Consider the following 72089-nt stretch of genomic DNA (forward strand, 5'->3'; position numbering starts at 1 on the left):
GGTTCCCAAACCTCAATTCTGGTCTTCTGCATATCTGCAGGTCCAACATCATGTGGAAGCTGACAAGGCTTAGGACTTGTACCCCCTGAAGCAATGGCCTGAGCTGTGTCTGGGCCCCTTTTAGCCATGGCTTGAGCTGGAGCAACTGGGACACAGGCCACACAGAGCAGTGGGGCCCTGGACCCAGCCCAGGAAACCATTTTTCCCTCCTTGGCCTCCAGGCCTGTGATGGGAGGGGCTGCTTTGAAGTTCTCTGACATGCCCTGGAGACATTTTCCCCAATATCTTGGTGATTAACATTTGACTCCTTATTATTTATGCAAATTTCTGCAACAGACTTGAATTTCTCCCCAGAAAATGGGTTTTTCTTTTCTATTGCATTGTCAGGCTGCAAATTTTCCAAACTTTTATGCTCTGCTTCCTTTTGAATGCTTTACCACTTAGAAATTCCTTCCACCAGATACCCTAAATCATCTCTCTCAAGTTCAAAGTTCCACGGTTCTCTAGGGCAAGGGCAAAATGCCAACAGTCTCTTTGCTAAAGCATAACAAGAGTCACCTTTGTTCCAGGTCCCAACAAATTCCTCATCTCCAGTCTGAGACCACCCCAACCTGGACTTTATTCTCTATATCACTATCAGCATTTTGGTCAAAGCCCTTTAACAAGTCTCTAGGAAGTTCCAAAGTTTCCCACATCTTCCCTGTCTTCCGAGCCCTCCAAATCTCTAGGAAGTTCCAAACTTTCCCACATTTTCCTGGCTTCTCCTGAGCCCTCTAAACTGTTCCAACCTCTGCCTGTTACCACATTTTTGGGAACCTTTACAAAAGTCGCTTCCACATTTTTGGGTACCTTTACAGCAGCACCCCATTCCTGGTACAAATTTACTATATTAGTCCATTCTCACACTGCTAATAAAGACATACTTGAGACTGGGTAATTTATAAAGGAAAGAGGTTTAATTGACTCACTGTTCACCATAGCTGTGGCAGTCTCAGGAAACTTACAGTCATGGTAGAAAGAGAAGCAAACACGTCTTTCTTCACATGGCAGCAGCAGAGAGAAGTGCCAAGCAAAAGTGGGGAAAGCCCCTTATAAAACCATCAGATCTCACGAGAACTCACTCACTAGCATGAGAACAGCAACACAGGGGTAACTACCCCCATGATTCAATGACCTCCCACCGGGTCCCTCCCATGACGTGGGAATTATGAGAGCTACAATTCAAGATGAGATTTGGGTGGGGACACAGCCAAACCATATCAGTGATAGGCACAGGAGGGTTTATTATAGTATTCTGTCTACTTTTTTATATGTTTGAAATGGAGTAACTAGTTTTTTTTTTTGTTTGTTTTTTTTTTAAGTATACAGATTTTAAAGTTTTGGTACATCTTCCCAAACTGTTCTCTAGAAAATTTATCCCAAGTTTTACCATATGGACAGTGTAAATCAACAATCATACACAACCAGTATTAATGCAATTTTATGGAAACATAATTTGAGATAATGCCATCTCCAAGAATCTTAATTTAAAAACCAATTAGTTTGAGCTTTTGCATAGTACAATATTGTAAAGTAAAATGTAAAGATTAAAAATTATCATATGATTATTTCATTAAAGAATACTGAGTGAGGCTGGGCACAGTAGCACACGCCTGTAATCCCAGCACTTTGGAAGGTTGAGGCAGGCAGATCACAAGGTCAAGAGATCGAGACCATCCTGGCCAACATGGTGAAACCCCGCCTCTACTAAAAATACAAAAATTAGTTGGGTGTGGTGGTGCACACCTGTAATCCCAGCTACTCGGGAGGCTGAGGCAGGAGGATTGCTTGAACCTGGGTGGCGGAGGTTGTGGTGAGCTGAAATCTCACTACTGCACTCCAGCCTGGTGACAGGGCAAAACTCCATCTCAAAAAAAAAAAAAAAAAAAAAAAAAAAAGAGCATGCTCAGTGAAATAAATCTAACGTCTAGGGACAACCAGAAATAAATTAGAAAGAAGTATAATTGGCCGGGCGTGGTGGCTCAAGCCTGTAATCCCAGCACTTTGGGAGGCCGAGACGGGCGGATCACGAGGTCAGGAGATCGAGACCATCCTGGCTAACACGGTGAAACCCCGTCTCTACTAAAAAATACAAAAAACTAGCCGGGCGAGGTGGCAGGCGCCTGTAGTCCCAGCTACTCGGGAGGCTGAGGCAGGAGAATGGCGTAAACCCGGGAGGCGGAGCTTGCAGTGAGCTGAGATCCGGCAACTGCAATCCAGCCTGGGCGACAGAGCGAGACTCCGTCTCAAAAAAAAAAAAAAAAAAAAAAAAAAAAAAAAAAAAAAAAAAAAGTATAATTACAATTATGAGTCAGCACCTCAAAGTGAGCAGACCTACCTAACATATGAAACATATGAGAACACAAACAGCACATCTACACACAAAAAAGACATTGTAGGGTTGTGTAAAGAGAGTGGATTTTGATATAATATGAATTTACTGCAAATGCTACACTATGGAACTTTCAATTACTCAGTTTAATCATCTGTAAAATCTAAATGATAATATTAACCACTTTTCAAAGATGTTGTGATAATTGATATATGTAAAGTTCCACGTACAATTCTTGACACATTATAGTCACTTAATAAATGGAAATTTATGTTAAGTTTTATGAGTGAGTAATTTTATCTTCTATAAGAAACCTCTTAAAAATAAATCCAGGGCCAGACACAGTGGCTCATACCTGTAATCTCAGCACTTTGGGAGGCTGAGGCAGGAGGATCTCTTAAGGTCAGGAGTTCAGAACCAGTCTGTGTATTATAGCAAGACCCTGTCTCTACGAAAATATTTTTTGATTAGTCAGACATGGTGGCATGCACCTGTAGTCTCAGCTACTTGGGAGGCAGAGGCAGGAGGATCCCTTGAGCCCAGGAGTTTCAGGCTGCAGTGAATTATGATTGCAAGACTCTGTCTCTAAGGAAAATAAAAATAACAATAAACTAAGACTGGCCAGGTGTGGTGGCTCATGCCTGTACTCCCAGGACTTTGGGAGGCCAAGGTGGAAGCATCACTTGAGTTCAGGAGTTCAAGACCAGCCTGGGAAACATAGTGAGACCCCCCCATCTCATTAAAAATAAATAAATAAATAAACAAACAAATAAGATTGGCACATCCTTATTATGTACCTATTTTATGAACATGGTAAAAAAACAGAAGTTAGTAATCTTTCAAAGATGGTGTGGCAAATCCTCTTTCATTCAGAGAAGTTGCGGTTTTTTTTATGACATGGGAGTAGCACCTCTTGTCATACATCAAGGCTGCTGAAGGCATAGCTAGCATTTCCAAGGCATTCCCTTTGAAAATGCAAAGCTTGCAGTAGAGAGACTACTGGGGATGGGGAGACTATGTTTAAGTCAGCAAACAGGTTAATTAGCTGCTGGGAAAAAAAGAAGGATGAATTGACTTCCAGTAGGAAGGAGGCAAGAGTGAGGCTGGGTACCAGGAGGGGACTCAAATGCCCAACCGACTTTACCCAAGATAACCACCCATTTCCAAGGCTTTATCTCATAACCTCATCAATGCAATAGCCTCCTCTTTCCAGCCCCATACCCTTTCTAACCATACCCTCACAAGGGTCTACAGAGCAATTCTAATCTTAACGTTTCCCTGCTTCCCTTCCTTTCAGGTCAAAGCCCAAAGTCCACTATGTTTTGTAGAGTTCTTTATGACCCTCACCCCCCATTTATCTTCCTAGTACAATAGGCAGCCTATGCTCTGTCCTTATAGAATCATATGCAAGTTTCTCTCTCTTGCCTCCTTGACTTTGAATGTTTTGTGCCTTTCTTCTCCAGAAAAACTTCTAAATATCCTTCAAGACATAACTCAATTGTTTCCATCTCTGAGAAGCTCCTCATAATGCCCAGGCAGAGTTAGGCAGTCCTTTGACCATGCCCTCCCCAATCACTGCTCAGCACAACTTTACTCGCACACTAATTACACTGTATTTCTATTATTTGTTAATTGTTGGTTTAAATGTCTATATTCCCTACTGGCCCATGGCCTCCTTGAAAATAACTATAATTTATTTATGTTTATATTCCCAACTGTTAGCCCAAGGAGGACTGCACAAATATTGCAGGAATGAATGAACATGAATGACTGTGGCATATTAAGGACAACTGTGATGGCATTTGTGTACTAGAAGATGATAGGAAGAACAACCATAGGCTGGACAAGGCTGGGTTAGAAATAGGACTCCAGACTTAGTAAGGATATAATCTTAGGAGATTTACTTAACCCTTTTAACCTCACATTCCTCATTTATAAAATATTTTTAACATTCTGCTACAGAACTCTCTCATTTCTCTACATTGAGTAAATTCCTAAATGAAAACCTGACCAAGTGATTTCCTGGCTTTAATGATATCCAACTGCCCTGGGGATAAAGTAGTCTCACTTAGAAACATTACAAGACTTGCTAATGATCAGGTCCTTGCTAACTAGCAGAGCCTCAAATTTAATTTTCCTTCTTTTCACATGACTTTCTTTCCCCCAATCCCTAATGTGGCTTCAAGTCCTTTCAAAGACCAGAGCACTAGACAGCCACTACCGAGTAATTCCAGTGGTATGTGAGATGAAATCTACTCGTGAACATGGTTTGAGGTGTTGCTTTCTCTGACCCCACAAGTCTGGGTTAGGTGTCATTGGTACATACTCTGATGACACCCTATACTTCCTCCATCATAGGGCATTTGTATTAGTCAGGTTTTTCTAGAGAGACAGAATCAATAGGATGTATATACAGTCGCCCTTCCATCAACTGCATATCAAAACTATTTGGAAAAAGAAAAAAATACAATAACAATAATACCAATTTTTTAAAATACAGTAGAACTATTTACACAACACTTACATTGTATTAGGTATTATAAGTTATCTAGATATGATTTAAAGTATATGAATTATGTGGGTAGGTTATATGCAAATACCATATGATTTTATATAAGTGACAGAGCACCCTTGGATTTTGATATCTGCAGGAGTCCTGAAACCAATTCCCCATGGACATCAAGCGATGAAAGAAATTTATTTTAAGGAATTGGCTTACCTAATAATAAAGGAGGGCAAGTCCAAAATCTGCAGAGTAGGTGAACAGGAGGGACATCCAGGGAAGGGCTTGTGCTGTTGCAGCCCTTTGGAGGCCACCCACTGGCCAAATTTTTCTTGCTGGGAGTGAGAGGTGGGATTTGGGAGTGGTCTATCTTTTGTTCTATTCAGGTCTCGATTTCATGAGGCTCACTTACATTATGTAGGGCAATCTGCTTTACTCAAAATCCACAGATTTGAAAGTTAATCTCATCCAAAAACACTCTCATAGAAACATCCAGAATAATGTTTGACCAAATATCTGGGTACTGTGGTACATTTATAGTCAGATTTTAAGAAAATAACTTAAGTCACCTTGTGGAGAATGGGCTACAAAATAAAAGAATGGCAGCAGATCATCAATTTAGAAAGCTATTCTAATAATCCAGCACAGAAATGATGAGGGCCTGTGTCCATGTTTCATCCTGGCTGAACACATAGCCAGAGTCACCCCAAAAACCACAGCAGGGCAGTACCCGTAGGTGAGCACCCAAAACCATCCTGAGATGGGTCTGGTTGGAATTCTAAAGCAAGAAGCAGCTGGGCACAGTGGCTTACGCCTGTAATCCCAACAGTTTGGGAGGCCAAGACAGGTGAATCACATGAAGTCAGGAGTTCGAGACCAGCCTGACCAACATGGATAAACCCCCGTCTCTACTAAAATTACAAAATTAGCCAGGTGTGGTGGGGTATGCCTGTAATCCCAGCTACTCAGGAGGCTGAGGCAGGAGAATCTCTTGAACTCAGGAGGTGGAGGTTGCAGTGAGCCAAGATCGCGCCATTGCACTCCAGCCTGGGCAACAAGAGCGAAACTTCATCTCAAACAAAAAAGCAAGAAGCACTAGATGCCAAGGTGATCGGTCCAAATAATTTATTAGGGGAACTTAGAAACAGAAGGGGTTGCAAGCTGTCCTCGTTGGGACAGGGAGATAAGGGATGTTCTCCTGAGATATGTCTGCAACTAGGGCGTTGGGCTATGGAGTTGATGTGAGAGTTTAAGGAATGTGGCTCAGGGCTAGAGCTAGTTTCTTTCAGTGTTTTGGGCAAGAACTTAGACACCTTTCTCAGTGCCTGCAAATGTTCAAGGCCCCAGCTTGGGTTCAAGCCTACAGGGGAAAACATGCAGCTGTCCAGGTCACTTTGTGTTTCTCAGTCAGGACAGAAAAAGAAGTGAGGAAAACTGGGGGACCATGCACCGTAATAGCAGAGAAGAAAGAACAGAATTAGAAAGAGACAAATGTGATGTAAGAAGTGAGCAAAAGTCTAGATGTTAAGTTTGGGGGTTGGGGAATTAGATAGATGGTGATTGCTATGGTTTGAATATGGTTTGTTTTTCCCCCACCAAATCTCGTGTTGAAATTTGATTCCCAGTGTGACAGAGACAGGCGATGAGGCCTAGTGGGAGGTATTTGGATTATGGAGTGGATCCTTTATTAATTGCTTGGTGCCATTCTAGTGGTAGTGAGTGAGTTCTAGCTCTCACAAGACTAGATTGGTTCTCTGGGGAATGGATTAGTTCCCAGAAAGCAGGTTATTATAAAGCCAAGACGGGCCGGGCACGGTGTTTCATGTCTATAATGCCAACATGTTGGAAGGCCAAAGCAGGAGAATCTCTTGAACCTGGGAGGTGGAGGTTGCAGTGAGCCGAGGTCACACCATTATACTCTAGCCGGAGCAACAAGAGTGAAACTGTCTCAGAAAAAAAAAACAAAAGTTAGCAACACGCCTCTGGTAGAGCCTACAGAACCACGAGCCAAAATAAACATATTTTCTTTATAAATTGCCCAGCCTCAGGTATTTCTTTATAACAACACAAGAACGGGCTAACACAAAATTGGTCTGTGCAATTATTTTCTTGGAAATGACTCCAAAACACAGACAACAAAAGCAAAAATAGACAAATGAGATTACATCAAACTAAAAAGCTTTTGCACATAAATGGAAATAAGTGGGTGAAGAAACAGCCTACAGAATGAGAGAAAATATTTGCAAACCATATATCTGATAAGGGCTTATTTCTGAAATATATAAAGAACTCAAACAACACCATTGTAAGAAAATCTAACTAAAAAATGGGCAAAGATATTTCATATAAATAGACTTTCTTAGAAGATGACATGCAAATGGCCAACAGGTATAGGAAACAATGCTCAACATCACTAATGATCAGGAAAATGGAAATCAAAACAGCAATGAGATATCACCTAACACTTGTTGTAATGACTATCATCAAAAAGATAAAAGATACAAGTGGCAAGGATGTGGAGAAAACAAAACCCTTGTATGCTGTTGGTAGGAATATAAATTAGTACAGCCATTACGGAAAACAGTACAGAGTTTTCTCAGAAAGTTAAAAATAAAGCTACCATATAATCCAGCAATTCCACTTCTGAGTATATACCCGAAGGATGTGAAATCAGTATGTCAAAGAGGTATCTGCACTCTCATGTTCATTGCAGCATCATTCACAATAGCCCAGGAATGATGCCAACTTAAGTGTCCATCAGCAGATGAATGACTAAAGAAAACATGGTATAGGTACACAGTGTAATAGTATTCAGCCTTTCCAAAGAAGGAAATCCAGGCTGGGCACAGTGGCTCATGCCTGTAATCCCAGAACTTTGGGAGGCTGAGGCAGGTGGATCACCTGAGGTCAAGAGTTTGAGAGCAGCCTGACCAACAGGGTGAAACCCCGTCTCTAATAACAATACGAAAATTAGCCTATAGAAAATGATCCTATCAATTTCGAGTGTGTAACCACTAGTGATAGAATGGCTAAAGATAAGAACTGTATACATGATATAAAGGAAAGATGGCTTCAAAGTACTGGTAAACTTTAAAAAGTAATTTTAATTTTGCAAACACGAATCATTCCAAAGAAGGAAGAAAGCAGGAGGTCCCTAAAGAAACCATATGTAGGCCAGGCACAATGGCGTATGCCTGTGATCCCAGCACTTTGGGAGGCAAAGGCGAACGGATCACAAGGTCAAGAGATCAAGACCATCCTGGCCAACGTGGTGAAACCCTGTCTCTAATAAAAATAAAAAAATTAGGCCGGGCGCGGTGGCTCAAGCCTGTAATCCCAGCACTTTGGGAGGCTGAGACGGGCGGATCACGAGGTCAGGAGATCGAGACCATCCTGGCTAACACGGTGAAACCCCGTCTCTACAAAAAAAATACAAAAAACTAGCTGGGCGAGGTGGCGGGCGTCTGTAGTCCCAGCTACTCAGGAGGCTGAGGCAGGAGAATGGCATAAACCCGGGAGGCGGAGCTTGCAGTGAGCTGAGATCCGGCCACTGCACTCCAGCCCGGGCGACAGAGCGAGACTCCGTCTCAAATAAATAAATAAATAAATAAATAAATAAATAAATAAATAAGCTGGCAGTGGTGGTGAGCCCCTGTAATCCCAACTACTTGGGAGACTGAGGCAGGAGAATTGCTTGAACCCAGGAGGTGGAGGTTGCAGTGAGCCGAGATCACACCGTCGCACTCCAGCTCTGGGTGACAAAGCAAGACTCTGTCTTGGGGGGAAAAAAAAAAGACAAGGTCTTGCTCCATCACCCATGCTAGAGTGCAGCAGTGGAATCATAGCTCACTACAGTCTCTACCCCCTGGGCTCAAGCTATTCTCTTGCCTCAGCCTCCTAAGTAGCTGGGTCTACAGGTGCACACCACCATGCTTGGCTAAGTTTTGTAAATTTTTTTAGAGGTGGGGTTTCACCACGTTGCACAGGCTGGTCTTGAACTCCTGGGCCCAAGTAATTCTCCCATTTGGCCTCCCAAAGTGCTGAGATTACAGGCGTGAGCCACCGTGCCTGGCCCACATAGATTCTTTAAAAAAAACATACATTTGGTCTCTAAAAAAAATACATATGGTTTCTTTTTTTCTTCTTCTTTTTTTTTTTTAAATGGAGTCTCACTCTGTCAACAGGTTGGAGCGCAGTGGCACAATCCTGGCTCACTGCAACCTCCACCTCCCGGGTTCAAGCGATTCTCCTGCCTCAGCCTCCCAAGTAGCTGGGATTACGGCGCATGCCACTACACCCAGCTAATTTTCGTATTTTTAGTAGAGACTGGGTTTCACCATGTTGGCCAGGATGTTCTCGATCTCTTGACCTTGTGATCCGCCCACCTCGGTCTCCCAAAGTGCTGGGATTACAGGTGTGAGCCACTGCACCCGACCTACATATAGCTTCTTTAGGGACCTCCTGCTTTCTTCCTCCTTGGAATGATTCATGTTTGCAAAATTAAAATTACACTTTTTAAAGTTTACCAATACTGGGCCAGGCGCTGTGGCTCACTTCTGTAATCCCAGCACTTTGGGAGGCCGAGACAGATGGATCACCTGAGGTCGGGAGTTTGAGACCAGCTAGACCAAAATGGAAAAATCCCATCTCTACTAAACACACAAAGTTAGCCAGGCGTGGTGGCACATGCCTGTAGTGCCAGCTACACAGGAGGCGGAGGCAAGGGAATCACTTGAACATGAGAGGTGGAGGTTGCAGTGAGATGAGATCGAGCCATTGCACTCCACCCTGGTGAACAAGAGAGAAACTCCATCTCAAAATAAACAAATAAATAAAAGTTTACCAATGCTTTGAAACCATCTTTTCTTTATATCATATATGTAGTTCTTATCTTTAGCCATTCTACCCCTAGTGGTTACACACTCAAAATTGATAAGATCATTTTCTCCTGGGTTGTCATCACTTTCTGGTAATCATTTCCTCTTATTGATGACTTGGTTGTACCTTTGAAGCAAGGCCCATGGTTAAAGTTCATGTCGTTTCTTCTAGCCCCTGTTCCATTCTGATAGACAGGTATTAAGAATGGACCCAAGCAAGGCCGAGTGTGGTGGCTCACGCCTGTAATCCCAGCACTTTCAGAGGCCGAGACAGGCGGATCACAAGGTCAGGAGTTCAAGACCAGCCTGACCAACATGGTGAAACCCCGTCTCTACTAGCATTTGGGTGAAACCCCAAATACTAATTACAAAACTCTCATATTGATCAGAGCTAAAGTGGATGTTGTAGTCACCTTTGGAATGTGGCCTTTTTTTTTTTTTTTTTCTGAGACAGGAAAGTGGCCTTTCATTGAATGTTAGCTAACAATTGCTGAAACACGTATTCCTAATTAGGGCACAAACCGGTCTTAGGGTGTAGATTTAAACAAACACACACACTGATATCACATTGCTTATGCTAGAAACTAGCATTTAGAGAAAACAAAAAACTGCATTCAACTTAGAATGGGTCACAAGCAAAGCCCCAGTTCATGTGTCGGCCTGCATGACCCAAGATGACACCAGGAGGCATTTTGTAAATAATAAAATGATACTTTTATATCCTTATTGTGCTTAGTGTATTTGTTTCTGAAAGTGACACTGTGAGAAAATCCTAAGCAGAGAAGTAAGAGAGAAATGGAGGGGAATCCTAACCAGTGGTGACAGCAAAAAAGTGATAATATCAGAGATGGATTGCAGCCCCCAAGGCAGAAGTCAGTTTCTCAACTTGGTCCAGGCATTGGTCAGTCCAGGATTAGATGTCCTCAGAAGTACACTTTCTGGTAATAGGCATCATTTCCCCCACTCATCTTTCAGTCCTTCTTCACAGGAAAATCAAGACTTCACAATGGACATGGAGTACCATAGTTCACACAAATAAACCTATGCTAAAAATATATGGAAGAAGACGGCCGGGCGCAGTGACTCATGCCTGTAATCTTAGCACTTTTGGAGGTCAAGGTGGGGAGATCACCTGAGGTCAGGAGTTTGAGACTAGCCTGGCCAAACCCCATCTCTACTAAAAATACAAAAATTAGCTGAGTGGGGTAGTGAGTGCCTGTCATCCCAGCTACTCGGGAGGCTGAGGCAAGAGAATCGCTTGAACCCAGGAGACAGAGGTCACAGTGAGCCAAGATCACACCACTGCACTCCAGCCTGGGCAACAGAGTGAGACTTTATCTCAAAAAAATAAATATATATATACACACACACACACACACACACACGCAATTATTTTCAGTGAAACCTAAGGGAGCTCTTTTTAAAACAAAACTGTCTTGATAACAAAGCCACACAAATTTTATCTTATTAATAAAGAAAGTCTGCTTCTGGTAACTTCTGTACCTTGAACTTTCCGGTGGGGGGGTTAGAAAATTAGCTTACACCATAAAACACTTTATAATTTTATTTCTTGGAATGGAATTAACTCCCACAAATTTTTTTTGATTCTGTGCATAAAACCGTTTATACTTCTAATCAGAAATTGGAGAAATAGCATATTTTTTGGCTGTTTAGTGTCAAGGTCATTCGAAATTATATTTTGCAAGCAATTTTTCAGAAGAACTAGTCAACATATTTGCTTTGAAAATATATGTGTATGGCTTTAATAAAAACTCATGTGACTTTAATGGTTTCATTAATTTTCCATCAGTGATGTGATCTATTGATTTTTCCATTATAAATATTTGTGCTTACCATGCTCTAAAATTTATTTTTAAAAATAATGTTTCATTACATAAAGATGACATTTATTTTTTACAGCCTAGAAATGCGAAGCTGATTTTATTTTTTAACTAAATCACTATCTAAAACAGCTGAGCAAAAAGTGATTTGGGGATGGTTTAGCAGTGTTTTTCCTGTTTAAAAACTTCCATTTGGCCGAGCACGGCAGCTCACGCCTGTAATCCCAACACTTTGGGAGGCCAAGGTGGATGAATCACTTGAGGTCAGGAGTTTGAGACTAGCCTGGCCATCATGGTGAAACCCCATCTCCACTAAAAATACAAAAATTAGCCGGCGTGGTGGCGGGCACCTGTAATCCCAGCTACCCGGGAGACTGAGGCAGGAGAATCGCTTGAACCTGGGAGGTGGAGGTTGCATTGAGCAGAGATGGTGCCACTGCACTCCAGCCTGGGCAACAGAGTGAAACTCAGTCTCAAAAAACAAAACAAAACAAAACAAAACAAAAGTATATTTCGTCAAAGTGACATGCTTTTATCAGAGAAAATGTGGAAATACAGAGAAAATAACTAAGTTATACTACTTGGAGTTAGCAATGAACAGCAAATCTGAGTAGATTAAGCAGAAGGGAGCTTACGGGAAGGATATTAGAGGACACAGAACCCAGGATCTACTGGGGACCCAGGGTGAGAGGGAACTGATGCCAGTGTTGTACGGGAATGGCTGGCTACAAGAACCATAGCAACAGAAACTACATAATCAGAAAAACCCATTAGCAGTGCAATGAAGATTGCATGCAGTAAATATCTTTGACCAGACTCATAGCCTTGGGATGTTAGATCAAGATGCAAAATACTAGGAAAATACTTCATTATCCAAATCATGGGTCATGTGCTCATACACTGGCTGTACCAGAGAGAGGAAATGGTGAATCTGGCCCCTTCAGCTTTTGTTGTGGCACTGTTCCCACCAAGACTACCTACAATGGGTATTCTCCACCAGGAAGATGGGTATACTGACAAGAAATCTGGCATTGAATTGGATACTAGAAAATATCCAATTCCCACTCAAAAAAGACAAAATCCTCTAGAGAGACGTTAGAAAGTGTCATACCTAAGCTTACCACTCAAAGAAAACTTAATATTTTGGTATCTTTCCTCTTAAGACTTTTCTATAATTTTTCTTCTATGGACATAGCTTAGATCATGGAATCCAAAAACAATTTTTAAAAATCCTACTTCCTTCAAACACCAATGTAGCATAAGCATTTATTTTTCATGGGATTAAAATCTCGATAGTCATTGCTAATGGTCAAATAATTATCCGTAACACGTGTAATAGTGAACTTAAAGCATTTACCTACTGTTGGAAATTTAGATTGTTTCTTTTTTTCTTTTTTTTTTTTTTTGTTTGTTAAGACAGAGTCTCACTCTGTCACCCAGGCTAGCATGCAGTGGCGCGATCTTGGCTCACTGAAATCTCTGCCTCCCAGGTTCAAGCAATTCTTCTGCCTCTGCCTCCTGAGTAGCTGAGATTACAGGCACCTGCCACCATACCCGGCTGATTTTTGTGTTTTTAGTAGAGATGGGGTTTCACCGTGTTGGCCAGGCTGGTCTTGAACCCCTAACTTCAAATGATTTGCCCACCTTGGCCTCCCAAAGTGCTGAGATAACAGGCATGAGACACTGAGCCCAGCTGGGAATTTAGATTGTTTCTAAGGAAAAATACCTCTGTAATAATTGGTACAGGAGTTGCAGATCAATTTTTTCAATTGACTATTCATTGTCTAGCGAATCAGATTCAGGTTGTATGTCTCAGTTCGGGCTGCCATGACAAACATACCATAGACTTGATGGGCTAAACAGCAAACATTTCTCACAGTGCTGCAAGCTGGAAATCCAAGATCAGGGTGCCTGCAGACCTTCGTCTGGTGAGGACCCACTTCCTGGTTGGCAGATGGTGGTCTTCTCGCTGTGTCCTCACAGGGTGGAGACAGAAATCACCTCTCTCATGTTTCTTCTTATAAGGGCACTAATTCCATTCATAAGGGCTCCACCCTCAAGACCTAATTACCTCCCAAAGGCCCCACCTCTTAATACCATCACCTCAAGGATTAGGATTTCAACATATTAATTTGGGGGGAACAAAAACATTCTGCTCATAACAGCATGCAACCAAAGCGCTTGCACAGGGCCTTGGATCAGTTAAATTGGGGCTTGTTAAATTAAATTTAGCCTAAAGCTGCCTCTTTACATATTTGAAAGATTTCTCCCTACATAGCAGACTGTAACCTAACTGAATGTATAAACAGATTGTAACATATTCTTCTTCCAACTACTGAGTTTTGGCCAATCGAAGGTGGCCAACTGTTCAAACTGGGTTCACATAAGGCAAATGCCAAGCTGTAACCAGTCTGGCTATTTCTGTACCTCTCTTCCATTATCTGTGTATCACTTCTTTTTCTGTCCACAAGTTTTCTTTGACTATGCAGGAGCACTGGAGTCTCTTTAAATCTGCTGTGATTCTGGAGGCTGCCTGATTAATGAATCAATCTTTGCTCAATTAAACTTTGACAAATTAAATTTGCCTAAGGTTTTTCTTTTAACAGTTGGTGTCAGAAGTGAGATTCAAAGTAGGGCTTCTATCAACACCCAGGAGCACTGAGTGACCAAACAAGGTACCTGCTAGACTCATTTTGTCCTCCCTCTAGAAACACCTGGGTAAGTTCTCGGATTCTGAAGCTCCATGGATTTGTGTTTTGAGCTATCCAAGTTTGAGCACAATTTTTTTTTTTTATCTGAACCGGGTTCAGACGTCACAACAAAAACTGGGCCATGTCCAGGTGTTACCAGAAAGGGGTCCTCATCCAGAACCCGAGAGAGGGTTCTTGGATCTCACACAAGAAAGAATCCGGGGTGAGTCTATAGAGTAAAGTGAAAGCAAGTTTATTAGGAAAGTAAAGGAATAAAGAACGGCTACTCCACAGACAGAGCAGCGGCATGGGCTGCTTGACTGAGGATACTTATAGTTATTTCTTGACTATATGCTAAACAAGGGGTGGATTATTCATGAGTTTTCTAGGAAAGAGGTAGGCAATCCCAGGAACTGAGGGTTCCTCCCCTTTTAGACCATATAGGGTAACTTCCAGACGTTGCCATGGCATTTGTAAACTGTCATGGTGCTGGTGGGTGTGTCTTTTAGCATGCTAATGTATTATAATTAGCATATAATGAGCAGTGAGGATGACCAGAAGTCACTTTCATCACCATCTTGATTTTGCTGGGTTTTGGCCAGCTTCTTTACCACAATGTGCTTTATCAGCAATACGTTTTGCACCTAGGACAGTATGTACAAAGGCCCCAGGGCGACAGAAGTGAGGCCAATTCCATTAAATGAAGAAAGGTGAGTGTGAAGTTGAAGCACCAGGGTGGGAAGAGAGGCAGGAATGGAGCATGGAGAGGTTATGCTATGTAAACAATTTGTTTTAGGATTTGGCAGTGCGGCAGGAGTTGGGCATGGAGAGGTTATACTATGTAAACAATTTTTTTTTAGGATTTGGCAGTGCATCTTTTAAGCATTACATCTGTGAACATGTTTCCTGGAAAAAAAAAAAAAAAGAAAAGAAAAGAAAAGAATAGAAAAGAAACAAAGTCTCGAATCAATGACCCCAGCCTCCAACTCACAAAAACTAGAAAAAAAGAGGGCAAATAAAACTTATACAGAAGAATGGAAATAATAAAGATCAGAGTGAATATTAATGAAAACAAAACAGAAGAAAATTAAAAATCAATGTAATAATAGCTAGTTCAGTAAAAAGAGTTCAATGCAATTGATAAAACTCTAGCAAGAGGTCCATTAGAGGTTCTGGTTAGTGCAATAAAGCAAGAGAAAGAAATTAAAAAGTCTCTAGCTGTAAAGAAAAAATCAAGACTATCTTTACTCACAGAGAACATGATTATCTATATGCAAAATCCTATGGAATTTACAAAAAGGAGCTACTAGCACTAATAAGTAAGCTTAGCAGGGTTGCAAGATAAAATAGAAATATAGAAAAACGCTGTGTAGCCCAGGCTGGAGTGCAGTGGTACGATCTCAGCTCACTGCAAGCTCCATTTCCTGAGTTCAAGCAATTCTCCTGCCTCAGCCTCCCGAATAGCTGTGATTACAGGTGCATCCCACCACGCTGAGCTAATTTTTTTGTATTTTTAGTAGAGACAAAGTTTCACAATGTTGGCCAGGCTGGTCTTGAACTCCTGACCTCAAATGATCTTACCACCTCAGCCTCCCAAAGGGCTGGGATTACAGGGGTGAGCCACTGTGCCCAACCTCAAGTGTGTTTCTTTATAGTAGCAACATTCAATTAGAAATTGAAATTTAGGCCAGGTGCAGTGGCTCATGCCGGTAATCCCAGCACTTTGGGAGGCCGAGGTGGGCGGATCACAAGGTCAGGAGATTAAGACCATCTTGGCCAATATGGTGAAACCCTGTCCCTACTAAAATACAAAAAATTAGCCAGGTGTGGTGGTGCATGCTTGTAATCCCAGCTACTTGGGAGGCTGAGGCAGGGGAATTGCTTGAACCCGGGAGGTGGAGGTTGCAGTGAGCTGAGATCACGCCACTGTACTCCAGCCTGGCGACAGAGCAAGATTCCATCTCAAAAAATAAGAAAAAAAGAATTGAAATTTAAAAACCAAACCATTTAAAATTACATGAAAATATAAAATAATTAGGAATAAATTGGACAAACAATATGTAAACTCTGAGTGACTGAAGACTATAGAACATTCTTAAGAGAGATTTAAAAGGCCTTAGAACTCGAATATATATACCATGTTAATAGATGAAAAGACTTGATATTTTTAAGATGTTACTTCTCCCTAAATTGATTTACAGATTTAATGCAGTCTGAACCCAAATCCCAGTGGATCTTTTTATAGAAATTGACAAATCGATTTTAAAATTCATATGAAAATGCAAAGGACCTAGAATAGCCTAAATGATGTGGAAAAGAATGATATAAAAGGATTCATATTACTTGACTTCCAGAGTTTATTATAAAGCTACAGTAGTCAAGAAAATGAGAAATTGCATATGATGGATAAATCAGTAAAACAGATAGAGATTCCATAAAAAGGCCCATGCATATATGGTCAATTGGTTTTGATGGTTTCAAGGGCAATTTAATGGAAAATAAATAATCTTTTCAACAAGTGGTACTGAAACAGTTGGATATCCATATGCAAAAAAAGTAAAATCCATAATTTGCAACATATACCAAAAAAGCTCAAAATAGATTACAGACAAAAATATAAGCCCTCCAAATACAAAACTTCTGAAAGAAAATATAGGAGAAAATTTTATTTTATTTTGGTATAGGCAAAACTTTTATAGATTCAACAGCAAAAGCATGATTCTAAAAGAAAACAATTGATAAATTAGATTTAATAAAAATTAAGAAATTGGTGTTTTAGGCTGGGCACAGTGGCTCTCGCCTGTAATCCCAGCACTTTGGGAGGCCAAGGCAGGTGGATCACGAGGTCAGGAGATCTAGACCATCCTGGCTAACATGGTGAAATCCCGTCTCTACCAAAAATACAAAAAAATTAGCCGGGTGTGGTGGCAGGCGCCTGTAGTCCCAGCTACTTGGGAGGCTGAGGCAGGAGAATGGCGTGAACCTTGCAGTGACCGAGATCGCGTCACTGCACTCCAGCCTGGGAGACAGAGCAAGACTCTGTCTCAAAAAAAAAAAAAAGAAGAAGAAGAAGAAGAAGAGGGGAGCATCAGGGAGAGGGGGCAGTGGTGGTTGACCCTGTTGTTTGGAGTGATAAATGTTGTAGAAAGATCAAGCATGGAGATTGTGAAGGAAAGGTCATGGTGAAGAGGTGAGGGTGAAGAAGAGAAAAGTGGCTGGGCACAGTGGCTCACATCTGTAATCCCAGCACTTTGGGAGGCAGAGGTGGGTGGATCACTTGAGGTCAGGAGGTCGAGACCCGCCTGTTCAACATGGTGAAACCCCATCTCTACTTAAAAAAAAAAAAAAAAATTAGCCAGACATGGTGGCGGGCACCTGTAGTCTCAGCTACTCAGGAGGCTGAGACAGGAGAATCACATAAACCCAGGAGCTGCAGGTTTCTGTGAGCCAAGATTGTGCCACTGCACTCCAGCCTGAGCAACAGAGCAAGATTCTGTCTCAAAAAAGAAGAAGAAAAAGAGAGAGAGAGAGAGAGAGAGAGAGAGAAGCCATGTTCCTAAGGACATTATCTAAAAGAGAAAGAACAACCAACAACAAAAAAATAAATAATTAATTGAAAATTTAAAAAAACAAAAAACACACAAAAATTGGGAAAAAAGTTTAGGGGGGAAAGAACTGTTTACTTCATGCAGGAAAGAAAAGTCTATGAGCAATGTCTTTTGCCTGGTTGTGTTAACAGCCTGTTTCCACCTTTATGGTTGTGGAGAAGAATGTGGTGAAGTGTTCTAGAAGGTAGCACCAAACCTACCCACTATTGCCTCCTCAGCACATCCACATCTCTGTACCCACCAGGATCCCCTACAGCTCATCCCATAGTAGCCAGAAAAGTACTGGACACATTTATAATCCTTAAGTACCCACTGGTGTTTTCTTGTGACAGAGTTTTGTTTTGTTTAATTTTTTTTTTTGAGATGGAGTCTCACTGCAGTGCCCAGGCTGGAGTGGAGCACAATGGTGTGATCTCGGCTCACTGCAACCTCCGCCTCCCAGGTTCAAGAGATTCTCCTGCCTCAGCCTCCTGAGTAGCTGGGATTATGAGCGCCTGCCCCCAAACCTGGCTAATTTTTTGTATTTTTAGTAGAGATGGGATTTCATCATATTGGCCAGGCTGGTCTTGAACTCCTGACTTCAAGTGATCTCCCCACTTCAGCCTCCCAAAGTGCTGGGATTACAGGTGTGAGCCACTGTGCCTGGCCTGTTTTATTTTTGAAGTAGGGTCTTGCTCTGTTGCCCAGGCTGGAGTGCGCTGGTGCAATCACAGCTCACTGCAGTCCCTCCTGGGCTCAAGTGATCTCCCAACAAGACTCTCATGTAGCTGAGACTACAGGTGCATGCCACTGTGCCTCATGAGTTTTTAAATTTTTTGTAGAGACAGGGTCTCACTCTATTGCCCAGTCTGGTCTTGAACTCCTGGGCTCAAAGGATCCCCCCACTTTGACCTCCCAAAGTGTTGGGATGACAGACATGAGCCATCTCACCCAGCCCTTGTGACAGCTTTGATTTTAATGTAAAGGTGTACTTGCTGTCTTCCTTTCTCCATATTTATTATACGTGCACTATAATCTGAAAATCTTCTTTTATTATAATTTAAACATCCTAGTAAATATTCAAGCTTTTAGTATAATTGTTACTTAAAATTCATAGTACATAGCAGTTTTATGTGCATTTTGCACAAGTATATTACTACAGAGATTTTTAGCACCATGGCAATAACAAACATTGCAAAAGCCTCAGCTTCTATAATCTAGATTCATAAATGATGGGTTCTCCACACAGAAAACTTAAAAAAAATAAAATATAGTTTGCCAGACACTATTCTAAATGCACTACATATTTGATTCATTAAATCTCCTGAGCAGTCCTGTGAAGTAGAACTATTATCATTTCCATTATACAAGCTAAAAAATCAAGGCTCAGAAGGGTTTTGTACTTTGCTCAAGGTCATGTAGCCAGTAGGAGGGAGAGCCCGAATTTGCATCCAGGCAATCTGCCTTTGGAATCCACACTGTTAGCCATAAATGATACTGATTCTAAGCTTAAAGTAGAAGTACGTCTTGCAGAGAATAAGTGAATAAATTTAACTTTAGGAGGATTTGCATGTGTTCATGTTAAAAATAGTATAATAATTTTCATCCGATCACTATAAAACAATGCTATAGAATGGAATTGAACTTGTAAAAATGCATTTAATATATTATTGTAACAAGTCAAAAATACAGAGATACATAAAGAAAAAGTTAATCACCTCCCTGCCAGTCCTCACTGCACCAAACTCCTCTCGAGGCAAGCACTGTCTGCATCATAGAATGTCTACTTCTACATCACTTTTCAAGTTTCTACAAATATATACACACATATATGATGTTTCTTCTTTGCTTCTTCTTTTCCTTTTCCTCCTTCCTTTCACAAAACGAGATTACACCATACGTTTGCCCTTCCAGTCTTTTGGTGCTGGAAGGTATATTTCACCATGATTTGATGACCAACTTCTTTGTGGAAATTCCCTCTTCTGATACCTGTGTTGGGCAGAAGTCAAGAACAAATGAGGCCCGCCCGCCTGACAACCTGGGCCTTCCAGGGAAAACTGACAGGGCTGAGATAATCCCGTGGCCATCGCTGTAGGGGCATTGTAACTGTACAGGAGAAGGGACATTGCTGTGACACTGTGGAAATGTGAAACCTCTGGAATTGTCCTCTTGGTACATTTTGTTGCCCTTATAATTGTTAACAGGAAAATCCATAAAGCAAAGACATTGTGTATTTACCCTTTGGAACACGGGTCTGTGAGTTGAAAATGGGGTGCCCGTTCAGGCAGCCAGCCCAACTTGTGGTGTCCAAGAGTGGGCTGGAAGAAAACCATCATTAGCTTGCCTTTTGATCAAATGAAAATACTTCTCATGTTTACTGATGATTGATAATTTTTCCTGCTTTTAAGATTCTCATGACATCTAAGGAAAAGGGTGAAATTCGATTCTTAAGAGTAATTTGTAACACATGCCTCAAGGCAAAGCCTCCTTGAACAGCATGTATCTTCTTTACTGCTAGGGCTTGGAGGCGGCTGGACTCTGAACCATCCTGCGAAGTAAAATATCAGAAGAGACACCAATATCACTGCCTTAAAGACAGTGGAACCCCAAGATTTTCTAGACTGGGCAGCCTCCTTATCCCCTTATCCAGGAAAGTTAACAGAAGAGACACGTTAGAAGCAGAAAATGTTCTCTAACAATCTCTGCAGCAATTTTTTCTCCAATGTTTTCAGTTAAAATATTGTTAAGTGTAATCCTATTTTTTTCATTTAGTTTCCTTCAAAGAATTTTCTTTTTATTCAAGTACTTGAAAATATCTATTTTTCTATTACTGGATCTCCCTGTCACTATGACTTTGTAAAAAAATATTGGGTAAAATACACAAAAAAATGTTAACATCTTGACCATTTTTAAGTATACAGTTCAGTAGTGTTACATATATTTCACATTGTTGTGCAAAAAAATCTCCAGAATTTTTATCTTGCAAAGTTGAAACTCTGTATGTATTAGATAACAACTTCCCATTTCCTCCTTCCCTCAGCCCCTGGCAACCACCATTCTACTTTCTGTTTCTGTAAGTTTGGCTATTTTAGGCAGCATTTGTTTTTTTGTGACTGGCTTATTTTACTACAATGCCTTCAAGGTTCATCCATATTGTGGCATGTGACCAGATTTCCTTCCTTTTAATTTAATTTTTGATATAAGGTCTTGCTCCATTCCCCAGCCTGGTCTCCAACTCCTGGGCTCCAGTGATCCTTGAGCCACGGCCTCCCAAAGTGCTAAGATTTCAGCATGAGCCATAGCATCTGGCCTCCTTCCTTTTTAAGGCTGAGTAATATTCCATTGCATGTTAATAGCACGTTAGGTTTACACATTCATCTGTCAATGCGTCCTAGGGTTATTTCTATCTTTTGTCTATTGAGAACAATACTGCCATAAACATGGGTGTTCAGATATCTCTGTGAGACCCTGCTTTCTATTATTTTGGGTATATACCCAGAAGCGGAATTGGATCACATGGTAACTCTATGTTTCATTTTTTTGACGATGCACGGTGCTATTTCCCACAGTAACTGCACCATTTCACATTCCCACCAATAATACACAAGGGTTCCAATTTCTCTGCATCCTCACCAACACTTGTTATTTTCTGGGTTTTTTTTTTAAATTTTATTTTGATAGCAGCCATCCTAATGGTTGTGAGGTGATATATCATTATAGTTGTGATGTCTGCTGAGCATCTTTTCATGTTCTTATTGGCCATTTGTATACCTTCTTTGGAGAAATATCTACTCAAGACCTTGCCCATATAAAGACATATAAAGACATGGGCAAGTATGAAGACATATTCAAGACCTTGCCCATTTGGAGACATTTCTCCAAAGAAGCTATACAAAATTATATATACAGTTTTTCTTTTTTTTTTTTTTCCTGTCACCCAGGCTGGAATTCAATGGCACAATCTCAGCTCACTGCAGCCTCCACCACCCAGGCTCAAGCAAATCCTCCCACCTCCCACCTCAGCCTCCCAAGTAGCTGGGACTACATGCACGCACCACCACACCTGGCGAATTTTATTTTATTTATTTGTAGAGACAAAGTGTCTAAGTTTCACTATGTTGCCCAGGCTGATCTTGAACTCCTGGGCTCAAGAGATCCTCCTGCCTTCCCTCTGCAAGTGCTGGGATTACAAGTGTGAACCACCACGCCCAGCGTTGTCCATGTCTTAAATTGTTTCTGTTTCTGTTGTTGTTTTGTTGCTATTGTTAAGTTGTAGCAGTTCTTTTTTTTTTTTTTTTTTTTTTGAGACGGAGTCTCACTCTGTCGCCCAGGCTGGAGTGCAGTGGCCAGATCTCAGCTCACTGCAAGCTCCGCCTCCCGGGTTCACACCATTCTCCTGCCTCAGCCTCCCGAGTAGCTGGGACTACAGGCGCCCGCCAGGTCACCCGGCTAGTTTTTTTTTTTTGTATTTTTAGTAGAGACGGGGTTTCACCATGTTAGCCAGGATGGTCTTGATCTCCTGACCTCATGATCCGCCTGTCTCGGCCTCCCAAAGTGCTGGGATTACAGGCTTGAGCCACCGTGCCCGGCCGTAGCAGTTCTTTATACATTCTAAATATTAACCCTTTATCAGATACATGATTTGCAAATATTTCTTCCCAAATTTCCATAGGTTCCCATTTCACTCTGTTGATTGTACTTCAATACACAGAAGTTTTAAATTTTGATATAGTCTAATTTACCTATTTTTTCTTTTTCTTTTTCTTTTTGAGACGGGTTTCACTCTGTCACCCAATCGGGAGTGCAAAACAGAGTCTCATTCTGTCGCCCAGGCAGGAGTGCAGTGGCACGATCTCAGCTCACTGCAACCTCTGCCTCCCGGGTTCAAGCGATTCTCATGTGTCAGTCTCTCGAGTAGCTGGGACTATAGGCGCCCGCCACCATGCCTGGCTAATTTTTGTATTTTTAGTAGGGACAGGGTTTCACCATGTTACCCAGACTGGTCTCAAGCTCCTGAACTCAGGTGATCCACCTGCTTCAATCTCCGAAAGTGCTGGGATTACAGGCGTGAGCCACCGTGACCAGCCCCTGTTTTTTTCTTTTGTTGACTGTGCTTTTAGTGTCTTATCTATGAAATCATTGGCAAAACTAACATCATGAAGCCTTTCACCCCTATTTTCTAAGATTTTTGTAATTTTAGGTCTGATACTTAGGTCTTTGATCTATCACTTTTTTATTATAGTGAAATAAACATAACATCCTATTTATCGTTTTAACCAGCTGCGAAAGTGTAATTCAGCTGTTGCTATCACTTTTTAACTCTTGGGATCTCATCCTTGGGGGAATAAATTATAAAGTTTTGTTGTCTGTCATCTAAGCAATGATAAAATCAATCATCTATCAAATATGAACAGGATATGCCTTTTAGAATGGTAAGGCCATGACACCTCAGATGAAGCAAAGCAGCCAATAGCACAGACAGCCCTAAAATCTTCTGCCAAAGCCCCATCTCTCTTTGTTATTTTTATTTTGAGCTGACCATGCAAATTTATTAACCCAACTCTGACAACTGTTTTTTGATAGACAACAGTTGCCTTCAGTTGTTAGAATGAAGTAAAAAAACCTTCTCCCCCCAAACTTGAGAGCAAGTTTCCGTCTCACAGATGCATTAAACATTTTTGTTTAGCAAGCAGGCACAGAGTAGCTTACAGAGCCTACGTAGTAAGCCTCATGACCGTTCTTTGTCCTTTTAGTGCTCTACTATGTTGCATGAAAGGCTCTTTTCAGGCAGATGCTATAGTTTTCACAGTTGATATCAGACAACCAGAATTCCTACTGACTTATGGTTGAATGTCATCTCAACAGGTGTGGGCTACAGTCTTCACTCTCTTCTTATCATTTGTTCAGTAAAGGTAGGGAGTGTCTCCAAAATATTTTAACTTAAATACTTTTAATTTCGCCAGTGAGAATCCATTTCTTATGTCCTTCATGATATTTACAAGCAATTAGTTTTAAAAAGTCCTTTATGACATTAACGAGCAAAGTAGTGTTGATGGAGGTATAAATAGCTAAAGGGGTGGTTGTACTCCCTCTGGAACACAGCCTTTTTGATGAGGCTAGCTGACTCTCTCCTGCTCCCCATATAAACAACTGATTAGAATGCTAGCTGCACCTACCATGTGGCTTTAACACACATTTACATATGATATTGTCTATATAAAAAATTATGTATCTGTTATATTACAGACATCGTAACAATCTCATAACCATGCTCTAAAAAAACCCACTTCTTACTCACAGTTAAACCTTTCTTTAATGAGGCTTCCAACTCCCACCATGCCATGGAAACTGCTTCACTAGTGCCTCCTGTGAGCTCCTCGCCTCCAGTTCCTTGGATTCCTAGTTGTCCACCTCTCCCTGGGGCATTTAATGCTCTTGGTCATCACCTTCTTCTTGATACTTTCACCTCCCACCTCTCTGTTCTTTTTTGCAGCCTCCTCTTCTCGCCTGCTTGTTCAATATTGGGGATCTTGAGAATTTTTATCTCAGCCTTCTAGTTTTCTTAGGTAATCTTCGTAGTCTCCTTGAATCAGTCTGGCTAAGCCCAAGGCTTCAACTAGTTCTTCCACGCTAAAAACTCCCAATACCTTCATCTCCAACCCCTCTCTTGAATCCAGACAAATCCCCAACACTACCATCTGGTGATCTTCCAGGCAAATAAAATGTACCATGCGCAAAACTGAATTTATCAATACGTATCCCCCTTTACTCACTGCATGGCCCATTTCTCTTGCTAGCTTTTCTTTTCCTACTTAATGACACTATGGACTTAGTCCATTTTGTGTTGCTATAAGGGAATATCTGAGGCTGAGGCTGGGTAATTTATAGAGAAAGGAAGTTAATTTAGCTCATGTTTCTGCAGTCTGTACAAGAAGCGTTGCACCAGCATCTGCACAACTTCTGGTAACAGCTTTTGTACTGCATCAAAATACGGCAGGGAAGCTCAAAGGAGGAAGTGGGCACATGCAAAGATAGACCAAACCTGAGGGGCGTCCTGGCTTTATTTTATTTATTTATTTATTTTTTAGATGGAGGGTCGCTTTGTTGCCCTGGCTGGAGCACAGTGGCTCGATCCGGGCTCACTGCAGCCTCCGCCTCCCAGGTTCTAGTGATTCTCCTGCCTTTGCCTCCTGAGTAGCTGGAATTACAGGTGCCTGCCATCATGCCTGGCTAATTTTTGTATTCTTAGTAGAGATGGGGTTTCACCATGTTGGCCAGGCTGGTCTTGAACTCCTGACCTCAGGTGATCCGCCCCCTCTTGGCCTCCCAAGGTGCTGGGATTACAGGCATAAACCATGGTGCCTGGCGCCACCTCAGCCTCTTAAAGTGCTGGGATTACAGATGTGAGCCATCACATCGGGCCTCCCAACAGCATTTATTGAAGAGACTGTCTTTTTCCCTATTAAGCATTGGCTATTTGCACGTCTTCTTTTAAGAAATGTCTGGGCTGGGCGCGGTGGCTCACGCCTGTAATCCCAGCACTTTGGGAGGCCGAGGCGGGTGGATCACCTGAGGTCGGGAGTTCAAGACCAGCCTCACCAACATGGAGAAACCCCATCTTTACTAAAAATACAAAATTAGCCGGGCGTGGTGGCATGTGCCCGCAATCCCAGCTACTCGGGAGGCTAAGACAGAAGAATCACTTGAACCTGGGAGGCAGAGGTCATGGTGAGCAAAGATCGTGCCATTGCACTTCAGCCTGGGCAACAAGAGTGTCTCAAAAAAAAAAAAAGAAAGAAAGAAATATCTGGTGCGGTGCAGCAGCTCACACCTGTAATCCCAGCACTTTGGGAGACCAGGGCGGGCAGATCACGAGGTCAAGAGACTGAGACCATCCTGGCCAACGTGGTGAAACGTAAAGATACAAAAATTAGCTGGGCATGGTGGCGCGTGCCTGTAATCTCAGCTACTCGGGAGGCTGAGGCAGGAGAATCACTTGAATCCAGGAGGCAGAGGTTGCAGTGAGCTGAGATCGTGCCACTGAACTCCAGCCTGGATGACAGAGCAAGACTCTAAAAAAAAGAAAAAGAAATGTCTAATTAGATCCTTTACGCACTTTTTAAATGGGATTGGTAAATTTTTTTTGTTTTAGTTGTTTGTTTTTGCTGCTGTTTGTGTTCCTTGTATATTCTGGATGTTAGTTTAATTAAGTTCCACTTGCGTTTTTTTAGTTTGTCCCGTTTTGAGGGTTTAGTCATAAAATCTTTGCTTAGGCCAATGTCCTGTGGTGTTTTCCCTATGCTTTCTTCTAGCAGTTTTATAGTTTAAGGTCTTATGTGTAGGTTTTCAATCCACTTTGAGTTGGCTTTTGTATATAACGAGATATAGGGGTCTGGTTTAATTCTTCTGCATATGGATATTTGGTTTTCCCAGCATCATTTATCAAAGAGGAAGATGGCTTGAGCTCAATGTATGTTGTTGGTACCTTTGTCAAAAACCATTTGGCTGGCTGGGCACAGTGGCTTTTGCCTGTAATCTCAGCACTTTGGGAGGCTATGGCAGGTGGATAACTTGAAGCCAGGAGTTCGAGACCATCCTGGCCAACATGGCGAAACCTCATCTCTACTAAAAATACAAATATTAGCCGGGCATGGGGGCATGTGCCTGTGGTCCTACTGACTCGGGAGGCTGAGGCAGGAGAATCACTTGAACCTGGGAGGTGGAGGTTGCAGTGAGCTGAGATCACGCCACTGCACTCCAGCCTGGGTGACAGAGCAAGACTCTGTCTCAAAAAAAAAAAAAAAAAATCATGGCTGGGCATGGTGACCCAACCCCGTAATCCTAGAAATTTGGGAGGCCAAGGCAGGCAGATCATGAGGTCAGGATATGAGACCAGCTTGGCCAGCATGGAGAAACCCTGTCTCTACTAAAAATACAAAAATTAGCCAGGCGTGGAGCCACGCGCCTGTTATCCCAGCTGCTTGGGAGGCTGAAGTAGGAGAATCGCTTGATCCCAGGAGGCAGAGGTTACAGTGAGCCGAGATCGAGCCACTGCACTCCAGCCTGGGCCACAGAATGAGACTGTCTCCAATAAATAAATAAATAAATAAATAATTTGGCTATGAACACATAGATTTATTTCTGGGTCTTCTGTTCCATTGGTCAATGTGTCTTTTTTTTTCCAGAGTCTAGTTCTGTCACCCAGGCTGGAGTGCAGTGGCAGGATCTCAGCTCACTGCAACCTCCACCTCCCAGGTTCAAGTGATTCTCCTGCCTCAGCCTCTTGAATAGTTGGGACTACAGGTGTGCACCACAATGCCCAGCTAATTTTTGTATTTTTAGTGGAGACAAGGTTTTGCCATGTTGTCCAGCCTGGTCTTGAACTCCTGACCTCAAGTGATCCTCCCACCTTGACCTCCCAAAGTGCTGGGATTACAGGCGTGAGCCACCGTGCAGGCCAGTTTGTCTATTTTGATACCAATACCATATTGTTTGGGTTATTATATCCATGTAATATATTTTGAAGTCAGGTAGTGTGATGCAAAACTTTGTTCTTTGTTCTTGTTGCTCAGGATTGCTTTGGCTCTCATGCTTTTTTTGTGATTTCATGAGTTTCTGTATTGTTTTTTCTATTTCTGTGAAAAAATGTCATTGCAGTTTTGATAGGGATTGCATTGAATCTGTAGATTTCTTTGGGTAGTATGTTCATTTTAACAATACTAATTCTTCTAATCTGTAAGCATTTATTTGTGTCATCTTCAATTTCTTTAGTCAATATTGTATAGTTTTCAGTGTACAAATCTTTCGCCTCCTTTGTTAAATTTATTCGTAAGTATTGTATTGTAAAGATCTATGTGTAGGAGTACAGTGAGGTAAGTAAACACCCCATTTTAGATCATTGTAGCTATTGTGAATGAGATTTGATTTTTCTTCAAATATTTCATTGTTAGCTTATACAAATGCTACTGATTTTTGTATGTTAACTTTGTACCTTGCAACTTCAGTTAATTTGTTTTTTAAGTTATGGCACAATTTTGACATATCAAATATTTTAAGCTGAAGGATCTGAGAAATGGCAGGTATAAGAAGGGCTCTTTGACCTTCTCCTGAGGCAAGTCATAAGACCCTCATGTAAGAGGTGCCCTTCCTCTTTGTGGAGAAAAGGAGCATCCTTACTTTTGAAAACAGAGGGACACCAACAGGAATCTAAACAAAGAAGCCTGCTAATTTCCCCCGGTTTGCTACACTATAGCTCATACCCCCTTTGTCCTATCGCATTTTTCCATGACTTCTCTCTTCATCAAACCTTGTATAAAACACTCAGGTTTAACTATTTTTGAGGTCTTCATATTCTTATGAAGGTTTCCATGTATCAAAAACTTATGTTAAATAAATCCATATACTTTTCTTTAGTTACAGAGTTTCAGCTGAGAACCAAAGGGTAGAAGCAAAATATTTTTCCCTTCCCTACAGTATTCCACCCTAAAGGAGGAGGAGCAGAACACCCTATCTTAGTTTCTTTGTGCTGCTATAAAAAGTAGCACATTCTGCTGGGCTTGGCGGCTCATGCCTGTAATCCCAGCACTTTGAGAAGCCAAAGCAGGAATATTACTTGAGGCCAGGAATTCAAGACCAGCCTGGGCAACAGAGTGAGACCCTGTCTTTACGAAAAGTACAAAAATTGTCTGGGCATGGTGGTACATACCCATAGTCCCAGCTACTACTTGGGAGGCTGAGTGGGGAAAGGTCATTTGAGCCTGTGAGGTTGAGACTGCAGTGAGCTGTGACGGCACCACTGCACTCCAGCCTGGGTGACAGAGTGAGATCCTGCCTCAAAACAAAGACCCTAGTAGAAGTGGCAAAAAAAAAAAAAAAAAAAAAAGAAAGAGAAAATAAAAGAAATAGCAGAGATGGGTAATTTAAAAGGAAGAAAAATTTAGCTTGCACAACATGGTGAAAACCCATGCCTACAAAAAATGCAAAGATTAGCAGGGCATCGTGATGCATGCCTATGGTCCTAGCTACTCAAGAGGCTGAGGTGGGAAAATTACCTGAGCCCAGGAGGCTGAGGCTGCAGTGAGCTGTGATTGTGCCACTACATTACAGCCTGGGTGACAGAGTAAGACCTTGTCTTAGTAAATAAATAAAAATAATAACAAATAACAAACTTATTTCTCACAGTTCTGGAGGCTGCGAAAAACATCAGACAAATCCCAACATAAGAATATGCTACAAGATATCTGATCAGTTTTCCTCAAAATTGTCAAGGACTGCCAGGCACTGTGGCTCACACCTGTAATCCCAGCACTTTGGGAGGTAGAGGCGGGTGGATCGCTTGAGTTCAGGAGTTTAAGACCAGCCTGATCAATATGGTGAAACCCCGTCTCTAATAAAATACAAAAATTAGCGAGGCTTGTTGGTGTGCGCCTATAGTCCCAGCTACTCAGGAGGCTAAGGCAGGAGAATCTCTTGAACCTGGGAAGCAGAGGTTGCAGTCAGCCGAGATGGTGCCACTGCACTCTAGCCTGGGCGACAGAGCAAGATTCTGTCAAAAACAAAACAAAACAAAAAGGCAAGGTCACCAAAAATAAGCTTAAGATACTAAAAAAATAAATTTAAGGAATTGTCGCAGCCAACTCCTTGCACTCTCCTCTCCGGTCTTCTTTCCGCCATCTTTCCGCGCCGCCGCAATGGTGCGCATGAATGTCCTGGCTGATGCTCTCAAGAGCATCAACAATGCCGAAAAGAAGAGGCAAAGGCCAGGTGCTTATTAGGCCTTGCTCCAAAGCCATCGTCCGGTTTCTCACTGTGATGATGAAGCATGGTTACATTGGCGAATTTGAAACCACTGATGATCACAGAGCTGGGAAAATTGTTGTGAACCTCACAGGAAGGCTAAACAAGTGTGGAATGATCAGCCCCAGATTTGATGTGCAACTCAAAGATCTGGAAAAATGGCAGAATAATCTGCTTCCATTCCACCAGTTTGGTTTCATTGTACTGACAACCTCAGCTGGCATCATGGACCATGAAGAAACAAGACGAAAACACACAGGAGGGAAATCCTGGGATTCTTTTTCTAGGGATGTAATACACATATTTACAAATAAAATGCCTCATGGACAAGAAATTGTCACAGCCAAAAGGAGCCTAAGGAAACATGATAACTAAATGTAAGGTGGTATCCTGGATGGAATCCTGGAACAGAGAGGGCATTTAGGTAAAAATGAAGGAAATTTGAATAATGAATAAGTTATATAACTGATATATAACTGATACGTAACTTAATGTTACATATGTTATAACTAATAAGTTATAACAAGTTAATGTTAATGTATCAATGTTAGGTCATTAGTTGTAACAATGTAAGAGATTAGTAATAAGGGAAACTCTGTGTGTGTGTGTATGTGGTACATGGGAACTCTACCATTTGCTCGATTTTTATGCGCATTTAAAACCATCCTAAAAATAGTCTATTAATAGTAAACAAGTAAGGAGAGCAATGGAGTATAACCACCTGAACAAAAGAAATCCATAAATTCATACTGATAGTGAATAAATAAACAAGTAGGATTCTGCTCTATAGCAGCATCTGGATTGACAAATGTGGAAGACTTGAAGGAGGTGGGAAAAAAAATGCCAACATTTATGGAATCTGAATCATAAGGTAAAGTTTGATTAGGAGCAGGATATTTGCTTGGTCTCAAAGTGTAACCTCATAGATTGATTGCTTATTAGTTTTTTTTTTTTTTTGAGATGGAGTCTCGCTCTTGTTCGCTCTTGTCACCCAGGCTGGAGTACAATGGCGTGATCTCGGCTCACTGCAACCTCCACCTTCAAGCGATTCTCTTGCCTCAGCCTTCCAAGTAGCTGGGATTGTAGGTGCCCGCCATCATGTTCAGCTAATTTTTGTATTTTTAGTACAGATGGAGTTTCACCACGTTGGCCAGGCTAGTCTCGAACTCCTGACCTCAGGTGATCAGCCCACCTCAGCCTCCCAAAGTGCTGAGATCACAGTAGTGAGCCACCGTGCCCGGCTGCTTATTAGTTTTAAGGGGGAAAATATGCCATGGAGAAACAGGACGATACCTTGATGGGGTGACAAAGATTACTATTATTTTATAATGAGCATAGTGTGCCTGCGGATGTAACACACTGAGAACGCCACAACCTCACGTAAATGTGGCTGTTTCAAAGGAGGATGCATAACTTCAACTATGAGAAGACAAAGGTCATAGCACAAATCTGTATTTGAGATAGATTTCTTTCTAAAAAGATGGGTTGCTTTGGTGAACTCCCTTGATCACAAGGCTGTTAGTTAAATAATCAAATGTATATATTCCAGACTGTAATTTTAACAACAAATGAAATTGTTAACAGGTTGGAGATGGAAAAAGGTACATATCCATAGAAATAATTACTTAAATATGAAGAGATGATCAGTTTTCCTTGCAAGGACCTGAAGTTATGGGGGATGGGGAACCAGAGGAGGCAGGACGGGTTGGAGAGGTGGTGGGAAGAGAAAAGAAGCCCTCAGTTGTGGACTGCCAGTTGTTTGATTTGTATTTATTTTTAATGCAACAAACACTTACATAACGCTTATTCTTACCAGGAGCTCGCTGTCCTACGTGCTTTGCATATATTGACTCTTAATGGGAAAGCTCAGTCATCGGTCTGTATTTCCAAAAACAAAACAGCGATATGACACTAAACGATTTTGTTCATAAGTATTTTTATCTGTTATTGGGGACCTGCGCCGCAGTAATTCTTTCCTTCCACAGAAAAGCATGAACCTAAAACTACGTCAGGTGGTCTTTCGTAGAAACCGCCGGAATCCAAATTTGTGATACCAACTGTGGAGTTCCGTTGGAAAAGTCAGCTGGCTCTTTGTCTTCCAGAAAGCCCTAAGAATGAGAGCCGGTTACACATCTATGTCGGGCGCCAGGTTCTCATATTCCCTTTTCTTTCGGGGGCGAACGCCAGAGGAGGTCGCTGCTTTCTTTTAACTAAAGTTGGTGTTTTTCGATAACTTCCCTTCTCCAGAGCTAGGAACTAATTCCGGTCTGTTTAGTTGCCAAATTAGTGCGTTTATCACGCCATGGATTCTGGGAGACCTAGTCTCCGTGCCGTGAGGTTTACGGAGCCGGTGTGAACGTCAGACTTCAATTCCCACAATGCCTGGCGCAAAAGCCTAGTTTTGGCCTGGATAACCGAGAGGTGGTCGCCATCTTGCATACGGAGGTGCCGTTTGTTTCCGCGATTCTGAGAGCTGGGGTTTTAGTCCTTCCAGACCTCGGCTTTAGGGCTGTGTCTCCGCTTTTCTTTCACCTTCACAGAGGTTCGTGGCTTCCTAGAAGAAGGGTTTATTGGGAGGTAAAGGTCAATGCGTAGGGGTAGAGTAAGGTGAGTAGACACCCCGTTTTAGAAGTGAGGGTGGGGTGGTTGGTGGTGGCGTTTTTCGCTTTCACTTCTTGACCCTTTAGATTAGTTGTAAACGTAGAAGTAAGCTCAGTGCGAACTTTTGCGCCTCAGAGACTTCCAGAATTCCTGGACAGGACCTGAGCATGTCTCCATTGGGACAGAAAAGCTGGGTGACGCACTTTTGCCTGGGCCGCTCACTGGAAGTCTGGAGTCATGGAGCTCGGATAGTGTATAGGCCACGCTCTGTTAACGCAGCCCGGTTGCTTTTCTTCGGGACTTTTCGGACACATTTCGAATGGGGAAATGAGAAACCGAGAGGAGGCCTGTTGGCGTTCTCCGCAGTTGTCCTCCTCCAGCTCTGTGGCCTACTTCCATCATTCTCTAGTTCGCCTTTTTGTCCATTTCTTTTTCTCTCGTGTTAGAAACATCAGAGAGTGGCACAATGAAGAACTGGGTGGAATAGGCCTCTGGGCTGTACTCTGAGGTCCCTAAGGTGTTTCAGTTTTTTTCTTTTCCCCCGAGAGGGGGTCTCGCTCTGTCGCCAGGCTGGAGTGCAGTGGAACCATCTCGGCTCACCATAACCTCCGCCTCCCCGCCATCTCCCCCACCCCCCGCACCCCCCCCACGCGCCCCCCCTCCACGCGCCCCGCACCCCCCGCCGCCGTCCCGGGCTCCAGCGATCCTCCCACCGCAGCCTCCCAAGTAGGTGGGACCACAGGTGCGCGCCCCCATGGCCGGCTAATTTATTGTATTTTTGTTAAGAGACGGAGTTAGGCCATGTTGCCAGGCTGGTCTCGACCTCCTAAGCAGCAATCCGCCCGCCTCAGCCTCTCCCAAGTGCTGGCATTACAGGCTTGAGCCACTCTGCCAGGTCTAAAGGGAAGCAAATTTTGTCTTCATGATAGACTATTCGGAAAAGATGAACGCTTTGAACTTTGGGAGTTGCCAGATTTCTTTATTAAACGAATTTCCGTTATCGTCATTGCAACTTATCTCTTCCTTCCTTTTAAATTAACGCACTACACCCATTTGGGAACCTCTTTTACACTGACTACTCACAGTAAAGGGCCTCCAAAGACTGGCATTTCAGTGAATCTAACATTTGGATGCTAAGGAGATTGGTTGTCTGAGGTTTGGGAGGGAATTGGAGCTATTTACTCTCAAAAACACAGTGATTTTAAGTAAGGAAATGCTTAGGATGCAGTGTGTCAGCCAGTTTGAGTATGTGTTAATTTGGTGTTGGCAGTTTCACTCTCCTTTTAAATACACAATTGTGTATCTATATCAAAAAAATATGTATTACTGACTCAACTTTGCAGACTTACTTAAATCTTTTAGGTCCTCCAAATTCAGAAATGGATCGTTTAAAGTTGAGATCTATCTATCTATCTGTATATGTTTTTTAAAGGATATTCAATGAGATCCCTCCCATAAACCACCCTGTTATGACTGTACTTAAATAATAAGTGGTTATAAAATTGACCCTGGTACTTTGGGAAATTGTTACCATTAAATATATCACAAATTTAAATGTCTTTGTCTAATTTCTTGTTTTTGAAGAAATTTTTATTTAGGTTTTTAATAAGCTAGTAATTGTATGATTTATTTATTTCTCAGATGTCTTATGGTGAAATTGAAGGTAAATTCTTGGGACCTAGAGAAGAAGTAACGAGTGAACCACGCTGTAAAAAATTGAAGTCAACTACAGAGGCATATGTTTTTCACAATCATAGTAATGCCGATTTTCACAGAATCCAAGAGAAAACTGGAAATGATTGGGTCCCTGTGACCGTCATTGATGTCAGAGGACAAAGTTATTTGCAGGAGAACAAAACTGAAACTACAGATTTGCATAGACCTTTACATGATGAGATGCCTGGTAATAGACCAGATGTTATTGAATCCATTGATTTACAGGTTTTACAGGAAGTACGTCCTCCATTAGTATCCACAGACGATGAGATATATAGCACAAGTAAAGCATTTATAGGTACCCATTTACAAACCCCCTGAGAAAAAGAAACGTAATGAAGGGAGGAATGAGGCAGACGCTCTAAATGGTATAAATGGCAGAGGAGGACAAAAAGAGAAACAGAAATTTAACTCTGAAAAATCAGAGATAGACAGTGAATTATTCCAGTTTTACAAAGAAATTGAAGAGCTTGAAAAGGAAAAAGATGATTTTGAGAACAGTTGTAAAGAATCTGAACCTTCTCAGGAACAGTTGATTCCATTTTATCAGGGCCATGATAATGGTCTCTTAAAACCTGACGAAGAAAAGAAAGATCTTAGTAATAATGTTTTTCCATCACATTGTGATTATCAACAGAACTTGGGGAATGAGACAGGCAAATATCCCTGTAATGGACAAATAATACCTACATTTTGTGACACTTCATTTACTTCTTTCAGGCCTGAATGGCAGGCAGTGCATCCTTTTATAGTGCCCCATGTGCCTCCTCTTCCCAGTTTGAACTATCATTTAAATATTCAAAGATTAAGTGCTCCACGAAATCTACCATCAAATATTTTCCAAGCACAAGATGACTCTCAGATACAAAATGGATATTATGTAAATAATTGTCATGTTAACTGGAATTGTATGACTTTTGATCAGAATAATGAATATGCTGACTGTAGTGAGAATAGGAGTAGTGTTCATCCCTCTGGAAATGGCTGCAGTATGCACAATGAATATGTGAGTAATGGTTTCTGTGAAGTCAGAGAAAGATGCTGGAAAGATCCTGGCATGGACAAGCATAATGGAACAGACAGGTTTGTGAACCAGCAGTTTCAAGAGGAAAAGTTAAATAAATTGCAGAAGTTACTTATTCTTTTAAGAGGTCTGCCTGGTTCTGGGAAAACAACATTGTCTCGGTGAGTAGAGAATACCAACTGAATACTTGGTAATTCATTATTTAAAAATTATAAATGATACTTGTCGCCGGCTGCAGTGACTCATGCATGTAATCCCAACACTTGTGAGGCCAAGTTGGGCTGGTCACTTGAGCTCAGAAGTTTGAGACTAGCCTGGGCAACATAGTGAGAGCCTATCTCTAAAAAATGAAATAAAAATGTTAAAACTATAAATGATATTTGTAATCAGTGACAAATGCTTTCATGTTTCTAGTGGAAGAAAATCTTTAATTTGCTATATTTGAGAATAGCATCTGACAGTGTAACTATTTAAAAATCTTTTCTGATAGAAGAAAGGAGAATTGGCATATATGTTTATATTTAGATTCTGCTAAGGGCTTTAAAAATAGATAACACTTTGTATAATTATGACAGTGAGAAAGCCAATGCTACTTGAGGACTGTCCTGGCCTGCCCTTTTGAGTCAGCTATTCAAGAAAAGTTGGACTCAGTGTTAGAAAATTTGGGTTTTTCAAATTCAGCTGGAGGTGAGAAAAGAAAGAGAAAATTTGGGTATTGACTCAGTTATTTCACTTTTTCACCTTGGGCAAGTTTTGCTCTGTTAATGGAATAAATGATACTTAATTTTTCTGGAATTATTTTGGGAATCAAATGAGACAACCCAAGGAAAGGAATTTTGAATGTGTTGAGCACTGTGCCATGTTCATACCACTGATTGGTGGAAGGAACCCTTTTTTGATTTCTTAAAATTCAGGAGTTTGAAGTGAGCAATATCTGAATTGGCATTAGAACTGGTGATGGTTTATTGTATTACAAGATATTTCAAATTCCTTTTTTTGTTTACATTTTAAAACTATTGATGCACTTGAATATATTTATGCAATTGTGAAAAAATAGTGTAAAGTAAGCAGTACAAATTTTCTGCAGTTTATATAAGATGATTCAAGATTTGTGCCAGACTAGGGGAAAAAATTTTCTGGTATCTTTGGGTGAGGATGGAGAAGTCCAAGAAACCATTTTGCAAATGTTTTATATTTACTAACAAGACAATCTAAAAACCTAACTAGACTTTTTTTTCAGAGAAAAGACACTAAAGATTTGTGATATTTCAAGCTAGATTATAAACGGTGATCTTTGTGAATGTATTAGTTCATTCCAAAGTTAAATTTTGGTCTTTGTATTTTGATTCCTTTTATGTTAGTGAGGATTTTGTAGAGAAGATAAAATTTCACCTCTATAATAATAGAAGTTAGGAGTGAGGTCTCACAAACGGGCAGTCTTCTAGATTTAGGATATACTATCAGAGAAAATAAATAATTGAAATATGGAAATTGGATAAAAGAGTCTGCTAGTTAGGACCACTTGACTAAGAGGGGGTATAGAAGAAACGTAAGGAAGAAAAGTTAGACTTGAGACCACATATTGGAGTATGTTGAAACTAAAGGTGAATAAAGTAGTGGAAATTCAATAGAATTTAAAGGAGACATTGTAGTGGGAGATGATAGAGGTGATTAGATATAATATGTATACTTATTTGAAGAATAGACATAAGAATAGAAGTTATATGTAGCACCAACAAGTACTATTTGTATTGTGATTCACAATTTACAGAGTATTTCCATACATAAAAATCTTGTGAGATGGGTTGTTTTTTCATTTCATAGAAGGAGCAGAGGCTAAAAGAAATTGAGGTTAAGTGATTTAGAAGTTACAAAAGCTAGCAAGAGATCAAACTAGGAATAAAATGATAGTATGTTTTTTCCTTTGCCTTCACTTTAATGCTTAATGGATATGTAGTCTTATACATGACTCCTGACTTCAAGGAGCCTGGTCTGTAACTCTTTAGGTCAACACTTTTTGAGTGAAGTGGTTTTGGTTATTTGGAATTAGATATAAAGTCGCATACTCTTTGGTGAGGAATGGCTTCATATGGGAGTTCACATTTAAAACAAGCTTTGACAAAATAATAGAGTGAAAATTGATAGATCAGAGTTGAGCTGATTTGGAGGACCAAATTAAAAGACCGGCTGAGCGTGATGGCTCACACCTGAAATCCCAGCACTTTGAGAGGCCAAGGCAGGCAGATTGCTTGAGCCCAGGAGTTCAAGACCAGCCTGGATAACCTGGGTATCCCAGCTACTTGGGAGGCTGAGCCCCAGAGGCTACAGTGAGCCATGATCGTGCCATTGCACTCTAGCCTGGGTAACAGATTGAGACCCTGTCTCAAAAACAAGAAAAAAAAATTAGTAATGTTTACATTTGGTATGTGGTAATGAGTGTAGGCTGTTGGATAAAATTCAGATTCTTTGGAGGTAATGTTCAAGTCCTCTTCTTATTTCATTTAGTCCTTGCCCACATCCCAATCAGCATGTCTCTAACATGGTAAGTATTCAAGATGTCTGATGATGATTCTGAGAGAGACAGTAGGCCATAATAGCCTTGGCCATAGCTTTGGCCCATAGGGTGGTTATGGGTAGGATAGCCCAATAAAGATGTCACTTTTCTCCCTAATTGATTTATAAATTCAGTGAAACTTTAACCAAAATCCCAAAGGAGTTTTTGTATGAATTTGAGAAGCCAATAAAGTTTGTTTGGTATGTAACTATAACAAGGACAGTTTGAAAAAAATGAGACTTATCCCACCAGCTATCAAAATATACTTAGAAACTACTATAATCAAAACTTTGCAATAATTAGCAAAATAACAAGTAGATAAAATTAGAGAACCCAGAAACACATTAGGTGTGGTGGCTTACACCTGTAATCCCAACACTTTGGGAGGCTGAGGTGGGGAGCATCACTTGAGATCAGTTTGGGCAACATAGACCCTGTCTCTATTTAAAAAAAAAAAAAAAAAAAAAGGAAAAGAGAATCCAGAAACATACCTACATATAAGAGAATTTAATATTTGATGAAATGACATTTTATATTAGTAGGGCAAAATATTCAATAAATGGTAATAGGATATTTGATTGTCAGTCTGGAAAAATATTTAAAGCCCCTGCCTTAAATCATTCACAAAAATAACTTATAGATGGATAAAGGACTAAGAGTAAAAACAAAACCAATAAGGAAACTGGAAGACAATAGAGAATGGGTAAACGCTGGGATCTTTCTTACCTAACCCCAAGAAATAAAAAGTGAGGGAATTTAAGAAATTAGTTTTTTTGTTGTCATCTGTTTGTAATTACAGATTATTGTGGATATTTGCAATGGGAGGGTGAGTAATGTCCCCCTTCCAAAGATATCCATGCTTTAATCCCTAAAAGCTGTGCATATGTTGCCTTACAGGGTAAATTGGATTTTGCAAATTTGATTAAGTTAAGGATCTTGCAATGGGGAGGCTGTCCTGGATTATCTGGATTGGCCCAATGTAATAACAAAGATTCTTAATAAGAGGGAGGCAGGAGTAATTAGTCAGAGAAAGAGGAAGACCAAAGCAAAGGTCAAGAGAGAAGATGCTACACTGCTGGCTTTGAAGATGGTGGAACATCCCATAGGCCCAGGTGTGCAGCTAAACTTTAGAAACTGGAAAAGGCAAGGAAACAAATTCTGTAGAGCCTCCAGAAGGAACACAGGTCTGCACACACTTTGTTTTTAGCTCAGTGAAACTGATTTTGGACTACTAACCTTCAGAAATGTAAGATAAATTCCTGTTTTTAAGTTTGTGGTGTTATAGAAGTTACAGAAACTAATATATTTACCATAGTTTAGGGAGAGATGGGAAAAGCCTTTTTTTTTCTCCCTTCTTTTGGAGGAGGCAAGTCTCCTTAATTCCAGAGGAAAGACTTACCTTTCTTAGTGTAGGTCCCTTTATTCTTAATTCAGGGAGTGTTTAGAGTACCCCAGTAAAGTTGTCTCAGGAAGTATATAAAGACATTCAGTAAATAAGGGGAAAAGTGTTCATGATGTGTCAGTTTTACTCAGATTTTGTATTTTTTTTTGAAAATCACTTGTAAATGCTCATGAAAGTATTAAAATAATGTGCAGTTCTTAGAAATTTAAAAAACAAACCTTGAAAATGGACTCTCTTGCCGGCGCGGTGGCTCAAGCCTGTAATCCACACTTTTGGGAGGCCGAGAACGGGCGGATCAACGAGTCAGGAGATCGAGACCACCTGGTCTACCGGTTGAAACCACCCGTCTCTACTAAAAAATACAAAAAACTAGCCGGCGATAGGCGGGGCGCCTGAGTCCCACTACTCAGGAGCTGAGGCAGGAGGTGACAGAGCGAGACTCTGTCTCAAAAAAAAAAAAAAAAAAAAAAAAAAGAAATGGACTCTCTTTTAGGCCTTGTTTTGGGAACAGGTTCTCTTGGTTCACGTGTTTCTTAAATGAGAAATTGTAAGTATAGAGTACATTAGTTACAAGGCTGTATAACAGATTACCTTAAAACTTAGTTGTTTAAAGCAACGAACATACTGCCTCATAGTTTCTGTAGGTCTGGACTCTGGCTATAGTTACCTGGGTGCCTTTGGTTCAGTGTCTGTAAGAATGCTGTGACCAAGATGTTAGCTAGGACTGTGTTCTGGTCTGAAGGCTTGATTTGGGAAGGATCTGGTTCTAAGAGCTCTCTCAAGATTGTTGACAGAACTGAGTTCCTTGTGAGCTATGTTGGATTGAAGACTTCAGTTCCTTGCTGGCTGGAGACTTGAGGCTTCTCTCGTTTCTTTGCTGCTTGGCCTCTCTCCATTCACAAGACAGCTGATTTATTTCAGAGAGAGAGAAAGCATGCAAGCTCAAGTCTTAAGACAGAAGCTCCTTTTTTTTTTTAATCTCCAAAGTGACATCCCATCACCTGTATCATATTCTATTTCTTAGAAGCTGGGGACTAAATCTAAGCCTACTGCAGAATAAGAGGATACAAGGTTGTGAGCACCAGGAGGCAGGGATCATTGGAGGCCATTGGTTTTGGGGTCAAGGAGATGCCTTATCTTAGTTCTCCCAGTACCATCTAACTTGCCAAAATTATTTCTTCTCCTGAATTGGTTTATTATCAAATTGGCATGCTTTTATGAGTTGGCAGGCTTTTATGAGGATTAAATGAGGTCATAGGTTTATGTAAAGTATTTGACATATAATAGATTCTCAAAAAGATAGCTATTGTTTTGGAAAAAAAAAAAATAGAAATCAAGTGGCCACTGAGCCCATATTTGATTTTTTAAAATTAGATATTTGACTTACTCAAATCTCTAAATTTTGACATTCTGTGAATCCATTTTAGTACCTGACTTGAGAGTTCTGACAGAGTCTAAGAATTTTGAAAATATGAATGTTCTTAAATAATTTATTTTTGCTTTAGAGGCTTGGTATGACATTGAGATATTCCTAGGTTCATATAGGCGTTTTTTTAAGTCCATAAAATAAAGCTTCATGGTTTGAAGTAATTCAGGGAATTTGAAAAAGATGTGTGAACAGTCTATGCTGCCTGGGAGGAAAAGTATTTTCAAGCTAAACATTTACTGTAGTTACGATTTATATATTTAAGAAAATGTTCTTCGTTGAGATTTGTTCATATGTAATGTTTACTTGTTTTAATGATATAAATTGGTTTATTACTTCTCCACCTTTTATTTTGAGAAAATTTAAACCAGTTCTTAGATACAAAAACTATGATTGTCATGTAGAACGATATTATTAACATCTTAAAAATCACCCATGCCAGGCACGGTGGCTCATGCCTGTAACCCCAACACTTTGGGAGGCCGAGGTGGGAGGATCACCTGAGGTCAGGAGTTCAAGACCAGCCTGGCCAACATGGCGAAACCCCGTCTCTACTAAAAAGACAAAAATTAGCCAGGCATGGTGGCACACACCTGTGGTCCTGGCTACTCGGGAGGCTGAGGCAGGAGAAACGCTTGAACTCTGGAGGTGGAAGTTGCAGTGAGCCAAGATCATGCCACCGCACTCCACCCTGGGCAATAGAGCGGGACTCTCTCCAAAAAAAAAAAAATCACCTGCTAATAAACTGGTAGAATGGGAAAAAAAAAAAAAAAAGGAAGCATAGAGTATCTACAAAAGGTGTTATCTGGATTTCTGGTACTGTTGAACATAATTAGATATTATGTGATTGATTACAACCAAAATCTCTTTTTGGGTGATTGTGTTTTGCTTTAGAATTCTAATATCATGGCATTTTCATATTCTGGGTTATCTGCATAAGCAGTAAAATGCCAAATGTGTCATATAGACATGTTTTGGAAAAATCATGGCTGCGTGAAAAAGAAATCCTACTCCAGTCCCCCAAGGAAGCAGACACACAACCCAAACCATTAACTTTCATTTGGTTTGTCTGAAGTGATTTGAACTATAATTCTGTAAGTGGAAATAGAGTTTTGTGCAAAAGAATCGCAGTTTTTAATTGGCGTTTTAATGGCAAAAACTGCGATTACTTTCACACCAACCTTTACATACTTAAATTGCTTTATTTTGATACGAGTGATTTTATTTTTATAAAATATACCACTGGCCCTCCATTTTTGTTGATTCCACATCAGTGAATTCAACGAACCTTGGACTGAAAGTATTTGAGAAAAAATATTGCGTCTGAATTGAAATGTACAGACTTATTTCCTTGTCGTTATTCCTTCAACAATACAGTATAATCACATAGTATTCACATTGTATTAGGTATTATAAGTAATAGAGAGATGAGTTAAAGTGTATGGAAGGATGTGCATAGTTTATATGCAAACAGCTATTTCTGTATCAAGGTCTTGAGCAGCAATTGTGGTCTTGGAACGAATCTCCCATGGATATTGAGGGAGAACTGTATATGATACCATTATAAGCTGAGGGATGGAGAGATGACACTTGTCATCTTAACAGTTGAAACCCTCCCTACTACTTTTTTAGTAGGAAATAAGTCAGTTTGACTCATTCCAGGCCAATATTCTTTTAGTCTCAATTCCTTCCACCTTCCATCCCACCAATCCCCGCAGAAGTATACAGTGGTGTCCAATTGCCTAAAGGTTGAAGGAGAGGAGAGAAACAACAGAATACTTTCGTTGTTGCTCTCACCAAATCATTATCTTGCTGCATTTTCCCTATCACAGCACACTCCCAATTTCTTTCCTGAGTCATTGGTAATGCAAGTTCTCTCTGAGTACTTCTTAATCGTGCTGTGCTTGTCAATTTAAGACAGTATCATTTTCAAAGCAAAGCTTGATTATCATTGATTTGAACTGAGTGTTTTTCATTTAGTGTTTAATAATTAATTTGATCTAGCAACTTAATTTCTTGAAAATTTAAAGTTTGATTATACTTTGGAGGATCACAGATTGTTCCATAACCTTAAGCCTCCAACTATTTCTGACTTTCACTAGAGGATCATATATGTTTCATGGAAATGAGTTTATTAAAGCTGTCTAGAGTCACATATGGTTTTTTCCAAATGAATTGCTTGCTTAGGCTTACTTGCTTTTTAGGTTACGTGTTGCACTAGATTGAGGCAATTTTAGACAACAAATACAAAATTTACTAAAGTGAAAACATGGATAATGATATAATTTTGAGATTGGGTAAAGAATGTTTTAAAAAGTTGCAATACAAATGCTGCTTTAAAAAGTTTTTTTTACGGCCGGGCACAGTGGCTCATGCCTATAATCCCAGTACTTTGGGAGGCCGAGGCAGGTGGATCATGAGGTCAGGAGTTCAAGACCAGCCTGACCAACATGGTGAAACCCGTCTCTACTAAAAATACACAAAATAGCCGGGTATAGTGGCGCATGCCTGTAATCCCACTACTCAGAAGACTGAGGCAGGAGAATCACTTGAACCCAGGAAGTGGAGGTTGCAGTGAGCCAAAATTGTGCCACTGCGCTCTAGCCTGGACAACAGAATGAGACTCCATCTCGGGAAAAAAAAAAGTTTTTGTTAGTGTCTGTAATTGTGTAGATTTAAGTGTGAAATGATTTGAACTCTGAAATCTTTGTAAGATTATTCAGCTCTTAGGCTATTAGGTTCCTAATATACTTTCAGGTAAGTATCAGAAATTCATTTAATAACCTTTCCTATGTGATTTATTTCAGTTGTATTTATTTCTGATGGTTATAGATTTTGTAAATGGCACCTTTATGATTTCTTTTGTTAACAGAATTCTGCTTGGTCAGAATCGTGATGGCATTGTGTTCAGCACTGATGACTATTTTCACCATCAAGATGGGTACAGGTATAATGTTAATCAACTTGGTGATGCCCATGACTGGAACCAGAACAGAGGTTTGTTTTGGGCCAAGTCTCCCGGGGTAGAATATTTGGCTCAGAGTCAAAAGACCTAGATTTTGTTCTCAACTTAGGTTTTTACCAGCTGAATGACTTTAGGCAAGCCGTTTCAATAGCTTTGAGACCTAATTTCTTCATCTGTTAGAGGTTGTGATAATTATACTTGCCCTACCTGATCAGGGTTTTTGTGAAAAGCAGAGAATTTAGATAAAATGCCTTGTAAACTGTAAATAGTGTATCAGTATAAGCTGGTAAAATGATAGCAGTGTGGGATATTTTAAGAGGCTTTATTTTATACTTGATGAGTAAATTCAGAGAACTGTGAATCTGTACCGTTGTTATGTGGTCCCAAAATTATTTCCCTGAGAATAATGCTAATGTTTTCCAAGGCTTAATATACTGGTTGTGAATATTAAAAGGTTTTCTCAATATTGCTCTACAAGAAACCTACTTAAGGCTGGGCGCGGTGGCTCACGCCTGTAATCCCAGCACTTTGGGAGGCTGAGGCAGGCAGATCACCTGAGGTCAGGAGTTCAACACCAGCCTGATCAACAGGGTGAAACCTCTACTAAATATAAAAAATTAGCCGGGCGTGGTAGCACATGCCTGTAATCCTAGCTACTTGGGAGGCTGAGGCAGGAGAATCACTTGAACCCAGGAGGTAGAAGTTGCAGTGAGCCAAGATTGTGCCATTGTACTCTAGCCTGGGCAACAAGAGCGAAACTCCATCTCAAAAAAAAAAAAAAAGAAAGAAACCTACTTAATACATTTTTTTAGCGGACATGGGTCAGTTTCTGTTTATCATTAATAGGGATTCTTAACCTGGCTACACTATTGAATATCTTGGGGACTTTAAAAAAAAGCAAAAAACAAAAAGCCAGACAAAAGTGTGCCTGACCTCAGCCCTAGATATTTTGGTTTAATTGATCTGGGGTGGGGCCTAAACATTGATATTTTTTGTTTTGAAAGTTCTCCAGATGATTCTGTTGTATAGTAAGAATTGAAAACTGTTCATCTAAACTATAAGTAAATATATATACAATGTTATTTTAAGAGAAGGATGGATTGATGATTAAACAGATAGCTTTTATTATGAAAAATTTTAAAGAGATTAAAGAGACTGTAATGAACCTCATAGACCCGTCACCCAGAATGATCAGTTATTAAGATTTTGGTATATGGGCTTTTATCTTTTTGTTTTTACCTGTTTCTCTGTTTAAAGCAAATTCTAGATATCATACTTTATACATTTCAAATTAACTTTTTTACTTAATCACATCTTTCACTTTATTGCCATTATCACACATATTAAAAAATACCAGTTCCTTCAGGTCATGTAACCCAGTGTAATTGAATTTCCTCTGTTGTCCTAAAAATCTCTTCAAAGTTATTTTGTTTGAATTGGGATCCAAACAAAGTCCTCAAAATGCATTTTGTTTTATTTTATTAAGTTAAACCATAGCATTTTCCCTCTTTTAACCCTTATACCATTGTTACAGAAACTAGGTTGCTTATGCTGTAGTTATCTATTTGCTTCTTGGTGATAACCATTGAACTTGCTCCTCTTCTTTGTTTTATGTGAATGGAAATTAGCTCTAGAATAGAGGCTTAATTAGGTTCAACTTTTTTTTTTTTTTTGGCAAGCAGGTATTTGGTTGTCCTAGTCTTAGTAATAGTGAGCTTAATCAGTAGCTTCACAGGGACAACCTTTTCCTTCTGTTATCAAGTTCCCTATTAACCTTATATATGATGGTTTTATCCAACAATAAATTGTTTCCTGAGTCAGTTATTTCATTCAGAATTGCAAAATGGTGATTTTTAGGTTAGTTATTCCTTCCATGTTTAATAGAATTATTCTGTAATGAAGAACTTATCTCAAAGCTACCAACTAGGGTTGCCCAAAGTATAATATATACAAGAAAAATAGTAATACTTTTCTTTTTATTTGTCAAATACAGTAAGGAATTTCAGTGAGGATGTTTGTGTGTGTGTTTTAGAGATGGGGTCTTGCTTTGTTGCCCAGGCTAGAGTGTAGTGACACAATCATAGCTCAGTGTGGCCTTGAACTCCTGGGCTCAAGAGATCCTCCTGCCTCAGCCTCCTGAGTAACTAGGACTACAGGCAAGTAGTTGGGACTACATACGTGTGCCAGCACATCCAGCTCTTTTTTTAAAAAACTTTGTAGAATTTTGAATGAGCCACAGTGCCTGGCTGAGGGTGTTTTCGAGTAAAAAGTTTTCACTCTGTTACAATTTATGGTTTCACAAGGATAAATTTGATCGTAAGACTGTTTCCCAGTATTGATTTTATAACTCTCTAGAATTTCTCCAATATATTGGAGAGTGGCGTAGCAATCTCAAAAAACACTAATTTTTTGATTTTTTTTAATGCCATAGAACATTGCTGCTCAAATCAAATAATGATGGGATTGCAATTCTGAAAATGTTTGGGGTTACTGGCCTAAAGTTAAGGGGAACAAGATTAGTTAAGTTGAATGAATAGACAGGGCAGAGCCAGTATACCTTTGGTGAACTAGTAAGTTTATTTGTGTGGGACATTTTTTTCTCATTGCAGTACTAGCATAGCTGGGTGTGGTGGCTCATTGCCTATAATCCCAGCACTTTGGGAGGCTGAGGCGGGCGGATCACTTGAGCCCAGGAGTTAGAGACCAGCCTGGGCGACATGATGAAACCCCATCTCTACAAAAAGTATAAAAATTAGCCAGCTGTGGTGGTGCACACCTGTAGTCCCAGCTACTTGGGAGGCTGAGATAGGAAGATGACTTGAGCCAGGGAGGTCAAGGCTGCAGTGAGCTGAGATTGTGCTACTGCACTCCAGCCTGGGTGACAGGGCAAGATTCTGTCTCAAAAAACACAAACAAACTAGTACAGAATATTTCATTAAAATGTTTATGTCATTTGTATTATGTTAATTATATGTGTTAAATGGAGTAATGGTATCTTATTAAACTGGAACAATAAATATGGATTTGAATATCTTTAAATGCTAGGCACCATTCTGTGAAAGTCTGTCTGCTTCACATTTATTATTAAAATAACGTAAATTAATTTTAGAACACCTAAAAATGGAAAACATCTCCAAAGTGTAATTCTTCTCTTTCTTACAGTGTGATAGTTCATTTGTTTAAGAAAACTATTCCCATTATTTGAGTACTCAGACATGTTTTTACTTAGGAGCTCTTTTCTAGCGAAATTTGCTAGACTGTGGTATTGGATGATAATGGAAAGAAGATAATCTCCCCATTCCTACAAATCAGAAATTTATTTGGTCAATAAAAACGTATTTTCTAGAACACAACTCCTTGGATGTGTGAGCATATCAGACATTAGGAGAATAATTTTAATAAGGTTTTGAATGAAAGATTTGATCATTATGATTAGAGATGGAGCAGTGGGAGACGGTAGTGTCTTGGTGCTAGCACCAAGCTAGCACTAATAGATGATGGCACCTATTTATGACCCAAATTCTAAATTTCTTTTGGTGTTTAGAGACATCTCCCAAATATGTATTTCCCCATAGTGATTATTCTAACTGACCTTTAGCATTCTGTCTGTCCTAGACATCTGTATAAATGTTTTCATTCTATTGAACTTAGTGGTTTGAATTCTAACTCCTGAGAAAACTTCCATATCTTTGCATTTTGCTTCAGCCTTTTTTTCCCCATAGTGTATTGGGGAACAGGAGGTGTTTGGTTATATGAGTAGGTTCTTTAGTGGTGATTTGTGAGATTTTGGTGCACTCATCACCCAAGCAGTATACACTGCACCCAATTTGTAGTCTTTTATCCCTTACCTCCTTCCCACCCTTTCCCCCTGAGTTTCCAGAGTTGCGTCATTCTTATGCCTTGGGATCCTCATAGCTTAGCTCCTGCTTGTGAGTGAGAACATAATGATGTTTGGTTTTGCTTCAGCCTTTTAATTTTTTAATTTTTTTTTTTTTTTTTTTTTGAGACAGAGTCTTGCTCTGTCACCCAGGCTGTAGTGCAGTGGTGCGATCTTGGCTCACTGCAACCTCTGCCTCCCGGGTTTAAGCAGTTCTCTTCCTCAGCCTACTGAGTAGCTGAGATTATTACAGGCGCCTGCCACCACACCCCACTAATTTTTGTATTTTGAGTAGAGATGGGGTTTCACCATCTTGGCCAGGCTGGTCTTGAACTCCTGACCTTGTGATCTACCCGGCTTGGCCTCCCAAAGTGCTAGGATTATAGGTGTGAGCCACCACGCCCGGCCTTTTTCTTTTCTTTTTTTTTTTTTTTAGACATAGTCGTACTCTCTTGCCCAGGCTGGAGTGCTGTGGCACGATCTTGGCTCATGGCAACCTCCACTTCACAAGATTCAAGCAATTCTTGTGCCTCAGCCTCCCGAGTAGCTGGGACTACACGCGCACACCACCAAGTCTGGCTGATTTTTGTATTTTTAGTAGAGACGGGGTTTTGCCATTTTGGCCAGGGTGGTCTTGAACTCCTGACCTCAGGTGATCCACCCCACCTTGGCCTTTCAAAGTGCTGGGATTATAGACCTGAACCACTACACCTGGCCTTAGTTTTTTAAATTTATCAAAGGTTCTTAATTATTTTTCTTCTTTCGTATATCTCAGAGATATACATACTCCTGTCATTAACAGTGGCTTCTTGTGACAGTGATTCTTTTTTTTTTTGAAATGGAATCTTGCTCTATCACCCAGGTTGGAATGCAGTGGTATGATTTCGGCTCACTGCACCCTCTGCCTCCAGGGTTCAAGCGATTCTTCTGTCTCAGCCTCCTGAGTAGCTGGGACTACAGGCGCACACTACCACGCCCGGCTAATTTTTGTATTTTTAGTAGAGATGGGGTTTCACCATATTGGCCAGGTTGGTCTCGAACTCCTGACCTCGTGATCCTCCCGCCTTGGCCTCCCAAAGTGCTGGCATTACAGGTGTGAGCCACTGCGCCCAGCCTTGTGACAGTGATTCTTATCTCTTGGTAGAAAAGATGGCATTTGGATGGGAGACAATAGTTTAGAAAAGTTCCATTCTACCGCAACTCCCAATTTGAAGACCATAGTTCTAAGAAATATCCACAAAGTCAGTTGAACTATGATTTTTAGCTACTTGATATATAAAGTTTTGCTGGTAAGTAATGACTTAAATCCATAATTTTTCAAAAACATGAGCCTTAGTTCAAAAGCATTATTTGTACATTGTAGAAAATTAGAAAATACAGATAATCATCTGCAGTAACTTTCCCAAAAAAGAGAAAATACAGATAAAATAGTAAATGAAAATATTCTTACCACCTACAGGTGACCACTTTTAATATCTCCATAAATCTTCCCCAACTCTTTTGACCTAAATAGGATTATATTTAACTATTGTCTTGTAACTGGCCATTTTCATTTAATAATCTCCATCCTTCTGTGTCAAAATAATTTTTCACCTCTTCTCTTACTTAGTCTATATTCAGATGTAAATTGTTCATCTCTTATATTTCCCATAAGTGAAAGTTAGTTCTAGACTTGAAAGCTTGATTAGCTGTAAGTTCAGCAAAATGCCTTTCAGAGCCAGTTTGTCAAAGCCAGCATCCAGTCTGGAGAATACACCTGGCATATGATTATGTCCTTTAATTCCCTTTCAATCTATTGGAGTTCTTTTTTCATGACACTGACTGAAGAAATTGCATAGTTTTGGTTTTAAGTAAAGAGATGTAGTTCATTTCTTAACAATGTTTAACTTTTATTTTGTGTATTTTAACCTAATCTGTTTTTTTTCATTTTTAAATTTATATTTTATTTCAGCAAAACAAGCTATCGATCAGGGAAGATCTCCAGTTATAATAGATAACACTAATATACAAGCTTGGGAAATGAAGCCATATGTGGAAGTGGTAAATATGAAATATGAGAAAGTTTTTATTTTTTATTGTCAATTTTTTCACATTCTAAAATTTGGGCTGGTTTGATCTTGATTATTAAAACATTTGTCCTTTGTTTTCTAAAAAGGTTTATTGGTTTGCTTAGTTTTTTAAAAAAATTGTGAATGATTTTTTTTAAGGAATATGTTCATCTTGTTAATTTTTTTTGTTTGTTTTTTTGAGACGGAGTCTCGCTCTGTCGCCCAGGCTGGAGTGCAGTGCCACCATCTTGACTCGCTGCAACCTCCGCCTCCCCAGTTCAAGTGATTCTCCTGCCTCAGCCTCCTGAGTAGCTGGGATTACAGGTGCCTGCTCCTATGCCCAGCTAATTTTTATATTTTTAGTAGAGACAGGGTTTCACCATATTGGCCAGGCTGGTCTCGAACTCCTGAGCTCAGGCAATCTGCCATCCTTGGCCTCCGAAAGTGCTGGGATTACAGGCATGAGCCACCATGCCCAGCTTCATCTTGTTAGTTTTGAGTTTCCTTGAGAATAGTAATCAAAATTTATCCAGTTAAGTAGTCTTAACTTTTATAAACCATATTATTTTATAAAGCACCATTTTTCTTGGTTGAGCAAGTTTATAGTATTGTTGAAATGAAATTTATCCGTCTGCCTTCTTTTTACTTTAAGAAGTACTTCTCTGGGTTTTTGTTCCTTTCCTTTGTGTAGGCCATAGGAAAAGGATACAGAGTAGAGTTTCATGAACCTGAAACTTGGTGGAAATTTGATCCTGAAGAATTAGAAAAGTAAGACTCTCAAATTTTTATTGAATCCTTAACTTCTTTCTTTTGTGATTTCCAACATCATTTCACAGTTTATTGAATACAAGTGTAGGTTCAGGAAACTGGGGGTAAAATGTGAGGACCTTTTTTCTCTGGTTTTTGGCTAGGCCACTTCTCTGCATTGTCTTTCCACCTTGATCTCCTACCCATTTTAGGTCCCATCAGCTTTTTACTTTGTGCTTTCATGTTGCTCCCACTTTTCTGTCTTTTCAACTACGGGACCATAATGCTATACCAGATCCTTGGAAACAATGTGTTTTGGAATTTAGGTTTTAGCGATTTTAGAAAGGTAATGTAGTACATAGATACCTAATCTTAACTCCCTTTTCAGAGTTTGGGGGAGCATGTTATAATCAAACATCTTAATATTTCTGCAGCAGATCATGACTTGTCAATTCAAGTAAATGACAAAGAATCAGCATAATGTAAAGTCAGTTCTGATTATGTTGTGCTGCCAAATGTGTATAGATCTGGTTAGAGTTTGCTGCCAAATGAGTCAGTGGAGAACTGAGTTTTCACAGCTTATCAGATTTCAGTATTTGTGGTGAGAGAGTGTGGACTTCTATTATTTTCAGTCCTACTCTTCCGTTTGTACCTACATTTACCTTTTCCGTTCATATCACAGCATTTCCTGACTGTTATTCCTTTTTTTTTTTTTTTTTTTGAGATGGAATCTCGCTCTGTCGTCCAGGCTGGAGTGCAGTGGCGTGATCTTGGCTCACTGCAAGCTCCACCTCCTGGGTTCATGCCATTCTCCTGCCTCAGCCTCCTGAGTAGCTGGGACTACAGGCACCCGCTACCACGCCCAGCTAATTTTTTGTATTTTTAGTAGAGACGGAGTTTCACTGTGTTAGCCAGGATGTTCTAGATCTCCTGACCTCGTGATCCACCTGCCTCGGCCTCCCAAAGTACTGGGATTACAGGTGTGAGCCACCGTGCCTGGCCTTTTTTTTTTTTTTTTTTTTTTTCACTTCTAGTCTCTTCCTTGTCTCCACCTCCCGACATCTATTTTTAGGTAACAGCTTTATTGTGATATAATTCACATACCCTTACAATTCACCTGTTTAATTGCATACAATTCCGTGTTTTTCTGTATATTCACAGAGATGCGCAGCCTTCACCCGTCTTTTTTTTAAACCAGTTTTTCCCCACCTACCTCAGTTTGCTTCAAGCTGTTACTCTGTGTATGGGGTCAAACTAATTTATTTCCCTCTTGCCTTTCATTCCTTTGGCTACTTTCTCTTTCTCATTTGTATGCTGTGTGTTCATGTGTAGATAGACAAACAGATTTACTAGTACTAATATCCGGTATTTTTTGCCTGCCTAGATGTGTGTGTGTATCACACCTGAAGTGAAAGAGACAGAAGCTTAAAAATTAAAAGTATTTGAGTAATGCTGAATACATGAATGATAAAATGCTGTGCAGTTATGGCTTCATTACATTTTTGAGGAATTGTTAAAATTTATTATTTTCTTATTATAAATTCACCTTTATATAACAAAGCCACGTTAGCTAATATCTGGCGTAGTTTGATTTTTTAAAAGAATAGATTGAATCATAAGTCTTGACATCTTATGGATTTAGTCTTTTTTTAAAAAAAAAAAAAAAATTTTTTTTGAGACAGGGTCCACTACTGTCACCCAGGCTGGAGTGCAGTAGCGATCTGTTTTTATTTTTTTCAGACAGAGTCCCATTTTGTTGCCCAGGCTGGAGTGCAGTGGGGCAATCTCAGCTTACTTCTGCCTCCCAGGTTCAAGCGATTCCCTTGCCTCAGCCTCCCGAGCAGCTGGGCATACAGGCGCCCGCCACCATGCCTGGCTGATTTTTGTATTTTTAGTAAAGACGGGGTTTCACCATGTTGGTTAGGCTGGTCTCAAACTCCTGACCTCAAGCAATCCAGCCGCCCTGGCCTCCCAAAAGTGCTGGGATTACAGGTGTGAGCCACTGCACCCAGCTTGTAGTAATGATCTTGGCTCACTACAACCTCTGCCTCCTGGGCTCAAGCAATCTACCCACCTTGGGAGTAACTGGGACTGCAAGTGTACACCACCATGCCCAGCTAATTTTTGTATATATATGTATTTTTTGGTAGAGAGAGGATTTCACCATATTGCCCATACTGGGCTCTTGAACTCCTGGGCTCAAGCGATCAGTTGGCCTCAGCCTCCCAAAGTGCTGGGATTACAGGTGTGAGTCACTGCACCCAGCCAGATTTAGTCATATCTTGCCAATTTTCAACTTCATCTCAATTTTTTTCCTATCTTTTTTGCTTTTTCTTTTTATTTTGAATGTAGACATCAGCTTTGCAAAGTAAACATTTCTGGCCTTTTTTCGAGATAAGTAAATTGGCATTTGTACATCTAGAATGATAAATGTAAAATATGTTTTCTGTATGTTTTGTCATGTCCAGGTCAAGTTACAGGAAACTATGAGGGTAAAATAAGTTGTCAGAAGTTCTTTGAGGGTCCAGAATAAATTTTAAACCACTTTTTAGTGTTATATAACCTCACATACAGAAAAATACATAAATATAAATATATAATTTAACAAAGTTCTTACAAGATCAACACACGTTTAGCTATCATTCACGTCATGGGAGCATTACCAACACCTCAGAAGCTCTTTGCATTCCTCTTCCCAGTCACAGTTACCTTTTATTCTCTAAAGGTAACCATTGTTTTGCCTGGGTAATCGTAATCTTTCTTTTCTTTAAAGTTTTGCCATAATATCTTTGACCTTAATATCATAGTTTAGGGGGCAGGGGCAAGGTTAAAAAAAATACCATAGCTTAGTTTTGCCTTTTATCAAACCTTTGTATTACTTATGTATAAGACATATATATATGTATGGAATCATACAGTTTATATTCATTGTGTCTAATTTATTTCGCTCAACATTATGTTTGTAAGAGATGTTTAAATTGTGTCTCTAATAATAATTTGGTGTTGATAATAAATTTTAAAAATGTGGTACAAACCGTCATTAATAAGTTCTAAAATATGATATTTTACTTCTACTTTCGTAAGTCCTAGAAGTCCACTCAATCTTTCTGTAATTCTTAAAACAGTATCTCATAATCTTCAATTTTGTTATTAACAAGGGGATATAGTCAGCAGGCTTAGTGAATAAATAGGTAGTTCTATGTGAAGAGGATGTAATTAACATTTTTCTGTGATATATGGAATCCTTTTACCTTTTTAAAGTATTGATAAAAACATTGAGTTTTTAATCTTTTTACGTAAAATGTGGACAGATGAAACATATATTCTGTTTATTTCCAAAATATTGTTTAGAATTTGTATACTTTTTCTCTAAAACAGTTAATCTCTAAGCCTGTACATTCTGCAACAAAGATTTATAATCCTTTTCTTTTTTGTTAGGAGGAATAAACATGGTGTGTCTCGAAAGAAGATTGCTCAGATGTTGGATCGTTATGAATATCAAATGTCCATTTCTATTGTAATGAATTCAGTGGAACCATCACACAAAAGCACACAAAGACCTCCTCCTCCACAGGGAAGACAGAGGTGGGGAGGCTCTCTTGACTCACATAATCATGTCTGTGTCACAAATAATAATTAAATTAGCTATTTTCAGCTAACACATTTGTTGTTGCACTTGAAAGAGTTAGTGAGCCTGTCTTAGAGTTTAAATAGTTTCAAATAAAAAAGGGCTACATTGCCTCACAAAGGATTTTCCCAGCAAGTTGTTTAATTTCCCAGCAAATTGTTAAAGTGTAAATAAAAATTAAATGAAATTGTATTTTACATGTTTTTATATTCTCTTGTTGTAATGATTTTGACTGTTATGAAAACACCTGAGTAGTAGAGTGGTGGGTAGGAGCTAGGATGTTTTTCTACAATCGAATTTTAAACTAACTTTATCTATTTTATAGATACTGTTGAACAGTTTTTTAATAGTTTGTACCTAACTCTAACTTTTCATAAAACTTTAGTGTTTTTCCTTCACTACCTTAAATATGCAAGAAATACTAACTTGTTATAGGGCACCTTAACTGTTTTCTCTATTCATTAGGTAAAATTATATTTCAGCTGATTGATCTGTGTGACAGAATTATTACTTAGCTATAATCAGCACATCACTTACTTCAAACAAAATTTCCCCAGCAATAGTAGTAGGTATATCAATCACCTGGGGAGTTTTCTTCATAATATACATATTCATCTTGTAACACATACATAGTCATCATCCTCCTTCTCAACCCATCTTCCTAACCCCACATGCTTGCCAGTTCTTGAAGGGATAAAGTGATTCTAATAATGTTTGATTTCTCTCTGTTCAATTTAATGTGATATAATTCTAGTATAAAAATATTTTAGACAGTTGTTTAACAATTGGTCCTAAGTGGATTTGTACTGTCGAATATCTTCTAGTGCTAATTTTTCTGTAGAGCAAACCATATTTCTCTCACTGGATAGCTTTCTTTATTAGATATGTTTCTTCACTTAAGATTAAAAACTGAGATGGAATTCATTTCAGAGGTCTTGTCATTCATCCCCTGCCTTCAAACCAAGCTTTACCTCGACTAACCTAGATAATTAAGCATTTCTCTTTGCAACATGAGGGAAAAAACAATACTACCTCTCTTAATACCATTGTTCCCAATGTCTTATGAAAAATATTTCTTCAATAGTTTTGATTTACAAAACCCCCAGCTAATTAGAATGCTGTTTAAAAAAATTAAGCATTATAATTCTTTATATGTTTTACATAATATTTTGTGGCCTTTAAGCTTTCTCCTAAACCATCGCATCTTGAATCCCATAGTATTTCTTTGTTTTAAAACGTTTTGCTATTCCTTTCAACTTTAAATATTCTCTCCATGTTTATATTACTTTTTAAGTTGTGAGGCCAAAAACTAGATTCAGTGCTATAAACAAGGTCTTTGTTAAATTGCCTTTAGTGAAATAAGAATATGATTTTTTATTTGTACTATTCAGTGCTGTTAACATTTGAATGAATATTACCTTTATCTTGTTTAATACGTGTGTTTGTATATATTTGTTCATCTTAACTAAATACGATGTAAGAATATGCTAATTCATGTTTTGTGTGTAAATGTATATTATATACATATACACATCTTCATCTATGTTTTCATACTTTTATTTCAGAGTAATACTTGTTAGTATTTGCACTTGTGTTTCTAAGGATTTTATTCTATAGATTAGCACAGTTTGAAAATTGTACAAAAGGATTTCATTTTGGGACAGGTGAAACAACTCTTAGGTAGACTGTGTATCCCTTTCCCTCTGTCTTCATAAACTTAGGAGTAATAGTACTATAAATTTAGTTTTTTGGCCTGGTGCAGTGGCTAATGCCTGTAATCCAGCACTTTGGGAGGCCAAGGTGGGTAGATCACCTGAGGTTAGGAATTTGAGACCACCTTGTCCAACACAGTGAAACCCCGTCTCTACTAAAAATACAAAAAATAGCTGGGCGTGGTGGTGTGTGCCTGTAATCCCAGCTACTTGGGAGGCTGAGCGGAGAATCACTTGAACCTGGGAGACAAAGTTTGCAGTGAGCTGAGATTGCGCCACTTGCCCTCCAGCCTGTGAGACAGAGTGAGACTCCATCTCAAAAACAAAAAAAAAAATTAGTTTTTTAAAATAACTTTTAATCAAATTTGTTTTCAGAAAGTAGAGGATTGCCTTTGGGAGAAACATGATGAGGAAATGTGTTCATATTAAGTTTATTTATTTTAATAAATTTCCAGATTTTATTTTAGACTTGTCTTCATCTCCTAGTTCCAGCTACTAAATAATAATCATTTAGAGATCATTTGTCATTACCAATTAATTTTTTTACATTATAATGTTAGTGAGATGGCTACTGTTGCATTACGAGGTCCACATAAATAAATAAATCTTACTGAGGCAGGAAAACTAACATTCTTACTCAGAATTAAACAAACAAGGTCTTGTCCTGCTACATGTGCTGGATGCAGTGTGGTGGCGTGACCATAGCTCGCTGTAACCTTGAACTCCTAGGCTTAAGGGGTCCTCCTTTCTCAGCATTCCAAGTAGCTGGGACTTCAAGCATGTACCACCACACCTGGCTTATTTTGCATTAAAAAAATTTTTTTTTTTATGGAGATGGGATCTTGCCATGTTGCCCAAACTGGTTTTGTACTCCTGGCCTCAAGTGATCCTCACAAAGTGCTGAGGTTACGGCATGAGCTACTGCACGAGCTTTAGTGGGGTTTGTTGTTGTTTTTTTTTTTTTTTTTTTTTTGAGGCAGATTCTTGCTCTGTCTCCCAGACTGGAGTACAGTGGCACCATCTCGGCTCACTGCAACCTCCACCTCCCGGGTTCAAGCGATTCTCCTGCCTCAGCCTCCCAAGTAGCTGGGATTACAGGCACGTGCCACCATACCCAGATAACTTTTGTATTTTTAGTAGAGACGGTGTTTCACCATGTTGGCCAGGCTGGTCTGGATCTCCTGACTCCAGGTGGTCTGCCTGCCCCCCCAAAGCAGTGGGTGGGATTACAGGCGTGAACCACCACACCTGGCCTAGTTGGTTTTTTTAAGGCGGAAAAATAGTTGTTTTCCTAAACATTGTGGCTGATTTTAATTTAAAACAGAATGGAGGAATGAATATGCAGTGGAAATACTAAAATCACTGAAGTCATTGCTTGGTATTTAAAAATCTATAAAAATGTGAAATTTACAATTTTTCATCAAAATTCTATTCAGACTTTTTTGGGGGGCGGGGTTAAGAGAGGACGTCTCTTTCTATTGTATAGACTGGACTTGAACTGGTCTCAAGTAATCCTCCTGCCTCAGCTTACCTGGTAGCTGGGATTACAGGCACCCAGCCAGGTACAGTGTTAGTGGAATAGACCCCTGCTGCTATACCCCATTCTAACCATCTCCATCACAAAGAATTAAAGTAGACATTAATCATATTTAACTAAGATGGAGTACATCTTAGTTAAGTAGAATACAACTTCTAGTTTGGTTCAAAGAAGATTAAATTATATTTAGTTGTTCTTTTGTTCCATGGGTTTAGTGCAAAAGTTACTTTTTTGTGGTAAATGAATATATAGTTTTTTATGTTTCATAATTTTAGTAAAAATTCTTGTGTGGTAATTAAGTTGAACTTTTGGTACTGCTTTTGAACCAGGTAATCTTTATTTTCAGTATTTATCTTTGTAAAAGATAATATTAGCTTTTTCATATTTTTGTTTTAAAAGTAAGATTATTTACAAAAGATTGAACTTTTTAAATTGTTGTAGTGGGTGATTTAAGTATTTGAACTTTGCTTATCTCTTGTCTAATTAATATAGATTCTGGAATTTTCCAGTTTTACATATAGATAAGTTTTGAAAGTTTATGATTTAAGAGGATATGAAATGTTTGTATTGGCTATACTTGAATTTTTTTTATTGCAAAAATGTCTGATTTTTGTGAGACTGGTTTTCTAAGTATATATGAAGGAAATTGGTGGTGGTCTCTTTGGAAAATGTAGAAGAAATGTAGTTGTGTGTTTTAGTGCCTTGACCAGATAGACTTGCCAGTCTTTATTGAAGTTTAATGTATTCTGATATGAATACAATAACTAATAAGGGCTAAAGTTGTATTGTTGTTTTTTTTCTTAACATTTGCAATCCACATTGAACAGTGTCTTAGTCTATAATCATAACAAAGTCTTAGTTTATGATTCAGAATAAATAATTCAGAACATTCAGAATAAATAATTTGGTGGCAGCAGCAGGAGTAAGTTAAGTTGGTGATTTTTAGAGTTAAGTTTTAGGAGCTACAATTTTTATAAATTAAAATTTTTCCTATTAAAGTTGTCAGCTCTATCTTTGTAAATTTTCTGAGCAGGAGAGATTGTATTAAGGGATTAATGAACGTTTGGTGATAAGATTGGCATGCAAATCTTTATTTTTAAAATTAAGGTATCATTAAAACAGCTGGCTTCCCTGTATGTATACTGTATTTTCTTCTTACACTATCCTTAGGATGGTAAGAAGTAGTATTAAATTTCTTGAAATAGATCCTAAAAATACAGGGATTAGTGATTGTCTTATGTGTCATTTTGATTCCTTTTTTACTTTGCAAAGCAGTATTTAGATTGATTCAATTTAGTTGATTAAAATGGCCAGATATGTTAAGCCTAAGTTTTCACTTTTGCATGGTTTGTAAGTTTCAGAGCAAACCTTGAAAAGCTAATAATTATGATTGTCTGCAACTAAGTTCAGAAAACATTGTAAAAGAATGGTTAAAATTTACTCTCAATAATTTAGACTACATTGAGTGGTATAATTTTTGTAATAGAATATACATGTATGTAAGCAGTTATTTGGAATATCTCCTACAGAAATTCTTAATATATTATCACTCTTTATGCACAAGAACAAGAAGAAGGACTAGCACAAATAACTTTGGAAAGAGAGTCTCAAGAGTAAATAGTTACTAATTCCAGTAGCTAAGCTGTATGTGTTGAAAAGTTTTGACTTTTTATACATCCAATAGAAATTCATTTTAATCATTCATAATCTCTTTTTCTTCCTTCTCCGTCTGACAAATTTTGCTCTCTGAAAAATAACCCTGTAACATTCCAGTTGTGATAATTGTAATAATTACACATTATAATTCACTTTCTAAAATGGAATATGTTAACTTCAATAAGTTCTCTTAAATTTCAGTGTGAAAAAAGTAGATTATTTTTCTGTAGCACGGACACAGGCGTAGTCTGATCCCTAATCTCAAAACTAGACACAATTGCATTAGCAATTGGTGAGTAACTGAAGACTTCACATGGAAGTGTTGGTTTGGTTTTTAATATTTCCATTTCCTTTTTTTTTTTGAAATTGAACTACTTTTTGTAAATCAATGGGAAGATTGAAATATTTTGAGAGGAGCTGTTGGGTTTGCCTCTAAGTTTTGCTAGTAACTAAGGGAAAAAGAATAATGTGGTTCTTTGTGGTTGAAATTGTGTTTTAGTAGAGTCCATTAAAATATACTTTATTATTTGGATTATTTTCTTATTTTTCAGTTTTAACTGTTTTCAGATGATACATGTAAAATTAAAGTTTTATTCTTGGTGTTAATTTACAATTGGTAATTATAATTATACAGCTTTCAGAATGTCTCTGCATTTTTTTTTTTTCGGTTTTAATCTTAAAAATCGTATTTCTTTTTCTTTCATAGTCTTTTCTTGTATGCATGTTTTCTTTCATTCTCTCCGTTTTTTGCTCAGCTATCCTCCTGTAACCTCATAATATTTTTATGAAGATGATGGGATGGTAAGTGACTGGCAAAGCTGGAGATAATATCTTTTTCCCTCCTGTGTTATACTGAACTTGTTGTTCCTTCTGAGCGTTACTTAACCAAGTTAAACTTACAGACCACCAGCTCTGCATTTAGTTTCCTGACCCTGTGGGTTAAGTAGAATTTAGATACGAAAATGGCTGGAAAGATTTGTAAAAATCTTTGTGTTAATCATTGGTGGGGAATCCATAACATGGCATGGAACTTGAATGTACAGATTTGAGAAAAAATATTTACATTAACTTAATTATATGATGATTGATGTTAATTGATAAGCACTAGGTTGAAATTCACTGTTACAGAATTCACTATTATATCATGATTGCTGGTTGCCCTTAACTGAATGATTTTGAAGGAAAGCTGATAACTATTTTGAGTTAAATTTTTACAAGTGGTTCCTTATATGATGCAATGCTGCTGCAACAAACAGTAGGAATTTTGTAGCAAAAAGTCTTAATATCCATTTAAATAACTGCTGTTTATTTAATGCCCATCAGTGCTAGGCCCCCATCTAAATGTGATTGTTACAGTCTCTAAATTCACAATTCTACAATGGTTTTAGAAAGAGGAAACAAAAATTTAGGTTAAACAACTTATCCAAAATGATTTCTCTGGAAAGAGATAAAACTGTGATTCAAATCTATGTTAGACATTTATCTGCTGTAACCCTGTATTATTTTTAAACCACATAGTTATCCTTTTTTTTTTTGATTTAGTGTTTTTCCCAGATTAAAAAGAAATTCCAGTGAAGAGTTGATTCCATCTTTATGGTATCTTTATTTTATAAGGTTGTAAGGTATGTTGATTTATCACGGAAGTTGAATGAAGAAATCTTTAAGTGGCCATTTAGAATTCTGTTTTTAAAAGTCAAAATTGAAAAGAGTTGGGCCAGGCACAATGGCTTACACCTGTAATTTCAGCACTTTGGGAGGCCAGGCGGGTGAATCACCTGAGGTGAGGAGTTCGAGACCAGCCTGGCCAACATGGTGAAACCCTGTCTCTACTGGAAATAGAAAAATTAGCCGGGTGTGGTGGCGTGTGCCTGTAATCCCAGCTACTTGGGAGGCTGAGGTAGGAGAATCGCTTGAACCTGGGTGGCGGAGGTTGCAGTGAGCTGAGATTGTGCCACACACTGCAGCCTAAGTGGACAGAGTGAGACTCCGTCTCAAAAAAAAAAAAAAAAAGGAAAGGGTTTATACCGTTTGATGTTTAAATGTTTTCTGTAAATTAAACATCCATACACTTAAGCATATTTCCGGAACATTTTTTTCCATTGAATTATTTACATACAGTGTTGTGCTTTAAGGTTTTAAATTAATTTTAATATTTGATGATTGTAATTAGCATTTGAAATGTATAGTGTTCAATAAATGGATTGTTACATTATGTATGTTACATTATGTAGGGTTTTTTTTACCCTAATTAATTTTCAGGTAGTATTTCCTAAAATAAGTCAATACTACTTGTAAGTGGTTTTACTTATTTTTCTTTTATGTCCACTTACTGCTTAAGTGTGTTAGTAGTAGATATCTTGGAAATTACATAACTTTCCTGAATATTTGAAGAATTAAAGGAGCCTTTTCTCTATAATAGGAACTTTTTTATTCTTTTATGATATTTTAAATTAATTTTCTAAAAACACTAAAACAATTACTTAAGTTTGCTTTGTAAATAATTTAAATTTTACGAGGAAAATCTTGAAGTATAGAATTCTTACTGTTGTGTATTTGCTTTATTTTGTTTTAGTCAACTTAAAAAAATGGAAAAACTGGGTCTTGTTTGGTTTCTCTTAATTCCTTAAGAGTAGTTTGTGTTTTTTCTTCGTTGTTCTAAATGTTAAACTAGAATTGGAGTTTTTGTTTAGAATAGAAAAGATTTCATGAAAGAAGAAATGTGATTGGTTTTATGAATAGATTACATAGTTTTCAATTCAGGAAACTGGTAAGCAGTACTTAAGAGTATTAAGATTATTGGTATATAGTTCAGTGTAACCCTTGGCAGAGATACAGTTAAGACATTTATCTAGAATATTAGTAAATTGAAGTGTTTATAGGAAATGTGATAGGAGCTATGGGCTAGACATTTTGAAAATTAAAACCAGGGATCCTGTTATCTTTGGATCACTACTGTGTCCTAGGAGCTTTATCCTTTACTAAGAATCAGTAATTGTTTATTGGATATTAGGCACAGTATTCTCCCTGAAACAGTCAACAAACTTTTGATTCAAAGGAAGCAGTAATCAAAGAAGAGCAACATTACAGGGCAGTTTGTAATAAAAGTTGAATGAACATCCCTATCTGAAATGCTTGAGACCAGAAGTGTTTTGGAGTTCAGATTTTCTTTTGGATTTTGGAATATTTGCAGAATACATACTGATTGAGCATATCTAATCTGAAAATCCAACGTGCTCCAGTGAACATTTTCTTTGAGCATCATGTCAATGCTCAAAAAGTTCAGGATTTTGGAGCTTCTTGGATTGTGAGTGCTGAACCTGTATAGGAAATGTGGACATGGAGCATGAGTTAGTTGTATTTGATACTTGCTGAGGAAAGGATGTCCAGACCACCAAAGAAGAAGGATCACCCATTTAACTTGGTGTATCCAATGCCATATCAGAGCCTTTTCTTCCATTTTAACCTCACCAGTAGTCTTTATTTAGATTTGTGGTTTATGATCAATAAATTAAATCCTAGAATACAGATTAGTAGAGCAGAGTTGAGCCTTTTCATTATTTCTTTTAAGATTCTTTTCAGATTGTGTTCTAGTTTTTTGCTTTAACAGTTTACAGAAGAATTTCTAGACTATCTGAGAAGAATACTCCAGGTATTTGTCCCAGTCTTAAAGTGATTCAACAAAAAGTTCATAATCACTTTTTAGAACGCTTTTTCCAAAGAACTGCAATCCTATGTGTAACTTAAAAAAAGAAACCATGCAAATGCTTGCATCTTTTTTCACATATTTATCTGTATTCAGCAATCAAGAATAGCTTGTACTGATGCATATCTTCACATGATTTTTCATTATTTATCTGAAAATAATATATATTGGGTCATTATTTGGCTCTTCAACCTCAGTAATTCAGTAACTTTCTTTTGGTTATTTTGTTGACCTGTTTTGGACACTTTTCAAAATATTCATAGCATGATTTTAGTGGGAAGAACACATTATTATGAGAGTTAGGCAGTCTGAGTTCCACCTCCATTTGTGTCCATCCTCTCTTCCATTTGTTTATTGAATGCCTTCACCTGTACTCTGAATTGCATCTCTTACCTTCTCAGGAAATTTTATGCATTGTCGGTTATTCCTTCTCTCTGTAACTTCAACCTCGCCACCTTTCCTGAGTCTGACCCATCAACAGTTAAACATGATCAAGTCTTCCAATCTGACAGAGCTCATTTATAGCCAAAAACTTCTTTCTAAAGAGCAGTCTACATTCATTGTCTTTTTCTCCTTCACCTCTGATAATATTGAACCCACTCCATTTTAGGTTCTGTCCCTGTCATTCCTCTAAATTGATTTTTAAGGTCTCCAGAATATTCCTTTGTATTCATGGGCATTATTCACTACTCATCTTATTTGACTACTCAGCAAACATGTAACTTTCGATCAGTTTTTCCTTAAAATACTTTACTTGACTTCCTTGACATGATTTTTGTTCAGATCTCTGTGGCTATTTCTGTCTCCTTTGCTGCCTCCTTCTCCTCTTGGTTCTTGAATTTTAGAATTCTTCAAATTTCATTCTAGACAATCTTCTAATCTTACTCATAGCTTTCCCTGTGTGGTCTCATCATTTCTTATGTGGACATAGTAGTCTCCCCACTTTTATTTTTGCCACCCTACAATTTTATCCACAGAGCAGCTAGAGTAGTCTATAAATTCTTTTTAAAATACATAAATAATATCATTCACTGCTTAAACGCAACATAATCTAGTCCTTGGCGGCTTCTCTGACCCTCTTATACCAGTCTTCATTTACTACAGTCCATCTATATTGGCCTCTTTGAACTATTCTTCAGACATGATAAGCTTGTCCTTGCTAAAAGCTCTAGCTGTTATTTCTCCTTGGAATGCTATTCTTGTCTACTCTTCCTATGCCTGCATTTTCTTAATGTTCAGGTCTCACCTGAGATGTCACTTTCACTGTAGTACTTGTAGTTGACGTTGCTACTGATTTGTTGACAGTATTCCTGAAATAGAATATAGGATCAATGCGGACATGTTTATTTTGTTCACAGCTGTGTCCACAAAATCTAAACCAGTGCCTATAGTACTGTAGGAGCTCATTAAATAGTTGGCTGATTGATTTTTGTACCTACTGGTTCTATTAACAATATTAACCCCCAAATGTATTTTCTTCTTAACCTTATCCTCTGAACTCCAGTCTGTAGATTTAACTGTCTATCTGACATTTCCACTTTTAAGCTTAAAAGTCTGCTCCATTTGAACCTGTGATCTCTCTAAATCTGGGACTCCAGGATTTCCTGCCCACAGTGAATGGATTTACGTTCATCTATTTCTGTAAGCTAGACAGTTGAGAGTCTTCTTCAATGCCTTCTTTCCTCCTCATATTCAATCCATCAGATAGATTCTATGGACTTTGCCACCTGAATATCTCTTGGATCTGTTCCTACATTTTTAACTACCATCATTTGATGGATTTTCACACAGTGAGTATATCTATATAATTAATACCCAGGTCAGGAAATATGACATTATTAGCACCTTAGAAGCTCCTTGTCGCCTCTCTCTGTCAGAGTGATCTTTTCAAGGGAAAATGTGATCATGTTTAACGCCTTTCAGTTGCTTCCCATTGCTCTTAGAATAAAGACCAGAAATCATAATATGATGTTTAAGATCCTGGATTATATGACTGTTTTTCCTATCCGACTTCATGTTTTTTTAGCTACTCTCCTCACTTTCTGTATTCAGCCCTGATGGCCACCTCTTAATTCCTTGAATGGCTATGCTGTTCCCTCTTGCTTAAAAGTATGTGCACATACCCCTCCCATTCTTGTCCTTCAGATTTGAGTTTTCTTGGACATAGCAAGCTTGATGAGGTCTCAAATGCTCTCATGTACTTTATTCATTTGTATATGATTATTTCCCTTCATTATTTTTAAGCTACATGAGTCAGGTATTATACCTGTTTTGCTCACTATTGCATGGTCATCAGTTAGCATGGTGGCTGGAAAAGATTGGTATTCAGTATTCATACAATAAGTGAATGTGAATAGTTTGGGTTTGTTATGGGATGAATTATCCACTCCCCCCCCCCCCCCGCACACACACACAGACACCCAGCTCATATATTGAAGATTAAAGTTCTAACTGTAGAACCTAGAATGTAACTATATTTGGAGATAGGGCCTTTAAAAAGGTAATGAAGATAAAATGAAGTCATATGAGTGGACTCCAATCCCATATGAGTGGTTTCCATTAAGAAGAGGTGATTAGGAAGCAGACACACAGTAAGGTAAGACCATGTGAAGACACTGGAGGAAGATGGCCGTCTACAAGCCAAAGAGATCTACAGGCTTTAGAAGAAACCAACACTGCTGACACCTTGATCTTGGACTTCTAGAAGTGTGAGGAAATAAATTTCTGTTCTTTAAACTGCCCAATCTGTGATACTTTGCTGTGGAAGCCCTAGTAACTACTATGGATTTTGGTATTGGAAAATGGGGTGCTGGTGTAATTAATACCTAAAAATGTGGAAGAGGCTTTAGAACTAGATAATGGGTAGAGGCCAGAAGAAGTATTGTTAGAAAAAGCGTAGACTGCCTTGAGGAGATTGTTGGTAGAAATATGGATGTTGAAGGTGATTCTAGTGAAGCTTAGAAAAGAGAGCTGTAGAGAAAGCTTCTATCATCTTAGAGGTACACATATGTCACCTTGAATAAATATTGGTAGAAATATGAATGTTAAAGGTGTTTCTGGGTAGGATCTCAAACAAATGAGGAAAATATTGTTGGAAACTGAGGGAAGGACAGTGCTTATTATAATGTGGCAAATAACCTAGCCAAATTGTGTTTTGTGGAAAGTGGATGAACTTGTAAGTGATGACTTGAATGTTTAGCTGAGATTTCTAAGCATTGCATTAAAGATGTGGTGTGGTTTCTCCTTGCTGCTTAAAGTAAAATGCAAGAGGAGAGAGAGAAATTTAAAAAGGAATTATTAAGCCAAAAGGAACCAGAACCTGAAGATTTGGAAAATTCTCAGTCTATTCATATTCAAAAATTTAGCATGTTCTGGAGAGAACATCAAAGTTGTTGCAAGACAACCATTTCCTAAAGCAATTAGGGGTATGTGACTCGTGGATCCAATCAGCCATCTGGGCAGCAACTAGCAGAAACCAGGATAGAGATGGGATTATACCATTGGAAATGCTGCTGACTGGTAGTGAAGGGAACAGAGGGATAAAAATGAAAGAAGTCTGTTGGATTTCTGGGGTTCTATAAAATGGGTCAGTAGAGCTATCTAGCCGTGAACATGTGTTCTCCTTCAAGAAAAGGGAAGAATGACCCTGAAGATGATTGAGAAGTCTAAGGGGCTACTGTTGCTACCACAAGACTAGAGGGCTCAGGCCTGAGGAGTCAAGGTGGGCTACCACACTGGTGGGCTCAGAAGACAGGGCTGCCACCCCTGTCAGCTGGGAAGATGGAAAATGAAGCTGAAGAAGATGATTCTTGAGCCTTAAAATCTAATGGGATTTGCCTTGATACGTTTCAGACTTGCTTGGGACCCATCACCCCTTCTTTCTGATTTATTTGGAATAGGAATGTTTATTGTATGCCTATCCCACCAGTGGTGTATTTTGGAAGCAAATAACTTGTCTAGTTTCACAGGTTCATGCTGGAGAAGAATTTTGCCTCAGGATGAAACCTTGAGTATGCCTGTACCTGATCTAAATGAGATTTAGATGAGATTTGGGGCTTAGAGTTGATACTGAAATGGGTCAAGACTTTTGGGACTGTTGGGATGGAGTGAATGTGTTTTGTGTCTGAGCAGGACATGAAGTTTGAAGGACCAGATGGCAGAATGTTAGGGGTTGAATTGTATGCTCTCCCAATTTATAGGTTAAAGTCATAACTCCTAGTACCTAGAATGCGAGCATATTTGGAGATGGAGCCTTTAAAAAGGTAATTAAGATAAAATGATGTTATACATATGGGCCCTAATCCAATATGAATGGTGTCTTTATAAGAAGAGGTTAGGACACAAACACAAAGGGAAGATCATGTGAAGACACTGGAGAAGGCCATCTACAAACTGAGGAGGGAGGCCTGAGAAGAGACAAACCCTGTGGACATCTTAATCTTGGACATCTAGCCTTCAGAAGTGTGGGAAAATAAATTTCTATTGTTTAAGCCACTTAGTCTTTGTACTTTGTCATGGGAACCCTAGCAAATAAATATGTAGCTCTTAACACTGGTTAGTTGAGAGGCACTTAGGAGACGTTTCCTTCTTTTCTGCAGTTCCTTTGTGTGTAAAGGTAGGGCATTTGCCTTAATCAGTGGTTCTTTTAAATTTTAGGTCCTAATTCATCTGCTGTATGTTCTTTCCAAAAATTTTTGGAGTTTTACATATCCCTAGAAGTCCATCAGGGGACCCCAGGTTCAGAATTCTTAGACAAGACTCTTTCTTACCTATTTTTTAAGAGAGTCTTTCTTTCACCCAGGCTGCCAGGCTAGAGTGCAGTGGTGCAATCATAGTTCACTGTAACCTTGAGCTCCTGGGCTCAAGCAGTCCTCCCAGCTAATTTTTAAATTTTTTTTAGAGATGGGATCTCACTGTGTTTCCCAGGCTAGTCTCAAACTCCTGGGCTCAGGTGATCCTCCTGCCTTGGTCTCCCAAAGGGCTGGGATTACAGGTATGAGCCACTGTAGGTGGCCATGATTGCATTCTAAGGAAGTTTTACCTTGTTTTTGTAGCTTATGATCTATTAATATAATTTGACTATTTGAAGTGAAAAAGTTGATTGTGTGAATTAATGATGGAAATAACTTGTTTGTCGTTTACACTGCTTAAAACTTTAGCTTTTTAAATTTTAAGGAATTGTTATCTAGACTTGCATTGAACATTTATTGCACCGCTTTTACATGCTAGTGATGGAAATATAAAAGTAAATAAGGTAAGCCTCCTACTCTTGAATGTATAGCTTGATGAAGGGAATATATAGCTTGATGAAGATGGTGGGAACCCGATGGCTCTTACATAGAATATGGATTAGTACTAGTCTTGCTTTGTGGGATTAACATTTTTGAATGCAGGGACTGTGTTTTTATATCCTTAGGGTCTGGCTCAGTATTAAGCACCTAAAAAAAAGCTTGATTTGTGTTTGAAGAGTGAATACCACCAGAAGTTATTTCTGCTGGCAACTTTAAGAAGCAACACTGAGATGTTAGAGTATTATACTTTAAATTTAATTAAATCGTACTGTGTTCCATAACTGTTTTGAGGCACTAATTAGTGCAATATAAATGCTTTTTTTTTTTTTTTTTGGAGACAGAGTCTCGCTGTGTCACCTAGGCTAGACTCCAATGGCACGATCTCAGCTCACTGCAACCTCCACCTCCTGGGTTCAAGCGATTCTCCTGCCTCAGCCTCCGAAGTAGCTGGGATTACAGGCGCGTGCCACCATACCCAGCTAATATTTGTATTTTTAGTAGAGACGGAGTTTAGTAGAGCCAGGCTGGTATTGAACGTATGACCTCAGGTGATCTGCCTACCTCAGCCTCCCAAAGTGCTTGGATTACAGGTGTGAGAGACCATGCCCGTCCAAATATAAATGCTTTTAATGACTTCCAGTATTCAAAGCTTTCTGAAAATGGAATGTGTTTCATCAAGAAGTATATAGTAAGTTGCTTGACAGTGGTGTTCACGGAGCAATGGAGTTCTGTAGTTTCAGACTGCTCCTTAGAAGTATCTCAGGGATTGTTGTAAAGGGCAGAGGGAGACAGAAACCACTAATTTAGTACAACACAGAGTTTGAAATTGCAGAATTCAAAGTTAAGTTGCAGTTTTGACTGCAGCTTGATCAACTCACGTAATTTTCTGAAACTTTTCCTCATAATTAAATGATTAAGTCTTTTTAATCTACAATGTAGGGTTATTGGATGGATTAAGCAACATGAATATTTTAGAGTTTCAGCTGAAATAGTTCTTATTTTAGTCTTGGAATTCTGTGATTTTTGTTTGCCTTTTGATGATTTTACCTCTTTTGATAATACGCTGAAGATGAGCAGAGAAGGAAACAACCCATTTTTATAGTAGTTAGAAATGCTGTAATAGGCTGGACTCATGCCTGTAATCCCAGCACTTTAGGAGGTTGAGGAGGGCGGCTCACTTGAGGCCAGGTGTTCGAGACCAGCCTGGCCAACATGGTGAAACCCCATCTCTACCAAAAATGCAAATAAAAAATAAAAAAATTACCCTTCTTTGGTGGTGCATGCCTGTAATCCCAGCTACTTGAGGAGGGCAGAGGTTGCAGTGAGCTGAGATCGAGCCACTGCACTCCAGCCTGGGCGACAGAGCAAGACTCTGTCTCAAAAAAACAAACAAAAAATGCTGAAGTAGGTCTAGAAGGATAAAGTTTGATTTTTTTCATTATCGAATTTATCAAAGATATATTCCTTATTAGCATTGATGGATTAGTCTGGAATTGCCCAAAACAATTTATGATGATGCAAATGCCTTTTTATCGTGAGTAATGGCAAAGTTTTCTCACGTATGTTGCATAGTCTGTTGGTATGATCTAATTACATTGATATTTCCTTTTGTTTTTGAGATGGAGTCTCGCTCTGTCACCCAGGCTGGAGTGCAGTAGAGCGATCTCCACTCACTGCAAGCTTCGCCTCCCGGGTTCGTGCCATTCTCCTGCCTCAGCCTCCCGAGTAGTCCGGCTAATTTTTTGCATTTTTAGTAGAGACAGGGTTTCACTGTGTTAGCCCGGATGGTCTCGAGCTCCTGACCTTGTGATCCACCCGCCTTGGCCTTCCAAAGTGCTGGGATTACAGGCATGAGCCACCACCCCCGGCGGATATTTTAATTTTTTTACTGGCAAATTTGGTATGATTAATTTCACACAGCAGTGTATTGGGCAGCCCACACAAACCCATTTCTTTAAAAGAAAAAAAAAGGTTTTTATTTTGTTTTAATGTCAAGTTAATGTGACAAGTCTTTTTCTCCTATCTCTTCGTTTTCATGGAGACATTTTCCCCCTTGTTTCTCATACATAACATTATGTGTAATGTTCATGTGATGGTGTGGTATCAGCCTACCTGTGGTTACATGAAACCATTACTTAACTGCATCCTGGGCTCCTGTGAAATGACTCATTCAGAATGGAAGCATCATTTTGAGAGGATATCAGTTTTCTATGTTTACGATAGTTAGAAAAGTGGGCCAGGTGCAGTGGCTCACACCTGTAAGCCCAGCACTTTAGGAGACCGAGGTCAGCAGATCACTTGAGGTCAGGAGTTCAAGACCAGCCTGGGCAAAATGCTGAAACCTCATCTCTATTAAAAATAGAAAATTAGCTGGGTGTGGTGATGCATGCCTGTAATCCCAGCTACTGGGAGGCTGAGGCAGAAGAATTGCTAGAACCCAGGAGTTGGAGGTTGCAGTGAGCCAAGATCATGCCACTGAACTCTAGCCTGGGCAACAGAGTGAGACTCCATCTCAAAAAAATAGAAAAAGAAAAAAAGTGATAGAGTTGTCGTACCACTCAGTAGACAGAGAGGAAGAGGGTACAGTTTGGAAGGCACAAGAGGCAGTTTATAATATTTTAAGATACTGTTAACACATTTTTAATTTTTAAGAATAATAGTATTTTTTTTTTTTTTTTTTGAAATGGAGTCTCGCTCTGTCACCCAGGCTGGAGTGCAGTGGCGTGATCTCGGCTCATGGCAACCTCCACCTCCCAGGTCCAAGCAATTCTCCTGCCTCAGCCTCCCAAGTAGCTGGGATTACAGGTGCCCACTACCACACCCAGCTAATTTTGTGTATTTTTAGTAGAGATGGGGTTTCACCATGTTGGCCAGGCTGGTCTCGAACTTCTGACCTCAGGTGATCCACCCGCCTCAGCCTCCCAAAGTGCTGGGATTACAGGCGTGAGCCACCATGCCCGGCCTTTTTTTGTTTTTGTTTTTGTTTTTGTTTTTTTTGGTGATACGCAGTCTCTGTCACCCAGGCTAGAGTTCAGTGGTGTGAACATAGCTCACTGCAGCCTTGAACTCCTGGGTTCAAGCAATCCTCCTATTACAACCTTTTGAGTGGCTAGGACTACAGGCATGTGCCACCCTGCCTGGCTTTTTTTTGTTTGTTTTTTAATTTTTTGTAGAGACAGGATCTCTACAGGCTAGTCTTGAACTCCTGGCCTCAAGTGATCCTCCCTAAGTGCTGGGATTATGGGTGTGAGCCACTGCACCAGGTGACGTATTCTGAATGTTTAATTATATTGTTCTTCCAGACTTTTTATTTTCTACTTTTAAACTGAAGTAGAAGTTATTTAGAAACAATTTACTTGTAGAGAAGGAATTTTATTTGTAGACAGGATAGATAGCATTCAGTAGAGAAAGGAAATGAGAAGCAGCTCATCACTAGTTAAATAATAGTTCAAGCAAGATGTGGATAAATTGCTATGGTATGCCATTGATGTGGAATTTCTAAGAAATGTGTTTGGTCACGTGAATAGTTTTGGGACCTAGGTAGACCTGCTGAAGGCACAGAGCCCATAGTAGATCTCCAGGGCTGAAGCTCAGGTGGGCATCATACCCAAGGCAGCAAGCAGTGAAAAGAGCCACAGTAGAACTTTTAGTAGACTAAAAGTCTCAGAAAACACCAAAGGTTATGCTTGGGAAAAAAGTTCAGTCAGCAAATACTAGACAAGGGCATGGTAAACTGGTAGACAGAGTCAGGAGCCAAGAACTAAAATGGAACTGAGTAAGGTTAAGTGTAGAAGAATGATTCTAGAGCATTGCCATGAATGGTGTTGGGATGTTTGAGGCTTGTTTAGTGGTTGTTAGCTGTATGGTTTCTTGGTGAGAGATGGACTGATTTAAAAGTACAGAATTGGACTACAAGCTTCCTGCCTGCCTTCCCAGCCCTGAACAAGGGCTTTTTTTTTTTCATATCCTTGTCTTTTTTATTTTTTTATTTTTTTATTTTTTTATTTTTTTATTATACTTTAAGTTCTAGGGTACATGTGCATAAGGTGCAGGTTTGTTACATATGTATACTTATGCCATGTTGGTGTGCTGCACCCATCAACTCGTCAGCACCCATCAATTCATCATTTATATCATGTATAACTCCCCAATGCAATCCCTCCCTCCTCCCCCCTCCCCCCCCATGATAGGCCCCAGTGCGTGATGTTCCCCTTCCCGAGTCCAAGTGATCTCATGAACAAGGGCTTTTTATCTGGATTGTCCTTGGTCATGATAGGGGGCGGGACAGGAAGAAGTAAGCTTGGGTAAATTTCCATAGTTTACTCTGGCTCTTTATGCCCAGGTTGTCTGTGCTTAGCCAAGGTACAGAGCAGAGATTGGAGTCCATGCAGGTCAAGAACAGTGTGAAGAACATGATAGATGTAAGTTGGAAATGAGAGTTCACGAGATTGACTTTGAATAGACCCAGAAGAAGACTTCTAGCATTTGGCAGTCATGAGAACATTGTATATAAAAAAAATGAGGCTTCCTCGCTGCA

At 39.3% G+C, this 72089-nt stretch overlaps 1 protein-coding gene and 1 pseudogene across 1 annotated transcript; both read left to right on the forward strand.

The window, feature by feature from the left end:
- The first annotated feature begins 29556 nt into the window (after window positions 1-29556).
- Window positions 29557-29952, forward strand: LOC104665289 (annotated as a pseudogene).
- A 2093-nt stretch (window positions 29953-32045) lies between these two features.
- On the forward strand, window positions 32046-54577 carry LOC104665291 (NEDD4 binding protein 2 like 2). Its single transcript, XM_030922111.1, is given in 7 exon segments — window positions 32046-32272; window positions 33908-34282; window positions 34284-35167; window positions 43261-43385; window positions 49182-49270; window positions 49970-50046; window positions 53464-54577. Coding segments are annotated over 6 exon segments (1752 nt in total). The 5' UTR covers window positions 32046-32272; the 3' UTR covers window positions 53666-54577.
- Window positions 54578-72089: the final 17512 nt, after the last annotated feature.

This window comes from Rhinopithecus roxellana, chromosome 18, assembly GCF_007565055.1.
Source record: "Rhinopithecus roxellana isolate Shanxi Qingling chromosome 18, ASM756505v1, whole genome shotgun sequence".
Lineage (NCBI taxonomy): Eukaryota > Metazoa > Chordata > Mammalia > Primates > Cercopithecidae > Rhinopithecus > Rhinopithecus roxellana.